We start from the raw sequence: 72,089 nt of genomic DNA on the forward strand, positions 1-72,089 counted from the left end.
AACACAGAAGCCATGCTGCAAATTTCATTGAGAGGTTTTAGTGCTCACCACTTGCATTAATTATAAATGGGTGAACACCACAAAGTTCTTGTCTTTTTAGTAAAACACAAAATATTTCATTAAAGTTACTAACTCGTCCAACCCTAAAACAATTAACAAAGATAACAGTGTTTAACATTTTTTAATTTTCATTGTGATGATATTTCTTAAAAGCCACAATCTCTGAAATGTCCAGAAATGCTGTCTCTGATACAGATATGCACAATAAATCACCTGAACTTACACATACTATTATTATGAACTACAATATGTAAGATACTATAGAAAGTCTCTAAAAAATTTTCTACCCCTAACACTATTATTATGTATTATTATTGTATCATCATAAATCACCAAGCCAACTGAAATGGATGTCACAGGCATATAATGATAAATTTTAAAATCTAGTCCCAGAGTAAACTGTTTATATTTACCTCAGTAATCTATTATGCTCAAAATTACATTAATCCTTCAAACTATTTTTTTTATTGAAGATGTTTCTTCATTTATAGTCTGTAACAATTTAACAATGTCAAACTAATACAAAATTCCAGAGATAATGTTACCTTATTTTGGTTTATATTTTATTATGCTTTCTGCCTCCCTCCTTCCCCACCTTCTTCCATCCTTTGGTTCTCTATAAATAAAATCTGTGGCATATGTCCCATTATCTATCATTTTGTGACAGTAAAGAATTCATCTTCCAGTGGGTATATCCTGCAGATAACTACAGTTTGTGCTATAGTTCTCCACTCTTTGCCTACTTTTCTTGTTTTTAAGTTTCTGAGCTTGAGGTCTTAGTATATACTTATGGAAGTGTCCTTCCTCCCACCCCGCCTCTTCCCCTCCTGATGGACAAAGGTGGAGGGTTTATAGAGACTAATTGTTGTGAGTGCATCTTCAGGAAGGCTGTCTTTTAGACTCTTGAGATAAATAACAGAAGATTCTCTCTCCTGAGAACAGTTTAAAGGGAGGTATCAAGTGCCTTGAGTCATGTCTGGGGGAATCTATACCAAAATACTGAGATAATAAAAGTGGAATAAAATGTTATAAAGTAAACTCTAAGAACCGGTTTTATATAATTAAAAGTGGGTAAACTAGAGGTAGTGAACTAGGTGATTCTAGAAATTTCTGAAAAAGCCCCTTATTGCATACTACTTTAAACAAGAAAGAAGAAGCTAACCTTTAAACTCGGACATCTAAATCTCCTTTTAGGGGTTATTTTTACTGCCTCTTACTGAGAAAACCAGGCAAAATAGCATTCCATTTTCTCTGTTATTCTAAATGAAAATGGCAGAAACCTTATGTTGTTAAAAGATTAAGAAAGATGGAGTGAGATGAAAGAAATAAACCTTTGCTGGGGAAACTGTAAAGCTTCAACACTATTTAGAGCATTTAGACAGCACTCATTGTGAGATATGGCAACTCATTGACATTTTCATAAGTGTTGTTTATCTGTTGTTGTTGAGTTGGTGTTTTTTCTCTTTTTTTCTCTTCAGTCTCCACAAAATGAGAAACTTCCTTGCATCCTTAAAAAATCTGAAGTGATAACCTGCATAACAATTCAGTAAGTTTTAAGTAAATAGGAAATTGCAGCACTAGGGTGTTGATAAGACCACTTGGGACAGAAATGTCAGTGTCTAATACTAAGCGTTAAATTAATTTTAAAATAATTTAAATTAATTTTAACACTAAATAATTAATAGATTTATTTATAAATTCTCAGATGTCTTCAGCACTCAGGGAGCAAGGATTGCAAATCAACAGGGGAATGAAAGCATGAAGTTCAAATCACCACAATTTTTAGAGTTGTAATTGTTATATGAGCCCAGACAGTCTCTCTCTGTGTTGTTTGTGCACTAAGGAAAAGGATGTGAGCAAAGACATGCTTGATGAGGAGAATAGACTTCTGTTGCAAAACTCTTCACTTGGCACTGCTGTGTGTACAGGGTCTGGAGAGCTGCTCCTACTCACTGCAAGGTTTGCAGCTGTGAACACAGACAATGCAGAGTAAAGAAGTTTTATGCCGTGCATCAGGGGATTTTTATTCCTTCTCTCACAGTTTGTGTTCTGGCAGTGCAGATAAGCCTTCATTAGGGATTAGGGTGCCATTTACCTTGGCATTGTACATGCTCAAAGGAAATATATTCCTTTTCCCAAAGAGTTAATTTAAACACTGGCAACCTTTAAGATACGTTTGTTCATGCCTAAACCAGGTTTGCAAATGGATACTTTATTCACATCAGATGCAGCTGGGAAGCTAGTTCTGTTGTGTATATTTGGGATACAGGTGGCTACTCATTGTGCAGCTATTTACTGCTTCTATTTACATATATCTACCATTATTTGCCAAGGTCTTAACTCCTACCTTTTTTTCTTTTTTTTTCTTTTTTTTTTAACCATATAATTTTATTTGGCAGGCAATTCTTCTCTCTGTGAATGCCTTTCCTGTTTTCCAATATTCATAATGTAAGTAAAATAAGTAATTGTGTGCAAACATTCACTTTATATTGACTTCCAGACATTAGCTACTTTCTTACACAGCTGGTCAACTAACTTATCCCTTTTCTGTTCCCAAATGAAGACCCACTATTATTATTTTTAAAATACAGGAAGAAAGGAAATGTAATTAATAACAAATTATATACATAAACTGTGGCAAGACTTTCAGAATTACTTCCACCTATATGACTCTTTACTGCATCTGTCAATAGTACAGAAGACCACTGACTATCTAGACTGTATGTATTGTTTCAAGTCCCCAAAATTACAAGACTTTAATCTTTTTAATGTAGAGGCAAAAATATAATATTAAAAGAAATTTTCAAAATCTGATACCTGCTTCTCATGACTGATTTTACATTTTTTGATATGGCTGACAAAAACATAAGTAGTGCATTTCACTTTTCCATTTTTTGTACAAGTAGGGAGTTACTGTATTAGGATTATTACTGGTTTCACCCCTACACCCCAAACTCATAACTTAACTTTAAAAACAACACTCTAAAAATGCAATCTAAACATTCACCTCATGTTCAATTTTAAGAAGAAAATAAGTTTTGAGTCTTATTTATTTGTTTCCTTCAACTCATTAGAGAGAATTAATATATCATTTACCATTGAATGTGTCATTCTGCAACACACTTTGGTTGGCTTCATCATTTTGTCTCTCTGATAACATTCCATTATTATTTGATCTTTCCCCAGGGAATAAATCTTGCTGGTGACTTCATAGCCACAATATTCTAAAAGGTACTAAACCAGTTTTAACAGTATCTTTTCATAGGTTTTTGAATGCTGCCATTTACATCTACTTCTGCCTGAAATAATTGCTTGTTATTTAACAGTCCTTTGAGCCCACAAATAGAAATATTGGCTTGCTGCTAAAAGCTGACAGTTTTTCAAAGCTCTTCAAGGGATGCACATTTTTTCTTCCTTTCCTTCAAATTTTTTCCAATGTGCTATACTTTCAGCTTTTTACGATAGGTTATATTTCAACTCTATTGTTTTTCCTCCTGCTTTTATTCTTTGTAATATCTTTCCATGCCTAATCATTCTAGTTGGAAGACTGGTCATGATAACACAAATTTCTTTACAATAAAAATTTTCAGGTAATAGAAAGTGCTGAGGCAAGGATTTTTTTTAATATATATTTTATTGGAATTGTTCTTAATAACATTACAACAATTTTAGCAGTAAAAACACTGCACAGGTCTCATTCTTCTAAGTCTGATATGCACCCAAATTTAAAGGTGTTCTTCCCAAATCACTTAGAAAAAAAATGACCATGATATAACACAATTTTCTTATAGTTCAGAATTTGCTAAAAACTGATTGCTATATTTTGCTGGATTTTTTCCCCATGAATGTCCAAAATAAGGGTTTGTTTTTTGATGTAATCTGTAGAGAAAAAAACAGATAAATGAAAGAAAGAAAAGGTAAAGTATGTGGTCCTTTAAAAATTATATTTTAGCCTCTGAAAAATGAAATAATTTATTTGCTTTCCATTTTTAATTTTTCATCTAACTCATTGTTTTCACCTTATTCTAAACATAAATGGCATTTTCACTGTCTCTTCTCATTGCTTCTCATCCGTAATCACAATTCAATTATGAACAATCACCACTTCTTTTAGAGTAATAATGTATTATGGTGAAACATCATGAGTGAAATATTATCTCTCTAGGTGTTTGTCATTGACTTCAGTGTAGTAAATTTTCACCCTCTGGCAGAACAACCTGTAGTTTTACAAGCTGGCTACTTTTACCAGCAGTGTGATTATGAGAAAAAGTATCTTGAAAAATTATTTTCTGGAAACTGGAAGGCTCTCTTAATGTTCAGCCCATCACTGAAACTCCTAGAAAATTAAACTCCTCACTTGCAGTCCTGATGAAGGTCCATAAAGTTGTCTTCTTCACTTGCAATGAGTTCTTTTGGACTTAGGAACTAAGGTGTCTGAAATACTGAATAATATGGTAATGTACTTGGTGCATTCTGGGGCAATCCTAGTATTTCAAGAGATTCGGAAGAGCACCAAAAATTAAGTAAAACAAGAATAAGTGCTGTATTTAAAACTAATTTTAAATTTAAAAACAGCTGGAGTGGGATTGAAAATCTAGTTCAAAAAAAATAAATTCAACTATTTTGGTCAAAGAAATTATTGTGGATGCTAGAAATTACCTTGTAAAATGAATATAACAATTCAGCTTTGAAAAATTGTCATTAGAAAGACATTCTTTCACCTTCATATATTTATTTTCCTTTTCACCTCCAAATTTTTGCTCAAATTATTTTATTTTTGTGTGCTTCTTAGCACTTCTCTTACTTCATAGTAGGTAAAATCTAGCCTTAATCCCAGATGTTAGCTTAACTAGCTCATGAGTCTCTGATCCAAAGAATTTTTTTTCTATTACCTTTGACAAGTTCATTATCAATAGATTAAACAGAAAGAACTGAAGAATTGTGTATTACAACAGATACAGGAAGCACAGTAACTCCATCATTCTTTTTCCTGTATTTATAATAAGAACTCCTAGAAAGTTGAAAGCCCAAAACTACAACTCGAAATACAAATACATTTAATACCTTGCTATGTACCACTGCCACATCACTCTGAAATACATTATCTAATGAGTTACTCAGGAAACAGTGTTTCAGTAACTATCTCATTTCTCTCCCCTTAAGAAGGAATCAGAAATGTGAGAAACACTTGGCTGCAATCATCTTATTCACTGCATGTCTTAAGTTCAGCAGCACAAAAAGAGCACGTCATTCTGATGATCTTTCTGTTGTTCTCTCTACCTGGGTGGCATCAAATCCACTCCAAGGCCAAATGCTGGCCCTATTCTTCAAAGTCTTGAAAGAACTAGGCCATGACTCCTTCATACCTGCTGCTCACTCTGCCCCAGTGTGGCAGCTGTAATCTTAGTAACTGTGACAGAAGGAGACCAGGGTTAAGATCTTGGCAACAGCCTTTGTCTGTTTTACAGACAGAAAATTTCTTTTCATCAAAAATTAGAATAAGTTCTGGACCGTGGCACCTTACAAGTGAAAGTGAAGATTCATCTCTTTTCATTTGCATAGATGCAGTCACCTCTGAGTGACCCAAGTGTATTCCCTTGGAGTACAAGACAAGGGAAAAACATGCTAGTTCAGATGATGTAAGCAGAGTGGTTAATTTCAGTTCTCTGCTTTGCTGTAAAAGACTGTTAGAGCTGAGATTCTGTTCTGATGGATTTAAAATATACACAGAGATTAGATAAAATACCTTAGATAAACTGCTTATGCTTCCATTTAATTTTCATACCAAACATACTCGTGCAGCAAAACACATTCCACTGGGAAATTAGTTCATCAAGACGAAAAGCATGCTTGGCCATTAGCTGTTTCCCAGTTTCATCTTTTCCTTGCCTCTCAACCCATTAAGCTTCAAATTCACAATTTCTTTACCATTCTTAGCTCCATTCTTTATTACAGATGATCTACAAATTTCTGTTTGCTCTCACCTGACTCTGTCACAGTATCTTTTACTGAGTTACACTAATTTTATAAAATATGCTCATATATGAAAAAATAAGAACTTCCTCCATCGATTCTACTTAAAATAGTATAAGATTTCTTTATATGTACCTTGCTCTCTATGTTGTTTCTTTGTTTCACATCAGTTCATCATTGTAAATACGTTTAAGCAAGTCTGTGTTTCTGCAGCTTGTAAATTTTAGCAGTTTTCAGGAAAATCTTGAATCTCACATGATTTTTCCCCAACAGAATGAACCACAAGTAATATAGGAGTTCATCTGCTTTTTTTTTTTTCTTTGTGTTTAATATGTTTCTGTAACCTTTTATCGTATCAGAAGTTAGAGGAATTTCCAAATTCATTATCAACAGTGTGTGAACATAACATGGACCCTCGCAGGAAGGGGAAGAGGGGGTCCTGTGTCTTTCTTGCACGTATATCAAGTCCTCTCATTTTAAGACTTAGTGAGTTTTCTCAAGCCTGTGACTGTTCATTTATTCTCAGCAAATAAATTACTTCTTTCTTAGTGGGAATTGCAATTTAAGGAGACAGTACATTGCCTTAATCTTCAGTTGCTTTCACTATTTTTACATGACATAATCTGTCATCAAAAATATATTTACATTTGTTATATCATCAGCTGCCAGGTTTCCTCTATACCGCTTTGCATGTGAGAAGGACTGGGGGTACCTATCTCAGCTTAATTAACTCCACCTGGCTTGAGACGCTCCCTTTCAACAATCTGCCTCAATGCCATTATACAGGCACAGCAGGGGAAAGCCACAAATCTAGTGAAATTAAATCACTCTCCATAGAAACATCTTGAACAATAGCATGAGAACATGGAGCCAACCAATCGTGTTCAGGCACATGGAAATTGCAACAAAGACAAGTGTATGGCAGCAGCAGCGGCAGCAGCAACTAATACGAAGAAAGAAAAACACGTTAGCTTCAAAATGGAATTTATTGTCTCACAAAAGATTTTGTGATTATTTCAACCCAAGTCTCTCTTCCCTCCCAAGCAGTAGCAAGAAGGTCATTCCCATTTCTTGAAGAGAAAAAAATTGTGAAGTGACACACCTTTTGCAAATGATATGTACTTAGGGTGTGATCCAGGCCTATTTCAAGCACCACTAAAGGGCTACACTGTCCGTAAGAGGGTTCAGAATGTCAGGGTCAAGGCTCTACTCTTACTGAATCAATGCCATTTTTTGCATTGCTTTCAGTGGTTCAAGAATGAAGAGCAAACATCGATGATATTTTTCTCATTTCACAAAGAGAGGAAGAAATCTTTCTAAGAGGACAATGCTACTGTGAGTTGCAAGACAAATATACTTACAGGGGGGAAAAAAAGGAGTATGTCCCAGTATTGTGTTATTTCTAAAAATGGTTTTCATAAATCTAATTGCAGAATAAAAATAGAAAGCATTTTCAAAATTAATGACCAAACCCCTGAAGTCTTCTCTTTGAAATAAGTATAGAAACTTCCAGGTTCCAAAGCTACATTTCCCAAAGCTACAGTGAAGATCTATGCACACATACACACCGACACACACTCAAAAAAAAAAAAAATTGGAAAAAAAAGAAGATTTTGGCCAGTAAGACACATTGAAGGCCAAATTCTGCCAGGCTTTCTAACAGTAATGCCCTCAGTAAGTAGGGCATTACTGTTCCAGTAATCCTATTGATCTCACTAGGACAAATTCAGAGTAACCAGTCAATAAAAGCAGGTTGGTAGATTTTGCCATTAAATTATCATCTTCCTTACATTCTACCTCTACAGGTCAGTACTGTTCCTTGCCAAGGGTTTAAAATAATATTTTTTTTATAATTTTGCTTTGCTAAATTCTCAGAGTAGTAAATACTGTAAACATTACATTAATTTGCAGCATATATTTCTAATTGTAAAATTACATTCTTTTAGAAGGCGTCCATTAGTATGAAAAAAGTTATTTTATGTCTTTGTAGTCTTCACGCCAGCAGAATCCTGAAAAGAAAAAAGATGAAAGGTACATGATTTTCACAAAATACTTACAAGTAATTTATATCTTATAGTCCAATTTTTTTTTGTATTCTTTTATCAATTTTTCTAATATTCTTTTATTATGCAATATAAACTTATTTTTTTTTAATAGTCTTGATTTTGGAGTGACATTTTATCCCTTGAAGGAAAATCACAAATTTCTATCATGAATGCTCACAGCTACAAATATACCATCAACCAAAATCTCATATCTTTAACTTAGAAACTGAAAGATAGTGAATTCTGGGCTCAATAAATTTTAACTTTTCAATGTTTATGAAAAGCAGATGCAGTAAATTATTAAAGAGCTGAAAGAAAGCCTGCTTTAAATGAAGAAAAGGAAAACACATCAGTTTTATTTCAGGTCCAGTAGGAGCTCTCAGAATCAGGGTGGTACACAATCACGCCAGAAAAATGTGTGTATTTCTAGGCTGAATGTATATAAAGATGTTGATTTGACATCAATGAATTAATCTATAACAGAATTTTTACCAATAAGTTTAATAGAATTTTGTATGTTAATGTACAGCAAATTGCATGAGCAGTCATTCTCTAGCTATTACTGCAGTAATGAAGGAAGGGGTTTTACAATAATATGTATATTAATTCGGTTTTAATATCTATTATGATTTGTTGTTGTGTGTTGCCTAAGGCCTATCTCTTCTGCACAGTTTCTTTTGCCTCAGTGTTCTTTTGCTAATGTCAAATCATTTAAGAAAACACTGAAACATGTGTACTGTACCTACATGAATATTTAATTGAATATTTAATGGTTCAATGCCTTGACCTTTGAGATTACAATACAGGACAAGGAGCACACTTTGCTAAACATGGAGGCGAGTGAGTGTGCATATCCTGAGTGAAGTACTTCAGAAGGGAGAAGCAAAGTCAAGTTAGAACAAATAGTCTAGTCCCTGAAGGCCTGTTGCTGAAATCAAATTATAGGCTTGGACTATCACAATTTATTCCTCAAAAACAGTCATGCTGTACTAGAATATATCATCCACTTGGATAAACAAAGAGCCAAGTGTTAAATAGTGAAGTGTCAATCAGGCAAAGTGGGTTTCTTAGATGCACACACATGCAGCCTGCACACAGACTACATGCACTATCTCACCCCTGGGATCCTGTTGCTCAACTCATATTTGCCTTAAAGTGAAAAATTGCCAGTAAATTAGTTTGAAGAACTACTAAGGCTTCAAGACTCCCTTTCTTTTTACAAGCAATTGTCTGATTACACTAGAAACCCTAACTCTTCTTATTAGGGCATAGTGTTATTTTTTAATGTACGAAATCTGCCTTCAGAAGAAGATTGCAAACGCTTAGAACACTAAAAAAACATAGTTTGAACTAATTTTTCATAAAGAAAAAAATTAGATTGGACTTGTGCAGAAGGAGTAATTGTCACCAATATATCACTATATTTGTAATATAGGTCCATAGAGTTACATTAGTTGAAGACCTATAAGTTTTGTGCTTTAAATCATACAGTATTTGTTATGTATCACACAAAATTGTTTTCATGGACTTCAATCACTCCACACAGTACAAAGCATCTTTCTTTTATCTATTTGAAGAAAGATTTCTTTACACTTTTTTGAGTCCTACAAATTAGTAAGCTTTCTGAAGAACAGATTATAACATAATCATAATATTGATTATAACAAGTCAGTTAGTGTGCTTGCTACCCTGAACATGAGGAAAAATATACTTCAGACTATATTTCTATATGATAACTAAAATAATAAAATCATAGAATTATGGGATTATGGAACGGTTTGTGTTGGAAGGGAGCATTATCTAGTTCCAACTCCTCTTCCTTGGGCAGGGACATCTGCTAGACCATGTTCCTCAATGCCCCATCCATGTTCTGTTCCTGTAAGCCCCCTGCAGGTGATGGAACATTGTTATAAGGTCTCCAGCAAAGCCTTTGCTTCTCCATGTTGAACAACCCAAATTCTCTTAGCCTGTCTTCACAGCAGAGGTGGTCCATCACTGTCCTCTAAATTTACTTCAACAAGTCCACATTGATCTTATGTTGGGGTCCCCAGAGCAGTAATCAGATGGGGTCTCATGAGTAGAAAGGCACAGTATCCCTTTTCTTGCCCTGCTGCCATGCTGCTTTTGATGCAGCCCAGGATATGTTGTCTTTCTGGGCTGCAAGCGCACATTGCTGTCTGATGTTGACCTTCTCCTTAACCAAATCCTCTAAGTTCTCAAATTCCCTCTCCTCAGGGCTGCTCTCAATCTGTTTTATCTCCAGCCTGTATTTGTGCTTGGGATCTCTCTTTTTGGCTCTTTGACTGAATCAAGACACAGTGATGACAATTTTGTGATTCGTTCTGCTTGCTTATTCACCATTCCCTGCTCTTAGTCATGCTTTACATCTTTGTGTTCAGCCATTTTTTCCCAGTGTATTTGTCCATGTGATAACTATCCTAACCCTTTTAGTATGGAAAGAACCTATTGGTCAGTGGGGATTATGAACAAATATGCAGCAGTAAGAAAGTTAATGAAGATGGGGAAGTAGCAACATGGACATTTTGCATAAGAATATTTCCACCTTTATTTTTGTTTCTAACCAGGTACTTTAGAATTATGTTCTTCATCATTTTTCAACTACAACATTATGTTAATCCAAGCTTTCTGCAAAAGCAAAATGAATTTTTCAATATTTTTTACGTTAAACACAGAAGACACAGACATACTACATGGCATCAAGTGCTCTGAGAGCTGCAGGGGTGTCCTGCAGCAGTCACAAGTCTGGTAAGTGCCAGGCAGTGTTATTCACTTTTGTGTCTTCTCTCCAGACTTCTTTATTTTTCAAGAGGAGTACGTGCAGAAATTTGGTGCCATCAAATCAGTCACCTTACAAAGCAGACAGAAACATTATTATGTGAGGTGGTCATTCTACTTCTTCTTTTTGTGTGTGTTTCCCTGTTCTGTGCATCAGGGCCCTGTCAGGGTGGAGGGATTGTAAAGAATTATCCTGGGAGCCAATCATAGATAACAGGATGTGTTTGATTCTGATGGCTACGTTTAAATTCCCTCTGAGGTCTCTCACCAGGAAAAGGTTTTCTAACTAATGTAGCTTTTCCTCACTCAGAGATGCAAAACAAATTTTGGCCCTGGGAAGCCAATGGAAGAGATAGAGATGAAAAACAACATAATGTCTAATTACCTTTTACTAGGTATTGAGGTGCCCCTCTTTACCCCAACTCTACTGCTAGAACTCAGTCAAAGAGTAAGGATTTTTTAAAAAATATAATGTTCAGTGTTATTTAATCATTGCCCAAGATATTTAATACCTAATAAATATGTCAAGAAATACTTTAATTGCTTGACACATAGCTAATCTACTAGTTTAGCAATAACAATAGACCAACAGAAGCAGACATTGGTGAGAAAATCTCCAGCACATACAGTAAGAAAGATGACTTTAATCTTTATTCAGGCTCCAACTCATGTGAGAAATATAGGAAAATAACAAAAAAAAAAAAAACCCTAGTGTAACTGTAATGTTTTATATTAAAGTTCCTAAACATGTAGTAACATTAAGATTTCAGATAATTATTTTTTTTTAAATACCACGTGACTATTAACATCCTACTTATTGGAGGTGTCACCATTATATGATTGATCTTTATGCTTTTCCAGATACTGCTTAAACCTCAGCATGTTTTTCATAATAATTTTTTGTATCGAAACATACTATAGAACTTCCCACCCTACAGCTGATCTGAAATCCATCTTCTCTGAAATCTTCCCTCTAAATGATGTAAAATGCTGAAAGGACACTTCAGAAAACATAGCCTATCCAGTAATACATTTTCTCCCTTTTCTCCTCTACCACACATACTAAAGACCACAAATGTGATTACATGCATCCTCTGGGACCTAGTCTTGGCAATCCAGTTATCAGAAAACAGCGATCTCATTTTATAAAATAATGACAAGTATAAGGATGACTGTAGCAAAGACAGCAACAGTATTAATAAAGATGATGGCAGTCAGTGTATGCCAAGTACTAATAGATCACAGTTAGGTGGCTTTAAAAAATACGTAGGAGAAGTCAGACTAACCCTTTCTCATTTAGAGTGGAGTCTTCAGCACTGGTTGTCTTCATATAGAAGAAACACATATTTTTATCTTCTGTATATCTCTAAAGTACATGAGTGTTTTTTTCTACCACAGTATTTATGATCCGTCAACCAATCAACAATCAAAAGCAATTCCTGTAGCATTTAATGTCTCCTAATATTTCACATATTCATTCCAGTCAAGTCTGCTTCTCCCTTGGTGTACGTAACCACCTCATATGGTATCAGAAAGCAGCAACACAATTAGCACTGAAGATCATCCATGTCACGACAGTATCTGGAATCCCTTTTGGCCAACAGCCTACACCTCTTCAGCCACCATTTCCCCCAAGCCATGGCTGAAACAAAGCAGCTGAGCCTAGAAAACTTGTTAAACCAGCAGCTAGCCTTTCAGACTGCAAGTGGGCAGGGGATGGGGCAGGAATATAGGATACTGTTGGAATTAATAAGGTAATGGGCACATTTCTTGTACCTTTGGACTTCTTCATTATGATCAGTCAATGTATTAAATCCACATATTAAAGAGAAAATAGAAACATTTTATCACAATCATTAGTATTTTCATACTTTGTTTTGTTATTTCTCCCACTACAATGTTCTTGCATGGGAGAAATTATACATATGCTAGCATTGAAAACAAAAATAATTTAAATTCTTAAGGAAATAATTTTTAATGGGTCACCATTTCTAATAAAAAAGATGCAATTCTTGACCAAATGAACTGTGCATACTCCTACATGAGAGTAAGTCTTTTCTTTCATGTAGAACACATATAGAAGTAGAAAATTACTCTGAACTGAACAGCACATAAGACTCCCAAATAAACAATTATTCTGTTGCAACTTCAGATTTTTTTTCCTCCAAAGCTCTTCTTGCTCTTATATCCCAGAGATAAAGTTCAAAATCCTGGTCTGGAAGGCTTCACAACTCCCATCATTTTCAGCAGAGCCAGAGCTGATCTTGATTATGTAACATGGGATCATGCATTCTGCAAGTTTAAATAGCACATAGGTGACTGCTGCTCACATACTGGATATGACCCAAAGCTCATTAAAGTAAAAAAAAAAAAAAAAAAAAATTAATGTTGTTATCCTTAATGGGCTTTGGACCAGGCCTGAAAATGCGCACCTGAAATATTCTGTGAAGGATCTGTAAAAGATCTACATATAGATTTCACTGCTGCACCATGAATTTTATTTAAAATATCTCAAATGTACTGTTTTGCCAAAAAAAAAAGCCAAAAAACCCCTACCAACAAAACCCCAATTTTAGCAAAACATTAAAAACCAGTATTTGTATAATTGTCCTGTATGTCAACATTTTCTGTAAAGTAAGTGAAGTGACCAGTGTCAGCAAAGCAATGCATTAAAATCTATCTCTTACTGATTCAGAGTGGTTTTTGCTACCCCTGGGGACTCTATTTGTGTCTGTCAAGAACATTTCAGCCTGACAGCTCCTGATTTTCAACAGGGAGGGAAAAGGCAGAACTAATGGATGTGAATGAGCTTAAAAGCTAGTGAACTTATCAATCACAGAAAACAACTGTATTTTGGGAAGGAAATAGAGGTACTTTGACAAAAAAAAAAAAAAGATGTCAATAGGTTTGGGTTTTTTTTCAGACACTGATAACTATGATCAGGTTTTGGTCAGACTATTTTTGGTCTCATAGAACTTTTGTCAGCAGTGATTATCACATAAAATATCACATGCTCTCCATTAAATACTTCACATACAGCGTTATAAGCAGGTCAAATTCAGAGGTCCCAGTTAAGTTTTAACTATGATAAAATGTTTTTTTCATTCAAGAGGAGCTTGTTTCAATAATAACTGAACAAAATTGAATGAAGTCTTGGGATCTGAACCAAAGAATCCAATTATATTTACACAGTTTTTGCACAGCTAGTCTATTATTGTTGAGCTGGGTGAGTGCTCATGAATGTGTTTGAAGGCTTGCATATTTTGCATCAGAAGGAATCAGATATGGTATTGCTTTTCTTAAGCAATGCTTTTGACTGCTCTTTCCATAAGACTTACATGAATGAAGTGAAAAGGAAACTCTGATGTATTAATATAATAGTTATTACTCAAGTTATTTTTTCATGTGGTGCTTGCTCTCACTCAGGTATTATAAAAAAATATTGACAGAGATCAGAGTTATGATGGCTTGAGAATGAGATATTTTTTTTTAAATGACCCTAATTATGCTTAACATAGTGAGAACTTTATCAAACCATACTTTAGAAAAAACATTTTAAGATTCAGAAAAAAACCAAAACCCTAAAAAGTAAGATTCAACAAATGCCAACCTTTTTACAGCTATAACTAGTTTAATTGTCAAACAAAATAATTTTGAATTATAAAACTTGATACTTTCAATAAAAATGTCAAAATAAGGCATTCTGACAATTTTCCAAGCTTATCTCCCTAATGCTCATAATTGACAGAAATAATAAAAAAAGGTTTGGGAAATCAGCATTGTCAGTGGAAAATATATGATGAAAAAAATTTCAAACTCCCTAATATTTGATGATATATTATCTCTACATGCTATAAAACTCAGTTGGTGAGATTCTTTATCTGCATTTTAACGCTTGATTGTCATCAAGTGAAGGCACTTTCCAGAAACTTCTGAGGGAAATCTAACTGCTCAGTGAGAGGCTTGCAATTTCTTCTTGTTTTAATGCTGGCACATTCAGTGTAAGTTTTTAAACCTGAGCATTTGGGATGAAATTAATTATTTAGCAGGTATTTGTCAGTGGATTATGTTTATTGACATTTTCAAAACCTTTTTCTTACCTCAGCTAAAATAGGCTTGCTCTAGCCCATTTTCAGAAACCAATGCAGCCTTATTTCCCTGTGTGCACTCCCTGGACTAGACTTTCTGTAGGCCCTCAGGCTGAAGTGTGTTTTACAAAGCAGAGCCCTGATTTACGGCCCTCTCCCACTATTTTTTGCCTGTGGCTGTCATAACTTAGATAGTGCTTTGAAGTGGATCGTTTGCTACTGGCTTATTAGCTCATCTATTTTCTTTCTCTGTGTACACATTCCTTATGACTACCTTCAGCATTGTAGATACAATGCTAGCTCCTTCTGAACACACTCTTTAATTACAGCCCACATCCAGCACCAGAGAAAGGCTTTCCAGGTGAGTTAATTTTCACATGAATGCAAAAGCAGGCAGCTGAGCCTGCCTTAGTGATTACTGAAGAAAGTGGATATTTTCATCACTAGAAATGAGGGAATTCCTGGATGCTGCAGCTGAAAGTGGTCAGTAACTTATGGGAGACAGAGGTGAAGGCAGACATCAGGGTTGCAAGCTCACAACTGGGAAGGAAAAGACAAACTGGGTTTGCACAGAGCTTCTCTGAATAGTACTTCTTTTTGTTTCCTCATCCTGCTAGAAGCTTCTAATCTCTCTTAAAATCTTCCTGCGGGGTGGCAAGTAAGAGGCTGAGAGGCCCCAAATTCACAGCATGGCTATAATGACCTTGCTCTTGAATGATTTATCTTTGAAGCTCAAGTTGACTACATCCAACTGCTTTTCTCACCAACAATTCCCTGTTTCTGAATTCTACATCTTAAAGTCCTGATATGTTCAGAGAAACCCAAAGTGCTGTGCATGCTATTACTGTACTCAGCTGGTTTCTTTATATTCCCTCAAGGCAATCTAAAGTGCCACCCCCCACCATGCAAAGCCAATACTTTAAGTAAGCTGTGTAACAGATGAACGATGGGGAAGTAATTCAGAAGATTTAAAAAATAAAAAAAAGTATGAGTTTAAATTTTCAGGGATAAAAAAAGAAATCTATAAACAGCATAGAATTGTTTCTGTTCTTATACTGGAAATGTTTCTTGTTGCACAATGACCTTATACTCTTTCAACTTCTACTCCACAAATCCTAAGTTTTTAGGTTTTTTCCCCCCACCATTTCATAAACAACACCTATTTTTCTCTTCCTCAGAACACCACTGGATATGAAGTCAAGCTTCTTTTTTTCCTCTCCTTGTTTTCGGTCAAACCCTCCAAGGGTAGATGCAAGCTGTTTCACTCCTGCTGCACGGATGCTTCAGAGCAAGAATAGTCCCACTAAGTCATGCTGGGGACAAAAAAATGGGGAGACAGACACACATACACATGCACATGCATTCACACACACATTCAAATGGATCTCTATGTAAGGAAGAGCATTTCAGGACATATGAAATGTACAGAAATACATTTCTGTCCCCAGAAATCACTGAGCGCATTGTGCTGTCCAAAAGGACTGAAATGTCAGTTTTCTTATCAAATAAGCAAGGTTTTGTGGTGAAAGGCTTACTGTTCCGGTTATCTATGGGTTACTGGTCAGTTAGTGATAGCAGGCCATGTCCAGAAAACACCTGGCAAATGTTACTGTCAGGATTTTCAGTGGACCCTCAGGCTTATTATTGACCTTTACTGTTGAACCCATTAATCTAAATGTGTCCCACAGACAGCACTACAAACATTTCAAGCTGAGGTTCAGATTAAGGAAAATATTAGTCACTTTCACTTATTTGTGAGATCAAATTGAAGTATACAGTAATTAATAGCCACTAAGGCAACTTAGACTAGCCTATCTTTTAGGCCTGGGTTTTCTCATTTTTCCCACCATTAGGTGAAATTTATATTCATTTAAGGTTTCTTAAAACTAATAAACAAGACTTCCTGGTGGCTAGACACAACATTAAGAGGCTGTGGCCTATTTTTACCTCCATCGTTTTAAGGCCGCATTAACCACTTATCGTGTCCAAACAAAAATACAAAGCCAAGAATGTATATTGAGAAAGGTCTAAAATTCCAGATGAATCAAGAAGGTCCTAAACAGAATCTATTTGAAAAAGTGTGTGACTTAATTCAACTTACCATAAAGACATTTTCAATTTGTTTCTCTCTTCTTCTAACACTTCTTTTTGTTTTACTAAATTTTTATTGTTTCATAACTACTAAATTTTTATCCTGTTGGTTTCTCCTTCCTTGAAAGAGTCATATTTTACAAACTCTTTTAAATTAGAATGGTACCCCTTGCCTATCAATGTTGAATAAGTTTTGAAATAATGTGATTGAAAGTGTTAAGTTTTACAATTTCAGTGAGAGCTCTCTCATTAACACAGTGGTAACAACAGCAAAACTAAAAAAGACAGATTTGTCACACTGCACCAGATGATATTCTGCATGGTATCTACAATTAAAATATACCACTGTGTTTATTTATTTATTTATTTATTTGTATTTCCCTCTGTGACCTACCATTCTGGTTATTGTTGTAGAGACTTTGTTTTAGTAATTTTGAACATCAGGATATTATATTCTCTACTTGGGGTATTTGCAAAAAACATTTTTCTCTCTTACTTAATGATAACATAGAACTTGAAAATCAAAATTCTCTGAGAACTGGTTATATTTTTCTGAATTTTTAACAAATGTGGTTTTCTTAATTAATCAAGATGTTTTCCTCCTGATTCTTATGGCTTTGTATGAAGTATTGTATGACAATAACATGGTTTAAAACCAGGACATGAGATCCCCTACCTTAAAATATTTGAAAGAAACATTATACATGTAAAGAAAGCAAAAGCATGTTCTCTAACAAAGTGGAACTCTGCATTAGAGCTTTAATTCAGCTGTTCACAGCTACAGCAGAAGCAGCTGGAAATTAAATGTATAATACAGTTCAGGAGTTAGGAAGTAGAGTGGTGATTACTGAATTGAGATAGAGCAGGAGAACTTATTCATATCTTTTCACATCTTTGTAACTGAGACCAAAGAAATTCAGTGTTGAGAGGGGTATGTATATTACACTTAATACTGAATTTTTAACATACAATACTGAAGTTACTTTACTGATGGCAAGTAAACTTGACATACATATATTTCCCTTAAGAATATGAACACATGAATGCATGTATGAATGCATGTTTTATGATGTTAATGCAATAGACAATAGTTATTTCCTGTGAATTTTAGCCCTTTAAAATCTGCATTTATATAGCCTCCTGCAGGGACAATTGTGTAGCAGCTAACCAGGGAAAAAAAGCTATTATCAGATCGATGTTTTCTCAGTCATGGAGATTTTAAAACCACGCTCTTAAACTGCATGAAATTAAATCTGTCAAGATCAAGAAGTATTGAATGTGTTTTATGTTTTTGGAAACTGTAACAAAACCAAGCTGAAATGTCATTTAGTATTTCACCAACTACTGACTTAGCATGCTACAGAAGTTGATGTTCTGCATTGTTTTATTTTAAATGAAGGATTTGGAGCAAATACAAAAGCGAGATGCAGGAAAGTCTATCTAGTTGCAAAAAAAAAAAAAAAAAAAAAATTGGCCTCTTTTCTAATTGTGACATCCATGATCTCTACAGATCATGATATGATGATATGAAGACTGGAAAAGAAGAATGAAAATGTCAGGAAGAAATATTCCAAGTTGTAAATAAGTTTTGGCACAGTTAAATGAGAAAACCATGATGCTTGGAAATCACTCCACAGAATATGAATACCATGTGTTGAGTTACAGCATTAAATGCTAACAAAAACATGTAGCATTGCAAAATGATTCATAAATTCTTGCCTATATGATAATTATGTTGCTACTGTAAAAGATGACAGACTAACATCAACTTATGAGAAGAGCTATGTCAACGCAAAATTCTCCTTTATTTAGGGATATAGAATATTTTAAAAAAGGAAAAATAAAAGAACATTAAACACATTCCTTTTGGTCATATAGGCTTTTACAGCACTTTGATATCACAGTGTTTTTTATGTCTTTCACTCCAGTGACTCAGAGATGACAATCACTCCTACGGCAGACTTGATAATCCTTTGCTCTCTCAGTGTTTTGAGCTCTTCACACTAAATCTTTACTTTAAGTGGCAAAGTTTCCCTCTCTCCCCAGCTGGCACTGCCAGTCATTCCCCAGACCCGAAGGCTCCCACTTTTTAATGTGCGTGCACTCCACTTTTATCTACCACACAGAGACTACACCTGCAGGAACAATTATTGTAGACCATAGAGGAGATTTGCAGAGCAGAGCAGCTGGTGCCAAGGACCTGATGACCACAGAGAGATAATGTGGAGTGGTTTTACTTCAGATCAGTCCTCATCTGTCTCCAAGGGTGCAAATGCCCATCTGCAGTCAAAATGTCCTAAGTGAGCTTCCCAACATGTATTCCTCCACCGTCTCACCTGCAGTGAATCCAATTCCAGCACCCTGAGACCACTCCATTACATGACTCCACCTAAGTGTGGAAAAGCAGGTGTCTTACTTTAAAAATGTACTTTTAACAGAAGGTAAAATGGAAATTACACCTGAATTTGCTAGGGAACATAGATGTGTAATGTTTACATTTAGAATTGCCTTCCTATTTTTTTTTTTTGCTTTTGCCTTTTTTTTGCTTTTTCTCTGAAAAGAAATTATGTCTTTTATAGAAGTATATGAGTGCTTTCCCATTGACGCAGTAAATCCATGGGAGAGAATACTGGCTTTTCAATGATCTACCAATAGTTTTTTGGGGCTATTTGTTTAAAGTTGGTCCAAAAGTCTATCTAACAACAAATCTTTTATTACAGATGTAAGCTTCAAAGCTTTTCCATGGAACCAGTTGCTATTAAAGTATTTCCAGTCAAAGTACCTATTGATAGTCATTATTCAGTAAGTACAATATAAAATAGTTCCAGCTACTGCACTGAAAAACTCTTGGCCTTGGTATTTCAAATTCAAAAGAAATTTATCACCTTGTTGTTCTTGCCAGAAAGACTAATTAATATTAAATCTTTTGAATTTCTCTGGATAAAACTAGCATGTGAGAGCCTAGTATGGTATCCAAGTTCTTTAAAATAAGTCAATAAGTACCTCTTGTGTAATACTGTATGCATTGCATTCTGTTACATTTATTATACAAATTGAAATGAATAACAATATGCAGTTTAACATCCCATGAATATTTTTTATCATTCTCCAACTGTAGTTAATATGCTAACCAACTTCACTGAAAGGCATACAGATGTGGAAAGAGTCTATCTAGGGACTTTAATTATCACCTTGTCAAATTCAAATTATTATCTTGCGAGTTCATTTCCATAAAGTATCCTCTTTGCTGTTGGATGATTTAACATGTGTCTGCTTTTTCTTATCTTATTTGTATCTATCCAGAGGCTTTAAACCTTTCAAAGTCGGCCAGCTCTTTGTCAGATCATGATGTTTACCGTAACTGATTTTGTCAAATGCATTTTTGCAAACACTCAGTTTTGCCAAAGATGGGTCTGTAAAATGTGAAGAGAAACTGGCACACACCACCAATAATGTTGCATAAATCAGACTAAGACTTCAATTATTTCTAAACAGGATTAGCTTGCAGTGAAGAACCAAAGAGCCTGGGGAATGATTTACCTGACAAAATTCTGGAGACAGTCATTCTTGGTTGGTAAATCATTTCACATTTCAAGAAACCTGGAGTAATTCCAGCTGTAAGAATTGGTTAGACATTATTTTCTATGCTAGTCTGGATCACATGATAGGGTAAAAATATCATATGAATATTAATGACAGTGGTTTTTTAACCTATTTAAAGGCAACCAAGCAGTGATGAAAATAAATGAAGACAGAAGAAGAATGCCCTATTGTATAAGACTTACATCCTGCAAAACTGAAAGCTTAAGCTGTTTTTTTAATATTTTTGTACCTGAGTACAGGATAAATGTATTTGTGATATGGTAGATGTCTTTGTAAGTGTGGTGAGGCACTGGAATAGATTGTCCAGAGCTGTGGATGCCCCATCCCGGCAAGTGCTCAAGGCCAGGTTGATTTGACTCTGAAAAACCCAATCTAGTGGAAAGTGTCTCTGCCTATGGTAGGGGAGTTGCAACTCAGTCATCTTTAAGGTCCCTTCAAACTCAAACCATTGTATGATTCTATAATTCTGTGATATAAACACAGAATTGATCAATCCCCCAAATGTCTGTTTAGAAAAAATAAAAGCAAAAATGCAGTATTTTGACATAAATCCAATAGCTTTCATATAAAGTTAACTAAATCTGGAAATAGAAAATATGTTACATTTTTTTAAAGCTTTTGAATTTCAGTTGTGTGAGAAAACATGAGATTATAAATTACATGTGTAATTACAACTCATAATTAAACTAAGATGCATGCAAATTTTTAACAATAGTAAAAAAAGAAGAAGGGTATTTTTGCAAAAGTAAAAACAACAAGATAAATGTGATTCTAAAAAAAACCACCAAACCAGCCCAAACCAAAAATTAAAAGGCAACTAATTATCTAGCTTTTTGTAAATACATCCATGTACTGTTTCAAAAACAGACATGGATTGTTCCTGTTCAAGAGCCATACTACTCACTTCTTTTGATTTAGTTTTTATCTTCTTTCTTGCACTTGCAGTACACTGGAGAAAACTTTAATATATTTAATAGAATAACTTCCATATCTAAATGGATACATGATACTGGATAAATATGAAGGGCTATTATTAAGGATTACAATATTGGATAATATTATTGTATATTATATGTAGTAAGGATTCCAATATTGGATAAATATTAGTTTAGAGGAAATTTGCAGGAAAAGGAGTAAAATAGACACAGCTTTGGTGATTAGCAGAGGATAATAAAATCATACTCAAGACAAATTTGGCTTCTGTTTATTATTTTTTAATCATTGCCTCCTTTATATTGTTTTTGCTTTTCATGGATTTAGTCAATTTAGATTCTGAATTATTTTCACTGAGAATTTAGAGAGACTACTTGTAGATGTACATGAAGAGTCAAAACCTGTGTGTTAAACGTGTTAAAACTGCTTCCAGTGCATCTGTGTAAACCAGAGGTGCAACTTAATTAGTTAGTTCTTGCATATATTTCAGTAGAGTAGATCAAGAAATTGTATCAGGAGGGTAATTATAATTTATCATGTGTTTTAAGTAACAGATGATGCTCCAATGCTCCCCAAATTCTTTCTAATTATAATTAGTGAGGACTACAGTGAAAAAGGTTTGCATAGTTTTCAAAAAAATATGCTCACTTCTTAGCAAAAACCTTCATAAAGAGAGTGATGTTAAATAAGTGCTATAGACCAAAATGCAAGCAGGAAGAAAATTTGAAATGTGATTATGGCAATTGCATTTCAAATTCCAGTGTGCATAAAACTACAGATTAGTATATAAGAAAGAATACATAACTTGAAGTTAAATTATGATTTTTGACATTAATACATTGCTGAAGTGATTTACGTTTCAGAAGCACATAATCGAACAGGACTTGATGTTAGCTCACAACACTTTCCATCCACATCTCTCGCTTCAGCACTAAAATAAAACTGAGGGACATTTTTCTCATGGTCCCATTCCTCAGTGCTGCCATCAAAGCACTCTTTTCTCTTATGGGGTAAAGGGTGTCAGAACAATAATCTTCAGCAAAAGAATAGGTTGTCTTGCAGCATTATTAAGGCTATAACCTCAGCCCAAAGTACAGATTGCAACAGGCTTTGCTGAAGCCTTTGTAATGCAGCAATCCTCGCCAGCCGTACAAGCGTTCATTTTCAATAATAGTTTCCCTGACATCTGATATAATGTAAAGGGTATAGAGTAGAGCATGCTAAGCAGTGGTTAAACACAGAAAATTGTCCTCAAAATATATGCCATACTGAAGAATGCCTGTGAACCAATAACATAATTCACAGGCTGTGACTGTGCTGCAATGAATACACCATAGGGGGAAATGCAGCTGTCCACATCACAAACCCTGACAGACAAATGAATGTCCAATCAAAGCAGATTTTGCCCCTTTGACCTTTAGGTGAACACCTATTTAAAATCAGGATACTCATGAATGAAAGAGGAAGAATAGTTAGCACAGCCTGACAATGTTCACCTGATTATTTAATGCAAAATTCACGGGAAAATAACATTAAAAAACATACCTGACTTTAGTGCCAAAAATTACTGCAGCTTCAAAAATAATTTAATTTTTCATTCTAGCAATTTGAGGAGTACCCCATTTAGTTCCTTTGAGATATAGAATTACTTTTAAACATTCTTTACTAAGTTATTATTGTCAATGAAGGCAACAGGTTACTGCCACATGACACTATGAGTATGCTGGATGAACTCTCCTTTGGGAAATTTCTTTTACTTGTTAGACAGGTAGCATTTCTTCCTGTCTGCTGTACTCTGTATTTTGGGATCAAAATAAAGACATTCTAGACAAAGGAATTCAAATTCTTGGTTTTAGATAAAGTCAACACAACTTTTGGGAAAAAATAGAGTATTAAATATATAGCATATATTACTTTTTCTTAGTCCTCATAGTTATTTATTATAAGCTACAATAACTTTTACAGCAAATTAAGAAAGTGAAATATAACATAAATAAATCAACTGTGAATGCATGCATAAATGCTTTTTTTTTAAATGCTATAGCAAATTTTATTTTTAGGGGATACACCGGAGACACACAGGTACAATACTTAATCTATACTGAAACTATCCATAAGGAAAAATCTGACCCCCATTTCCTTCTCTTCTCTGTGTGAAAAGAGAACCATTGATTTCTGCCAACTGACAAGCAGTCAAGCATACAAAATAAGCAGCAGACCAACCCGTATAGTAATTCCTGTTAATTCTGTCCCCAGGGTTTTTTGTGGGATTTTATTTTGTTGGTTTCTTTCTTTTTTTTTTTTTTCTGCAAGAGAAACATTGATTTGAACATGTTTCAGTAGATTTTCCAAAATCATATATTTTAATAAATTTTCCCTTCTCAGAATATTGAGATCAGATACCAGGAAGAAAAAACACCTGAAAACTCAATAAAAGAAAAATTAAACACCTTGTGTTTCTCTGGAGCTATTCTATCCACTGATATTCTGTAGGGGTTTTGTTTGTTTGCTTTATATCTTTTATGTTAAATTTGTTCTGTAGAAGTGCTTAGTCTGGGATTGTTGATAAGGAGATTGATTAAGTGCAATGAAAACCTAATTTGTTGTTTTCATTTAACAGTAATAGGCCTCTATTTTTCCCCCTCTCTTAAAAGGAGCAAACAATACAAAACAGTAAACAAACAACTGCCACCACACCCCACCCTCACCCATTATGATAAACAGGATTAAACACAAGAGGAAAATGAGGACTTTGAAGCTGTCCTTGTTTTGGAAGTGCTGAAGACCAGACTCCAGCTCTGTTGCTCAATGTTTTTACCATTACCACCAAATAGGGTAAGAAGTCCTTTCTAAAATTAAGTTGAAAGAGTTCTGTCCTCTCATCATCTTCTTTCTAGAATCTCTAGTATTACACAAGTTTTGGGTTGCACATTTGTAGTTTCTGCTGTTCTCTGTGTGAATATGCATTAGACAGAGCGACCTGGCCACTTCAGCAGTTTCTCCCTCTCTGCTCTCCCTGCCAAATAACAGCTGCAATATTCTGCTCAGGTTAGGAGCAGAAGATATAGTCTCTGCTGATTGGCTCTTGCTAGTGATTTGACCATCCTTGAAAGCTCTGTAAAGAGAATGCCTAAAGTCTTTTTGGTCCTCAGATGTATTTTGCCTAAGAATCTAGGTATCCACAATAATTAATTTAGATCCATCTCTTACATCTTCCATCTTTTGGAATATATATTTTTCATTAATGGGGATTTCTTCATTCCTCCCTTAAGAATTGGCAGCTTTTCCCTCAGTTATAATAAAATAAATATGCTGTACCTGTTCTGCAGAAAGTTTACAAAGAATTTTTTTTCACTGGCTAAATTTCGGTCACTGCAAAAGTGAGATGCATTGTAAATTGGAGATTTTTTGCTTGTTTGTTTGGGGGTTTCAATGGTTAGAATTTAGTAACAAAAAGGAAGAGAGTATTTATTTAAATAAAGATAATTTTATGAACATAATGTATCCATAAAAATAGCCATCTTTGGGTGAAAAGAATAGTTTTAATTATTCTCAATATTTTTCTATAAATTCTTTTTCCTTCCCCTCTAAAAGACTTAGACTGAGGTTGGAATTCTGTAAAATCCCAGATTTTCTAGACACTAAAAAAATCTATATTCTTATTTATTGCATTCTTCCACATGTAACTGGGTTTTTTTAATAAAAAAGATAAATTTGCTCATTCTAATTTTCAATCTTACTCTCTTTTACTGTACAGAAAGAAGAAAATGAAGGCAAAAATGACATTCCACTATATTTAACATCGTGTTGTTTAGTTAGTTTGTTTGAGTGGTCATTATAATTCATATAACTATATTTTACTTTCTTTTCCATTCCTTCTAATAATATACCTTTGGAAGATTTTTCTGTCCAAATTAATAAAAGTAAAACTATATCAAGATCAGCATTGTTCCAGATTTACTCTAAAGCCAGCATGCAAAAATCTTTTAATACTTATTGGTACATAAGACACTGCACTTTAAAAGAAATGTAGCAATTAAAGATCATGAACAAAAAATAATCATTGTTTGAAACTGACAGATAGTGATGCCAAAATGTTGTTTTTTGTTGTAAAAGTTCTAGTACTTTAAACTTGAAGTGTATGAACTAGTAACCTATCAATGTATTTAGGTGACCATTACTCTGTGACCAATGTCAAATGTTTTTAATTAACTAGTTAGGCAAGCTTAAGAAAGCCTGCTGAGCAAAGATGTATGATGTCAAAGCACTCTTTTCCTTTGTCACTTCTATTAGGCAGAGGAAGAATTACGAAAATCAATGGCAAAGGGAGAAGAAAACCAAACCCTTTACTTTAGAGCAGAGGTCAATCTGTTTATAGGGGAATTAGGTGGCAATAGTAAAATAGATAATCGGGAAAAAAATGCTAAAAATTTACGCATGATAAAATAAAAGATCCTGTCAGAAATTATTAAAATTCCATGTTATAGTAAAATCTATTTTTCTTTTTCATCAATGTTTTAGACAAATTGAAATCAGATAAAGCTGAGAAAAATGCAAAATCCCATTTGAAATTCATGCAAGTTCTGTATTAAACATGTGACAGAACTGAAACACCCTTATCCCTGTTACAGAAATACTGTGGTCTCTCCAAAAGAAATGGCTTCCCTCATCAGTAGTATCCTGTACAAAGCCCAGAAATATCCTTAATGCTTTGGCACCTTGAAAAGGCAGAAGAATATGTACTTAGGACTATTTTCATCCACTGATGTTTAAAACTGATGTCAATTTAAGTGAATATACAATAACAAATGGGAAACTAGGAAGCATGCATTGATTCTGTCCTACTGTACTTGCTTCTATTGTATCTCCTTTGTCATCCAAGTTACACCTACTCTGCTATCAAAAACCTCTGTAGAATTTAAACTCCACTGGACATCATTTTACCTCCCTAGTATAAGATCCTAATTTCTAGGTTAAGGAGGTGTTTAGGTCAGTGTCATATGCTGATAGAGTGCCTTGAGGAGAGGTTAGTAACTCTAACTTGTCTTCCCAGGCTGCCTTTGAGGGCTGACCTCCCCAGGGCAGCAGGTCAGGGCAGTGCTGGGGGATCCCTGTGGTGGGGCAGGCACCCAGGGCACAGCCACTGCACTTAATGGCATTCAGTGCCTCAGTCACGGGCACACCAGGGCACTTCTGCAGCCCAAGCTGAACCTGCCCCTTTCCTCCTCTGCTGACACTGGGCCTGAAACACAACAAAAAGCAAAGAAAAGAAAGGAAAAGAGAGGGGGGAGTGGGAAGGGGGAGGGCAGGCAAGCTCTGCTTTACTGCCCATTCATTTCTCTGCATTCAATCACTCCAAGGCAGTAACTAGCTCAGCCCCAGGCTCCCTTTACATGCACAAAAGAAAAGCAATCCCATTCAGAAGGAGACCATGAGTTATTGATCTCATGCTGAATGTTATGTTCGGTTCAGCAGCACTGTCAGCTCCCTCACACGGAAAGCTTATGTTTCCCACCAACTCTGTTGAATGATATTCAGCTTTTTTGAAAATGAAGTGTTGGGGACTAGAGGTCAAGGGCAGAGACATCTCAGCTTTCATCCCGGGACTTCAGGACACATTCTGGGTCATGATGAAGGGTAAGCCTGCCAGGAATTAATTGTAAAAGTACTGTGGATCTTGTTCACCAGAGGAGCAGGCAGTTCATGGTTGCTTCACTTTCTAATTCAGACATTAGAAAATGAGCCATAAAGCCATCATTTTTTAATGTACATTAGATTTATTTTGCCCATTCAAATTAATGAACAAAGTTTTTTGCTAAGACACTTTATAGTTCATTTATTTAGCTTAATATCCTCATTTACAGAAATATGCAGAGATTTTGTTTTAATCAATGAAGACATTAAAGTGAAAACTTAAATTAAAAATTTATTTCTTATAACATGTTTCACTCTCAGCCTTTCTTTACATGAACTATAAATAGTATTACCCTGTGTATTAATACTCAGTAGTCTATATAACTACTTGAGAGAAAGCAAGAGGTATTTTTAAATTAGTTATTGTTACCATGATGCAAACACAAAACATTCAGACCATATCAAGTCCATATTAATTTTTTGATTAAAAACTTTCAAAACTGAATATTTTGTAATTGTAATTCTTTCTCAGAGATCTTTCACTTACTTAGTCAGTTTGTTAGGCTGTAGTTTTGATCTGTTTGAATGTAGGAAGGATCTACAGAAGCACCTGGACAAGCTGGACTCCATTCCAGTGGTATGAAGCTGATCAAGTCAGGTCCTGCACTTGTATAACAACCCCAAAACAGTGCTATAGGCTGGGGGAAAAGTGGCTGAAAATCTGCCTGGAAGAAAAGGATCTGGTGCTGGTCAACACAGTGGCTAAACAGGACAAGCCAGTTTGTGCCCAAGTAGCAAAGAAGGCCAATGGCATCCTGGCCTGTATCAGTAAGAGTGTAGCCGGCAAGACCAAGGCAGTGATTGTCCCCTGTACTTGGCACTTGTGAGGCCACTTTGAATCCTGCACTCAGTTTTGGGACCCTCACTACAAGAATGATGCTCAGGTTCCGCAGTGTGTCCAGGGAAGGGCAATGGAGCTGATGAAGGGTCTGGAAGCAAGCCCTCTAAGTAGTGGTTGAGGGATCTGGGGTTGTTTAGCCCAGTGGAAAGAAGGCTCAAGCGGGACTTTATTGTTTCCTACAACTATCTGTAAAGAAGTTGTTGCCATTTAGGGGTTTGTCTCTTTTCACAACTAACGTGCAGAAGGATGAGGAAATTACTTCAAGGGACATCAAGGGAGGTTGAGATTGGATGTAAGAAAAAAATTCCTTATGGAAAGGGTAGTCATCCATTGGGACAGGCTGTCCAGGGAAGTGGTGGTCAATTAAAAAGGTATATAGATATGACATTTAGGGACATGGTTTAATGATGGCCTTAGCAACAGTTAGGCTCACTGATCTTAAAGATCTTTTCCAACCTGAATGATTATGTGATTAAGCAAAAGACTGAGTAGGCATCTAAAAGAAGAGAGAGACAGATGAATATAGACACTTAAGAGGAACAAAATTAATTCACAAGAAAAGCAAAGTAAAAAAAGCCCAATGAAGGTAGGAGTGCATATTTAATTGGAACCCAGAGCTGAGACACGGAAACCCCCTTACAGTCTTACTGTCTTTACTTCAATGTAAATTCATTTTGCCTGAGTAATAAGTACTGTCAGAATGTCATTCCACAATCATGTTCACATAGTCACGCTCTTCTAAGACAAAATTTTATAAATGAGACATATAAATCCATCAACTCAAACTTGAACATTAAAAGTAAAATTATATGCTTACTAATGTTCGCTGTAAGTTTAGTCCTTTATTCTTCTCAAAACACCCTCAATCATACCAAAGTTTTTATGCATTAAAAAGTATCTAAATCTCCAAATGCATTCTGCTAATCAATTTAATTTTTGTGTTTATATTGCATATTCCCTCTTTTCACTGGATATAATTGTTTTACCATTCCAAGCACTTGATTGGTCCTCTGAATTATTCAACATGCTTTTTTCCTGTGATTGGATAACTGAAACTTTCAAATCAAACACATATTTTGAAAAGATCTTCCTGATTAAGATATTTCTTAGCAATATCTAGATTAATGACATGCATTCTAAATACAAACATTATGAAATGTTATATATAGACAAGTAGGAAAAAAACATAGCAAATAACTAAACAGAGCAAATAAAATACCCCGATTTCACTAATGAACATGATAATGAGGATTTCTAATAATTGGTTTGATCTTTTCTCAGCTGGAGTTTTCTCTACTGTTTCCACATTATGGATCTAATATAAATGTAGAGATACTTAAACTTTTCATCATTTGACATGGAAATGTTTTTGTGGCTTTATTTGGTTTGGGTTTTTTTGGGTTTTTTTGTGGTTTTTTTGGGTTTTTTTGTTTTGTTTTTGTTTTTGTTTTTTTTTTTTTATCTCTCATCTCTCAACTACAGATATATTGCAAGAATGCAATTATTTGAAGGCAATTATTCTAAGTTAAACTAGTAATTTTTTTAGCTTTACTTGTTTCTTCTCATGCCTTGTGTTTTCTTCCACCCCTTTTTCTAGTCTTTGTTGAAATTAAAATATTCCTGTGTCTTACTTGCATCCTCAGACTCTGATGAGAACAAATAGGAATTATTTAATATAATTACTTTATTAGCATTCATTGAAAATGGTTGTCCAAGGACTTTTTGAACATTATGTCTCTACTACTAGGTAAATACATTCCAAATACCACAAAATCCTATTCTATTCTCTTTTACTGATTTCCTGAGAGAAAGTTCAGGTGGAAGGAAAAACCAAATCCTGTACTGCACTCAGTATTCTGTAATCATGAAGAAGAAGAGACACAAGCCAGAGAGACGAGTGAGTCTGTAATCTACTTTATGGATCTGTTAACATGCCACATATTAACTTTACAACCACCTTGCACCAGAACTTCAGCAGCATTGTGTCAGCACTGGTAGCACTGAAGTAATGCTACGTTAGTACTGGTAGTATGCATAACACAATTTATCCTGTTATGAATACAACCAAAGTTAAAATGAGAATTTTCTTCCTCATTTTTGGTCAGTCTGCCATAAAATTGAAAAGAAAAATTAAATATAAACTTGTTTAATTTATGTATTTTTCTTCTATTCTCATTACTGTTTCTATGACACTAACGTAATGCTGCATCACATATTTCAGTTTACATGTTTTCCTTACTTCAGTTGCAGCTGATTCACATATGATTCACATATGATTCACATATAATTCAACCCATCTAGTTGCCTGATCATACTGTTTCTAGTAAAATGCTGAAGAATATTTCAGAAAAGTTGTATGGTCAATAATTTATGTGCATGTATAAAAACTTGTCTGGGGAAATGTGATAAATTCCATCTAATCTCACTACACTATATAAGCTTTATTTTATAGAAATATTAGTCCATAAGTACTGTGAAGCCAGTGAAGATTTCAGTTTTTTGACAACAATTCCAAAATTCCTTACAAAATCAATTGTCACCATCATCACTTTGCATAGAAATATGCTTCTATGGATATAAAATCAAGAGAAACTTCAAGAAGCTAACATCCCACCTACTACATGTAATATTTTCCTGTTTTTGTTTATTTTTTCTAAGTACCATTAGCTGTCTATAGGCTATCTGACAATACATGAGATTTCCAGCTAGAACATGGAACTTTACAATAAAACTGAGAAACTATTGTCAAAAGAGATTGTGCAGATGAAAGACTATTCCTATAATCAGACTTATAGCACATATAAACAGAAAAAAAGTGTAAATTGAGTCTGAAATGCAGTGCAGTCTAAAAGTTAATTTAAAATGAGTAGGAGAAATTATTATCTTAAAAATCAAACCCCACAAAACTATTAAGAATAGAAGTAAAGCAGGAGTTACCTAGATTACTATTTAAGCAGGGGGAAAGATTATATTTTTGGTAGTTAATTTTGTTCTGGATCCCCCTTATGATTCTGAGGTTTAACTCTAGTCTGAACAAAATTCACAGACTTCTAATTATGATTCCATCTATGAAATATGGTTTTTTTCTTCTCCCCAGTTCGTAGGTCCCACTGTGTATTTTACAGTTTCTTGCTGCTTTGCTCTGTATTTGAATTTTTCCTTGTATAAAGACAAACTGTTTGAGTTGCCACTCAGCTACTACCCCCTTTAACCTCAGACCATGACCTCTTGTTTTGCAGCTAGTTACTATCTCTGCTGCTTGCTGATATCAATTTGTTTCCGCTTCATTTGGGATCAGTCATCTGGGCTCTTGATCCTTTACATGCCCTCACTGGAAAACATCTTTCAGTGCCCAATAAAGGGAAGAAACTCCCAAAATTAAATGGAACAAAGCTTCAGCAGGTAACAAAAACATAATGTCAATCCGCCCACCTCTTGAGGGGTGATTTTAGAACAGATAATGTTTATTCACAGATTGTCTGTTAATAGATGAATAACAGATCACTGGTGTCAGATGACAGAGTTTTTGAATTTCAAGAGACAAATTTTAACTGAGAGGAAGAGGTGTCAAATAGAATGTACCACCACAGCATATCTGATTGCAGTAGGAATATGGCAAAAGCAAGAAACAGAATTTTAAGCCTAATCTGTCACTATGTTGAAATGGTAGGAAATTTTCTTCTCTTTTCAAAGCAAATATGTGTGGAGTGAAATAAACTATAGAGAAATGTTTTGAAGAAAGCACAGAGTGTATTGAATTGCTTGTTTCCTGTCTTCCTTGAATTGCTTATTTCTTATTTTTTGTGTTCCCTATAGGGAACACAAAAAAAAAAAAGATAAGTCTTAAATAAAGAAGAAAATTAATTATAATAAGACATGGATTTTTGTGATATAATTTTAATTATTTAAATAAAACTAAGTTTATGCTCCCCATAGTTGTTATCATTCATTGCCATATTGTTTGAGAAAAGTCAACATAAAACTAAACTAGATATTTGTTTTGTTTAATATTATTGTCATAAACTTGAAATATTCTTACCCAATAATGTAACAGTACTGACACACTATCTTTTGTTTAGCTAATAATTACTAAGCAACGACAACTAAATATTGAGTAACAAGCTACATATTTGTAAGAAAAATAAAATAAATTTTTGAAAGAAAATTGTTTGCTGACATATTTTAAAAAATTTAATTGAATTATTATTTACTATGAATATTTGCTCAGTTTCAATGACAGTGCTGCCTTGTCAGAATTCAGCAAGAGGAAATTATGCAGACTAATAAGATTTGACATACCTCATTGAATTCCCAATCCTCCTACTTCTTCCCTAGTCATCAAGATTAGACGGGATCTTTCTAATCACTAGACGATACACTCAAGTCACTGGAATGCTACCTGATATACTCTTTTATTATTATTTGCGACAGTATTTCAACTGTCATGGAAACAAGAATTAACACATATAAAAAAATTTGCATTTCTACCATGCTACAATCAATGGAATACACCCCTACAACTTGATGAGTACCACATATTGTGTGCAGAGAAACAACAGAATTATTTAAATTATAAAATATCTTGTTTTAAAATTATGTTTAGGGATTTTATAAATTTTTGAACTATTTTGTATGAATCAGATATTCTCAGAAATCTAATCACAGTAAGATTTACATACTTACTTAGGAGGGATTTTGTATTAATAATCTCAGTTCCTGAGAATGCAATTTCACAGGTAATATTCTCTTAAGAAACTTTCTGATATGATAAACAGATATTCTTGTACAGTTCTTCATTCTTCCCTATCTTCCATTCACATATAAAACCTTATCTAACAGGCACCCATAATTTATTAATCTGTGAATTAAAATCCAATGAAAATTCTGAAATCTTTTCCTGGGTAGATTTATGCTGACCATTTTTTTTGGGTTAAGCAAACAGTTTCAATGAATGGAGAGACTTTCTGCACCGGTAGCAATCAAGGCAAGAGAAGGAGCTTTTAACCCTTTCAATTTCTGAATGCAGATGTAGTAAAAAACTCCAACCTGCATAGCTATACATAATTTCATATTCAGTAATAAAATGCAGTTTAACTAAATCCTGTATGTCATACTGCAGTAAGATATGTGACTGGAACTTTTGGCTGTATATGCAAGCTCAGAAATATTCAGGGAGCCACCTTTCAATCTACTTCAGGTGCCAAATTTCTATGTTTCCATAAAAAAAAAAGGAGAGTTGGTTAGTAACCCTGGTCCAGTTTTTACCTATTGCACAAAATCCCTTTCCTGCAGTTCTTATCCCAAAACACTGCTAGCATAGGAATGCACTTTTGTATAATGGCACATGAAAATGTTTCTAAAATCCGCATTCATTATTTCCACTACTACATCTTTGTTCACAAATTTAGCAAATATATGTGTATTTTAAAGAAATAAAGCAAATTAGTCATATGTGCCATTTTTTTAAATGGTTCATAATACTGTTTTATGTTCTCCATTCACACTATTCTTCTACCTATTATATGCTTTTCATGTCATTTTTTTGAATCTTTCATAGATTCTTTCATAACTTTTAAAGAGAAACACATTTTGCCACCTCTGTTATTTCATTAACCTCAGTGAGTTATCAGAAATATCTGACACCGACTTTTCTATTTTCCCAAACATGTCACAGAACAATTTATCTGAGCCTGGTGCTTTATCATCCTTTAATCATTCTAATTTTGCAAACACTTTATATGATCTGGGGCTCATAAAACCGTTGTTGTATTTCACTTTCGCAGAAAATTTATTCCAGACTTTAGGTTATGGCCTACAGCTGCACTCATAAATATCAAGGCAAAGAATTCATTCATGCTAAATTACCTTCCAGAGATGTGCAGAGTTATTCATACCACTCAGAAGAACACCAAAATTCATATTTCTGTCAAGTTCCACAAAAATAGCATATGTGAGATTGCCAGTTAAAACTTCTTTGCCAATATATTTTGAAAGGGTGGGAAACAGTCAAATTCTACCAGGGCTTCTGCTGAGAACACATTCAGACAATTCAATTAATGATTGTCAGACTTCAAAATTCTATCCAGATACACAAATTTTAACTGAAGTCTAAATAAAAGTATTATAAATAAACTCAAGCACTTGTGGGAAAGTTAAAGCAGGAAACACTATGTCCTTATTTTAAGTACTTATTCTTCATTTTCAGTTTCCCGTCTTTCAGAAAGAATGTGTTCTGCTTGTCATTGGAACTTCTCATATCAAGCACAGCAAGTCCCAGAAATCTGACCACGACCATGTCCCATGATCACAAAAATCTTCATTAGTTTGAGTCGTTTAAAGTAAAAGTGAAAGCATCTTCATCAATTGGCTTGTGCCAATTTAATTTTTTCCCCATATACTCTTGTTAACCTTTTGACAAGCAACTATGAATTCACATCTCAACTCAGACCTATGGCAAAATTACTTCTTCCTGTTTTCAGATAAACACTGCATCTATGTAAACATGAGATATCATCATTCACATTTAGTTCTAAGGTTACAAGAAAAAGAAAGCTTTTAAAAATAAAATTCAACAGCTTTCAGAAGATTAAATTACCATTTAAATACATACTCAGAATGTACTTTCTTTCGTTTGGCCTTATTGAGAAAGCCAGAAAAGTATCTCAATAGAATTGATAAGTATGAATTGTCAGTTTGATTTTCCTGCAAGCTCTAAGTTGTGAATCAGAAGAAAATAAAACCAAAACCTAAAATACAGCTTGCAAATTATATATTAAAAAAAAAAACCCCAAAAACAAACAAAAAAAACCTCTGTGTGATAATAAAAAGCTATGTAACCTTCTGGGAAACCTTCATTGCACAGATGTTAAAACCAACAGACCTGTGTTCATTGGAATTTTATCTCCAGTAACTAATAGCAACTTACCCCTGCAGAATGAACATATTTCTTCATAACATTCATGATTAATTCTATCCTAACAGGGTACAATTTCTTTTTATTATTAGTCTTTGGAAATTGAAACATGTATAAAGAATAGAAAAATCTGGGGATTAATTCACATAAGATTATTGTCCAATTTAAAATTAAAGTATCAAACACCACATCAAATGTCTGGGTTATAATCACTATGTTTATACATTAATGAATCCGTCAGAAAGGATGTGGTTATATATAATATATTAAATAACAGAGTTGCAGCTTATCATTATTATTTAGGGATCATGCGGTGCAAATACCTTTAAATCCAGTACTGTAATTTGCCATATCTGAAGGTGAGGGTAAACTTGCTCAGCAGTAGAGCCTGCTTACCCTGTGCTGCTTCAGTGTGTAGTTCCTTATTTCATTCTCTTCTCTCACAGAACATGAGCAGCAGTAGCAATAAAACTCTGCATGTGTATGCCAGTAGAAGACTTTTATTGCTGTTTCTGCTCTTGTTTCCCATGAGACGGAGAAAGAAAAATAAAATAAAAGGGTATGGAAAATCTTGGGTTTTAACAGGGATTTCTGCTTCAGAAGTGAGACAAGTGTTATGCTGCTTTTAAGGAACTTACCTTTGGTTTGTTTCTGTTTTCCTAACTTGAACTCTCCTAATTTTAATAAGCAGATCTGTAGTAATATTCCAAATACTATGAGCTACCTTCTTTCATTATTCTTAGGCCATCAGGGACTCCCAGGAATGCCTGCTTCCATGCTGACTATGCACAGTAAGTCCATCTGCTGGAGATCTTCCATCTGCTGAGGTTCTGCCACCTAGTTCTACCATGCCTGAAATCCCCTCAGGTAAAATGGTATGTCTTTCCCCAAATCTGTTTTCTTCCTCTACTCGTAGATACAGAGCAAAGCATTGATTCAAATATACTAATCAAATATGTTTTCAGAGAAATTTCCTATGTAGGACGTGAAATAGGTTATATATGGATGTATGAGATTCAATCTGCAAGACATTCACAGAAGAAAATGTGGCAGTAAAGAAACACCAAAAGCAAATTGTGTTAGAACTTTTAGATGAATGAATTTTAGTCAACCATAAGTACATTCCCTACAGCAAATATACAAAACTTTTTGTGCTGAAAGTAAATATCTGCAGTATTTCAAACAAAAAATAGGACAGTGTTTTTTAAGGGTTTGATTTGGTGTGAGTTTTGGCTTGTTTTTTTGGTCTGTTTTTTTACATATTGATGTTACCTTTAATTCATTTGGTTTATTACCTTTATTTTATTCAGAAATAATTGTGCCTTCTCTATTCCCTGTAGTAAATTAGGAGTTAAAATTATCTACCTTGCAACTTCTAAAAATCAGATTTTATCCCTCCCAACCATACCTCACCTCTCTTAATACAGTGCTTGAGGTGTTAGACGATGAAATTCCTGATGGGGTAAGACAAAATCATAATTTAATTGGTATGAATGCTGTTTGTGCAGCAACTCCACCTTTCTTTTTTTATTTTTTAATGTCAAAGTTATGCAAAATTAAAATGGCATATTGCAGTTAACTAGGGAAAATATTTTTTTATTTCTCTTTTATTGGCTCAAATTGCTGCAGATCATGACCTGACATCTACTTGGCAAGATATTCAGATAAAGTCTGAGTGGTTCATCAAGAGAGTGGCTAATAAGCAATTTTATACAGTATTCATCCAGCTAAAGGAACAGGCTTCTACTTCTTCACACTTCATTGAAATATATTTTTGTTAACTTGGAGAAGAAAAAAAAACTTATGAGAGGATTTTCATTATTCTGGGTCACCCAATGGTGCACTGAACTATTTAACTGTGCGAGCTGCTGATCAGGTAAGATAAAAGTACTTAGATTTGTTTTAATGTGCTTTATCTTGAAGGTAAAACCATCACACCTGAATGTATGTATAAGACAACATGAAATAAAAATTGAAAGAATTTCTGTTATTATCCTTGAAACTATTTAGGAAATAGTTGAACAGTCTCTGACAATTTGGGTGAAAGGGAAAAAATAACATTATTTTGTCAAAGCCTTCAATTCAGTAAAGAAAAAAATAAATCAGTCACACAAGAAGCTTTTGTTTGGTCTTTGATCTAAAACTTCCATATCTTTATTCATGCATGAGAAAAGTCTGTAAAACTGTTCAGTTTAGGAAAATTTCCCTTTATCTAACCTGATAAACTTTCATTAATACTTTCTCTTCTACAATATGCAATCCTGGTGTACAATATCAAGAGGAAAGGAAGGATTTAGTAACCAGAATTTCAATAGCTTGCTTTGTGTGCCACAGTTCACAGAACATCCCAGTAAAAATCATCAGGGAATCGAAATAATCACCAGTGAAAAGAACCCTATTTCCCATCTCATTTCTATCAGCACCTATTCAAGGACAACTAATAATGTAAAATTATATAATGAACTTTGCAATAGCCCAGAGACTAACCATCTTAAAATACCACCTTTCAAAAATTATATATCATGACAGTCACTGATGGTCTGAACACCCATTTAGTCTCAAGGGTAGGGCTGAATGCTGTGGTATGGTGTGGGTTAGTGGTAATGCAATCTCAAACCAGCACTGCTACATTTCAGTCTCAAATTGTGGGTTAATGCCACCAACTGCACAGGCTAATGCTTGTGGGAGGAGAGCTTCCACTCCCAGACAACTCCAGTGCTGGACTTTTTGCAGTGCAGTATCTTCCTAGGGGCAATAAAAATTACACATGATCCAATGAGTAACTGAGGGGTGTATTTACACAAATTAAAAACAGTTAAGGCAAAACTGCCTGCTGGCTGTCCCTAGAGGCTACACACAGTAAACTAAGTCAATTTCTAGCAGCGTTCTGTAGGGAGAATATGCAGACAGATAATATAAATGGCTTGATTTTAAAAATACTGTTTTGTTGGTTTTTTTTGTGGCTAGGAGAAGAGATGTGACTGAATTATCAAAAAATAGTTTGGTAGTAAGTGCCTTCTGAAGTAAGTATCAGATATTACATTTCACAATATAGTATTGTCTACTTTTTGTCTGTAACATTACTTACACTAGAAGATTAAAAGGTCTAACAAGCCATGACTCTACTCAGGATAAAAAGTGCTCTTAATAATATTAATATGGTGTGCTAAGGACAAAAAATCTGAAACAATTTTTTCAATACACATGTACAAAAGACTAACTCTCTGAAAAAAACATAAACTGTACAAATTAGAGTATACATGTTTTTTATTTATAATTCAAATATGAAGATGTTGATTTTTCTTTGTAATCTATTGACTACTGAACTGGAAGGAGGATACAAATAGTTTGTGGTAACATTTCAGCTAAGTCTGTATATGGAGGCAAATGAAGTGAAAGAAATAGGTGATAGTTAAAGACTGTGTAACAATTTTGCTAAGCTTTTTTAAAATGTCTATATTGAAGTAGAATTTAAAAAATGAGGGGGTGGATTAAATTTACTTCTGTATTAGACCAAGACTGTGTTTTGTTGTTGTTTTTTTAATTTGTTCAGTGGCTTGAAATCTGCAATGTTTAAAATAATTTAATTTTTTCTCCTTGTCCCACAAGGACAAATTTAAAACACTCAACAAAAATGCCCCTAAAAATGTTTATGTAATTGAAATTCTTAAGTATTTAATGATAAATTAAAGTAACAACGCTATGTTTCAGATTATTCTTAACCTAGGTGCAAGACAAAACCCTTTTAAAAAGAAAAAATGCAGGACAAAAACATTTCATCTTTTTGCTTATTACAACCTGTTAGCTATTTATCAAAAGTTAATAGTTCCATGAAGTATTTTTAATATAAAAACATTATTAAGACAAAGGATTTTAGTTCATTTTTTCATTGAGACTTCAGTGCTTACAGAGCCTGCAAATTTTATCCATCATATAAAGTGCCTCAATAGATTTGCTTGCTAAGGGTTCCATGATTGAGTTGAGGATAAAAAAAAAATCTGAAAAGATTAACAAGTTTTGTAGCAGTATTTATTTATTTTTGATGCTTACAGATTTTTTAAAGTCTCTTAGTAAAATTTTCCCCTCTGAAAAATTCACAGACTCTTCCTCTTAATCAGAACTACTGCCAGCATCTGTTAGCCCTGGCCACAAGAATGAAATTAGTCTTCAAATAGCAAAATCTTTGTCAGGTTCACTAAACAAAAAAGGAATAGAGCCAAAGTAACGGCCTCTTTCTAATTTTTCACCATGGCTGGAGCTGAGTAAGGAGAAAGATGGACTTTAAGGAGTTTGAGCAAAAGAGATCTAGAGGAAATGAGAACTTAGGGGCAAAATGACACATTATTAACAGTAGAGATTAAGGAAGTAGAAAGAAAAATGATAAGAGACAGAGCAAAGGAAAACCTCTATTCGAGAAGAAAAAAAAACTAGTGGGACAGAAGCCTGTGAGAGAAAGTGAAGTAATGAAGCACTAACAAATCTAAAGAGCAAGTGGTGCTCAGTGAGATGGCTATGAAGCATACTGGGAACTCACCCATGATACCATGACCTTTCAGCTCAACTAACATCATTCCATGTGCCTTCACAAAAATCATAAGCCCCCACCACTCACACCTCCAATAAAAAACAGAGGAAATAAACAAATTCCACAAAAAACTAGTAAATTTTAATTTCTACTGCTTTAATCCTGCATTTTGGTTGTATGTTTAAGCTATGTTTGAAGCAGTGCAATAATGTAGAATTGTGATTGTGCTCCAGCCCGAATTTCTTTTTTTATTTAGTCAAACAAAATTATTAGGTAGAGCCCATAAACCTTTCTTTATTCATTTCTTACTCTACTATTGTAAGATTTCTCTCATCTATTTTCTATTTATTTATTTTAGTCCAATATTCAGGTACAGAATAAACTGAAGCAAGGATTCAAAATGAAGTTTGCAACCTAGCACAGAAATATATGCAAAGTTTTCAGTATCAAATGTAATTTGTAAGGGGTATGGAGGATATCACAGTACATAATAATGCAAATAAATCATAGAAGAGGTAGCATTTTCATTGTGTTATATAGCTCTAATTCTTAGAAATATGAAACATAACAATTTCTGAATTCTCAATACAAACTGCAGTTATCACTACAATTACAGAGCTATAAAGATAACAAGTTTTGTTCTCCAAAATAACATTCCTCTCATAATTCATACTGTCCAGTAGCATGATAAGCATACATAAAGCATATATAAAGATACTTAAAGGTAAAATACTGCTTCTACAAACAAATCACCCACATGAAATCTTACTAGAACCTCTTCTTACACGAATATTTTTTACAGATCCAGACCAAACAGCATTTATTCACATGGCTAATCCTGTGGATGTTTACAAGATCACCTGCTATTGTATATGATTGCAGAATCAGGATTTATTTTTATATTGTCAAAAAAAAAAAAAAAGGAACCCAGAAAACCACCATAAACCCTGTAGAAATCTAAGTACATAGTCAAACTATCCTAAAAATATAATAGTATGAAAATAATTTTAGAACATTTCACCATATAATTGTTTCTATCATATATGTATGCATGTAGGCACCTTTCTGTTCTCACAACTCTCACAACTGTGTTGCTAGTGACTGTATTCAGCTACCAGTGCCTGTTCTGATCAAGTTCTTTGTTGTTAGAATAAGATTCTGTATTTCTGAAACCTAATCTATCATGTTAGAATTCCCCTTAAAACAGATTTAAGGAGAAGTGGAGAAGTATCTTCAAAAAGTGTCTCAGAATAAATCCATTTCAGTGGAAAAAAAAAAAAGAAGAAAAAAATGTACAAAATTAAGCTATTATCAAAGTAATCTTTGTACTTTAATGAAAACTGAAAATGGTACCATTTTTTTGCAATCCTAAGAAAAATATGACAAAAATCACATGAAAAAGACAAATTTAAGATTTCAAGCCACTATTAGTAAGGTTCTAACCTTATTTTTTATTTTAATGGGTTAGAATGAAAATGTGGTTTTTTAGGGTTTTATTGATTTTGGCTGGGTTTCTTTTGTTGTTTTTTTTCTTAGTTGGAACAAGTTAAGGGGTAGGGTGGTATTTTTTTTTAACTATTTTTCTCCTTTAAAATTGTAGTTTATCTGACTCAACAGTCAACAGCATTTTATTAACTAATTACTGCTTTAATTTGTTCAGATATCTTTCTATAAACATAAAGCTTCATAGAGACTGTTACTTTGGCAGACTTATAACTGTGACATCAAGTATTTTGGCCATATCTGAGCAGTTAGAAGTTAATATAAAGGACCATGAATCTAAGGAACATGACAATGCTTTAGCAAACACAGAGAATAAGCTCAGTTTTTGTGTTTGATGAGTCAAAGGCTCTCTTTCTCAGTCAAACAAATAAAGTAATACAGACCCGTGCAGCATTTGTGTAAGCCTTGAATACAGCACTGATCATGTCAAGCTGATACTTCAGAGCTTTAATAAACCATCCATTTTCAAGAACAGGAAAAGTGGAATTGAAACAATCTAACTTTTTTTCCTCACATAACAAGGAAAGTTAAGTTAGAGGTTACTTTTGCAGTCAAAAAGTCAAACCCAAAACAAATGGCCATGAAAGTTAAGATTTGTGGCCAGACCAAAGAACAAACACTGATATTACATGTATCTACACAATCCCAGCCTTACAAGCACTCAGAAGTGAGTATTACAAGCAGCTTTTTTCAGGCTTCTGCCATAGCAACTGTAAGTCACAAGGATATTTGGGAAAATATGACTAGGCTGCTGACTCATCCCTGGCCTTAGGTTGCTCTGTGAAGTAAGATGTGAGGAAATACTGAACATAAATTGGTGGATGTTCACGTGGTATAGTGGAACTTGGCACTTTAGGTTTCTGGTTGGACATGATCTTAAAGGTCTTTTCCAATTTAAAGGATTCTGGGATTCTAAAAAGCACCTAGAGGTAGCTGTTAGCATCACGAGGAAAAGCTGAATATCATGAGTGGGTAAGGGGGAGTTACTTGAAAAGTGACTCAACTTTGTATGAAGTTGAGGGAGAACACTGGGAAACCTTCTGGAGAGCAAAATTTTTTAAGGCCAGTAACCTAGGCAACTATACCAGTTATAACATACAAGGATGAGGTGGCCAACATAACAGTATCAAAAATATTTAATTTTTTACAGATAAGAAAACTGGAACAAACCACAATTTCAGACTCATCATAAAACAGCTACAGCTGGGAGAGACCTTCAAAGATCAAATCATTATGCCCCTTCTGCCATGTGCAGAGACATCTTTCACTTGATCAAGTTGCCCATAACCACCTTATCTGAACCTTATCTGAAACAGTGCCAGAGATGAGGCACCCATAGCTTCTCTGGGCAATGTGTTCCTATGTCTCACCACCTTAAACATAAAGAATTTCTTTCTTATACCTAATTTTAGCCCATCATCTTTAAGTTTAAAACCATCAATCCTTTTTCTATCACTATAGGGCCTGGAAAAGTATCTTTCTCTGTCTTTCTTATAAATCCCTTTTTATACATTGAAAGGCAAAAACATGACCTTTCAGAGCCTTCTCTTCTCCAGGTTTAACCCCAGCTCTCATCCTTTTTACATAGCCTTCTGATCTATAGCATTCTGATCAGCCTTCTGTTCATTTTTATGGCACTCCTTGTGACTCACTGTAACAAGCCCAGGGCTTTCTAGCACTGGGGACCCCAAAGATGGATGCAGTACTCCAGGTGGAGACTCAGCAGAGCAGACAAGAGCAACAGAATTACTTAACTTGATCTCCTGGCCACACTTCTTTTTTATGTAGCCCAAGACAAGGTTGACTTTCTGGGCTGCAAGCACATTTGTTTCTTTCAGCACATTGTATGTTTCAAACTTCTGCATCTTCCTAAGAGATGGTATGATAATTTTCTACTATTGGCAGTCTCCTGTAGAGTAGGCAATTGGTTCTCTAGAAGGGATACCAATGGGATGGTGAGGAATTAAATCTTATCTATGCCAATATCTCTAGATGTAGATATCAGAGCCAGTAAAGGCATGCAAATTTTTTTGGAAAGACAATCATAAACAAGCGAACAAATAAATGACACAGGATATTGGACTGAAAGATATTTCCAAAATATTAGTTCAAGACATCCACAAATTACTAATTAGATTAGTTTATATCTTGAGTTAGTTATCTACTATTAATTTAGTAAATGAATCTTAACTTTCTCCTTTTTTGTATTTAAATTCAAATACTGAGGATGTCATATATAAGAAAGCAGCAGTACTTTCAGCCTAAGTAGTAAACAAAATATTTTCTGCTAGTTCCTGATAAAGCAATTTGCATTAAAACCTGAAAGTAAAACAAAACACATAATAGTCATGAAGGCTGGAAAAAGAAGTTACAAATAAACGTGAGCAAATTTCATGCTTAACTTAGTGATACATCAATTGCAACATAAACTAACATTCTTATAGAGACTTAGAGAATAGGTAGACTAGTTTTGCATTCACCAAATAATGTAGAGCAGATTAAATTGTACTACTATTGTTCACATAGACTGTAAAAATGTTTTAAAAAGTGGCACTCAAAGAAACATGGAAAATCAGGAAAACTGAGACACAAAATCCCAAAAAAGAACAAATGTGGACAATCTCTTGCAAATGTGTACCCCATAATGTGGAACATATGTGATAGAGTAGTCTTAAGAGACTTACTGAATCAAGTAAGCCTTATGAAAATTCTAGGAAGTAGTCCAAGCTAGAGGAGAGCTGGATCTGTGTGGGATGGATCTATGTTAAGATACAATCCCCAAAAGCAACCAAAAGTGTCTAGACACTGATTGCTTTCTAAATGCTTGTTTATAAATAAATTTAAAAATCAACAAATAAAAACAAAACTGATCAACAATAATAGATAGAAGAAAGTAATAAACTTAATGCATTAAAGACTGTCTTATAATTCCTTGTCACTGCATAAAATATTAAAATGTTTTCTAAGTAGTTGAAGAAGAAAGCAACTCTGCTGTGTTTGCCTTATTTCTTAAGGAAAGGAGAACTGTTTTGTCATCTTTTATATCCCTGGGCACTGAATACACCCTCAGAAAGTTTTCTGGCAACCCCAAGGTGTGTGGTGCAATTCATGCTCTGGAAGGACTGAATGTCACCCAGAGGGCCCTTGAGAGGTGCGTTTATGCAAGCCACAGGAAGTCCAACAAAATCAAGTGCAAGATCCTTTACCTGCGTCAGGGCAATCCCAAGCACAAATACAGGCTGGGAAAAGAATGGATTGAGCCCTGGGGAGAAGGAATTGGTGGTGTTGATGGACAGACAGATCAACACAAGGTGGAAATGTATGTTTGCAGCCCAGAAAGCCAACATGGTCTGCATCAAAAACATCATGACCCACAGTCTGAGGGAAATCTCAACTCCTCTACACTGCTGTCATGAAACCCTACCTGGGGTCCTGTGTCCAGCTCTGTGGCCCCCAGCATGAGGACATGGACCTTTTGGAAAGAATCCACAGGGCCATGAAGACAATCAGCGGGGCTGAGCATTGATCCTAGGAAGTCAAGCTGAGAGGCCTGGGATTGTCCAGCCAGGAAAAGAGCAGGCTCTGTGGAGACCTTTTGGCAGCCTCCCAGTAACGAAAGAAGGCCTGCAAACGAGAAGGAATGGTACTTTTTATAAGGGCATGCAGTGATAGGATGAGGGGGAATGGCTTTAAACTGAAAAATGGTGGGTTTAGTTTAGATATTAGGAAGACGTTCTGTACTGGGAGGGTGGTGAGGCACTGAAACAAGTTGCCTAGAGAATTTGTAGATATACCATCCCCAACCTTGAACAGAACAAGCTGGATGGGACTTTGAATAGCCTTGACTAGTGGAAAGTATCCCTGGAACTTGGAAAATAACCATCCTTGGAAGAGATTTTTCCCAAAGAGGCCTTACTGCAGTTTGGGGAATTTTAATTAATGCAGTATTTCTAAGCTTTTAAATTGTTTTTTTTCTTGTTCTTTTTTTTTTTCCCCTCTTATATGTGCTATCACATATAAAACATGGTGAGAAATCATGATACTTAAAATTAGAAGAAGATAATAATTTAAAAATTAGAAGATAATAATTGATTTTTTTATAAATAAATGCATATGCATTTCTAAATTTCTTTGAACCTTTATAAACCAAACATACTATTTCAAATATTTTCTATAACTCCTTATAATCTTTAGACACATTATAAATCAATTATATGTGACAAAGAGTGAACTGTGATACTAGATTTATTTGTTTAGCATTCAGGCACAGTCTTTTGTTGCTCTATTTTGTGCAGTTTTTTTCACATTAGGGTCTGAAACAATTCTCACTGAAACAGAAAATAAGTTATTTATATTTATTTTTTTGTTGTTGCTTTGGGTTTTGGTTTAGTTTGAACAGACTCAAAGGTTAGACCAACAAATGGAAAAGGAAGGATTTGCCCACAATGTGGTTGCCAAGTATGTCTGACCATTATGGTGGATGACCACCACAAAATTAATCTGCTTGGATAAAGTACGCAGAGAAGGAACATCCTCAGTTGACAGAAGACATACAGTCTACACACTCCATGAAAAACCCCTCAATTTTTGTTCATAGCAACCTTCCTGTCTTAGGGTTGAATATGTACAAAAAGCTGATTTCTGAATGTTCATGCTTAGAAAGCATGGGAAAAAAAAAGGGAAAGAGGGAGAGCAGTGCCTGGGAACCTGTAACTGAGTCTGAACAGAAAATAACTTTATGCATGACGAGTATGATTTAAGAGTCTTTCATGCTCATTCCTGAAGACTTACAATCTGAATCAGCCAAAAGCTAGTGAGTGCACATTGTCTTTCTAAAATCTATTGAACCTCCTTGTTCAAAGTTCCTCTAAAAAACTTTTTGTTGTGTTTTATCTAATTATCTAATAAATTATTACAACAAGGGAGCTCATTAAATTCAGAGTAAGAAAGAAGGAAAAGGTGTTGCTAGAACTTAATTAGCAAGATACAAAGATACCAATTAACACCTATAGCTCAAGAAAACGAAAAAGTTTTCATGCAGCATACTAAAAAAATACATTCACAGCTGGTTACACATATTTAAGTGGCATGCAACTAATTTTGGTGCTAGTGTTGATACTTAGTAAAAAAGATCATGTAAAGGAAAAAACAACTTCCCCAGGGTAGCAACCAAGATTCTTTTTTATTGGTATGAATACCAACTATTTAGCTATTCAGATTAATGAGAGAGTAATTAGGAAAAAATTGTGCTACAGAAATGGCTAAGAATGATATCATCTCTTTTCTACCAGATGTACCACACTAATGCATGCCAATAATAATTTAAATATACAGTTTGCAATTAACACCTCTGACAAGCTAGAAAACAATTATTTTCTTCTAAGATAATAAACTGACTGCTAGGAATAAGACCCTTCTTAAATATAGATCCTTCTTCTCTTACTCTTGTTTTGAGTGATGTTATCATGAGATCTAAAGGTCATTGAATTTTAAGCAACAGAGGGAAACATCTAGCTCTATAGATTCAAAATAAGTATGAAAAACCATAACTTATAAAGGAAATGGTTATTATTTTTCACATACTGTCCAATCTGTTAGATCTGTTTCTGAAATTAATAAAGAGACTTAAATGTATCCATATTAGAGTTCAAACTAAAACAAGAAAAATTTAGGATGTACAACAACCAGCAAACAGGTAGCCAGCAAGCAATACTGTCTTCAGGGTGCAAATGAAATGCAGTATATGAACAGAGCTGAAGCATGGAAGCCTGCAGGATGTTTTATTATATCCATTAAGGATCTGGAACAAACCCATTCCTGAAGGAAGAAAGAATCAAACACATTTTTTGAACACTGCAAAAGGTTTGCTTTTCCTTTTCAGGTGTGGCAGCATGTGCACATTTGAAAAATAGATAGTATTTTTCTGTGGAATAAGGTGGGTAAGCTCTATTCCTTCTGTTGAAATGGAATACAAGTTACACCAGACTTAAAATCCATAAAATGGAAATAGGAATCTAGACTATCTGAATTAATAACTGTCTTGCTTAGGAACTAGGAGCTTAGTATGCTTCATCATTCAAGATCTGTCTGAATACATAGCAAAAACAGAGACAATGTTCCAAAGAGAGTGTCTAAGAACTGGGAGATACAAAGTACAGAGGCTAAGAAGCCACATTTACTTGCTCATTTGTGAACTCAAACAGTGGATGCATTATTTTTGTAGTGTGTTGCAGGGTTTCTTTGAAAGGTTTCTTTTCAGTGCAAATTTAGTTCGCACTTGAAGTCTTACAATACACACTTGAGCTGTGGTGCTGTTTTCCTCAAAGCAGCTTCCCTCCTGGTGAAGCAGAAGCAAAGATATCCAACAGGGAGCCATCTGTAGATCTCTCCTTGCAAATTGAGAGCAAGATCCTCCAGCATTTAGCACTCTATATATGTGCAATTGATGCCTAGAACCCACAGCTGTTATTAACTTCATTGACGTAACTGTGAAAACACACAATGGATGTGTACTCCAAGAACCATAAAGAATGGTACAAAAATAAGTTATGGTCCTTACTTTTACATGAAATAATAGTCCATGATATAGATGCATCTGACACCAGATCAGCTCTGACATATTAAGGAATAGGCAACTTTGGGTATGTACTACCCAACAGATTTCTATTACTAGGGATCCAAAAATTAGTTTTAACTATTAATTTAACATATTGCTGCTTTCTATTTAGCCAAGACAAAACACCACCTCATCAGATATTTTTTAATCATGCAGTCTTAAATTTGGCTAAGCAAGTTTATTACAGTTTATTACAACTGTTTAAGCCCAGGCATAGGATTCATATGCCTGACTATTGCCTTCTGATATTTCTGAGGCTGTGCTGTACACTGTTGGCACTCTATTGATTGCTTCAGAAGAGCATGAGTATTGTGTCATGTTGGCAATTCCTGCCATCCTGGGCAACCTAAACTGACACCAAGTGTGACAATTCAAGCATGCTAATTCCATATTAGTGTCCTTGACTTAGAGGCATCCCTCTTGCCCCTATGAAAAATTTTATAGAAAACTCAATTCACAAAGGACTAGCCTGGGATTCTTAGATAACACAAAACTTTTTTACTTTCTTTTGAAATTAAAGAAAAGGAGCAATTTATTTTAAAAGACTGGTCCCATATTTAAAATCTCATAAAGCCCAGAGAATTAAAATTTCACATTTACCACCTCTAAGAAGAATGTTGTTTGCATCAAGCATCTACACCATGTTCTTGTCTGAGTCACCTGGTTGTCTCCATCTGTTTTCCTAAAGAAATTATTTAAGTTTGCAGTAAAATTGCAAAGCAAAGGAGTGGAAACATCTTTTTCCTTGTGTACCTGAGCAATTGAAAGAAAATAAAAAATAAAACTTAAGAAAGGAATACACCTTTCATCACCTGGAATTGTTATAATATGATTTAATAGCAAAATGATGAACAATTTAGAGAGGAACTTAGCAAAGAGCAAATTATAATTCTTACAATACAAATAAAAGATTAATTTTGCTTTCTGCTGAAGTTGTGACTGTTTATTTGAGTTTCTCTGAGATTTGGTATTGAAGAATACATATGATGGAAGTTGCTGAGCTTGCAAGCTAGAGATGCAGACTAAGCACTGGGTGGGAGCCCAGATAGACAAGAGGCTGTGAACTGAAAATCCTTTGGTTAAGAAAGGTCATGAAGACCCTTTGGTGAAGAAATGTCATGAAGATCAGTGGCACCAGCCAGATGAGTGGACACCTCTGGAGCAAAAGACTCGGGAGGAAGAGCAAGACTTGTGTGCAGGCAAACTGTGAGGATAGAAAAACCCCAGGGGTTCTTTTGTCCTCCTAGGAGGTACCAGCTTGGGCTGTTTGTGTTTATGCACTGTGAATAAATGTTTCTATGGAATGACACATCTCAGACTTCACTATGGCAAACCTGGGCTCAAAATGATGAGGAAACCTGGTCTGACTCTGTGAGAGTGTGATGTGTGGGACGCCTCCCATCGGTCCCTGGAGCTGCCTGTTCTGAAGGGGCTTCAATCCCAGCAGCAGAAGTCTCTGGCCTTGGGAGTGTGACTACCAAAGAATGCCATCAATGGTCAGACTGGGAAGTTTCCTTAATATGATTGTGTCTCAAAGAGACAGACATGAAGGAGAGTATTCAAAATGGAATTGCAACCAATTAAGCAATTCCAGCTGTTCTGGATAGTCAGCTTATATAATTCTCTCTCAGAGGGTATTCTTTCAACTCTAGGTCATGGTAGAAAGTTTCATGTTTCAATGACTCTTGATTATTCAGAATAAGATAAGTTAATTGCAGATCATATGCTCTTATAAAATTACAAAGGACAGGATATATCTTTATTGTGCGGGCAGTGATGTCAACTTTCTGGCTGGGGTCATAGTTAAAAGACTAAAAATGAACACTTTTTCTTTTTTCAATAAGACCAAATCAAGACCTTCTCTCCATGCATGCATTTTGAATAGCAATTACTTCAGCATTTATTAAGATATTTCAATAAAAATCTGAAAAGAATAAAAGAAAAAATATATTCCTAACTTGACCTAAAGGTTTTGAATGTTATTCAATGTCTTCATTCTGAATAACAAAGGCAGATTTATCAGAGCTAATTCTAAGAAGGCAACTAAGTTTTTGAAAGACCTGGAGTGAATTTAGAACTTTTTCATCCCAGCAGTATTCTCTACCTATTGTCATGTCCTCTTCTTACTCTTCCTTAATAAACCAAACAAAATCTCCTGCAATCTACCTCCTTGACAAACTCCAGCACAGATATATCTTCTTATTCCTCTGTCTTCTAGCAACTTTTCAATTTTTTGGTTTGTTTCCTTTTATTTTTTTAATATACAGTTGACTTAAAATTGATCTCAACAACATCAATTCAATGCCTGTTGCATGCTTTCTTACATAAAACCCCAGTGAAATTTAGTAAGCTGTAGAGATCCTGACCACTGCTTCTGCAGCATCAGTAATTAATGTAGTGAGTTGCATTCCTGCCCATTCTCAGAGACAAATTTTGTTTTGCTTGTTAAATAGTAGTTTTAAGTTTTCTGCTCCCAAAGAGATCAAGCCACTCTATCTACTAGCTAGAAAAATATAGACCAGGTGACTGCTAACTAAACATGACTCTCTCTTTGTCCAGTTAAATAACTTCTTTCTGATTTCTCTTCTTGGGTCTACAAGTTTTCTTGAGCATATAAAGCTATTTTTTGCCCTGAAATAGACTTCACAATATATTGTTTACTTATTCATCAGACATTACATGGAACACAGACAAAAAAGGAACGTCTGTAACCCAAAAAATATTCCAACTAAAATAATTAGTGAAATTTATTTTACTAAGAGGCACGTAAACATTACTGAAATATAAATTACTTTGTCTGACAGTTGCAAGCACCTTAAGTAGTTTTCAGGGTTCATTTCTTCTCGACATAGTTAACTGTAAGATTGAAGAATTTTCCACTGTTTTTGGTCTAGACAATATTTTTTTTTTACAAAGACATGACCCTGACTTGAGATCAGACCTCAGACTCAGGAGATTCAAGGTCAGGACCTGATATTAATCAAAATTCCATTTTTAGTATTGGAATGAGTTTTATTGTAAATGTTCTTTTATGTCCCTAAGCAGATTTTGTTTTCTTTTAACATTCTTATATGATTGTTGGTAATCAGAGTATTATGAAACTATTCTACTTTTTATAATCCTTTTAAGTGAGTTAAAGGAAAACAAAATTCTACTCTCATGAAATTTCTAAGAAATTGTTGTTACAGGATTCAAACCCTGTAATTGAAACAGTAATATTAGCAATACATAAACAGCACACAGATGTTTGCTAAAAATAAAATTTAATAATAATGTGGAGTACCTATGCAGTGTCTTTAAATAACCCCAAAAAAGCTAAAGACAAATTAATAATTTTTTAAATGTCATTTTTTATTTTTCTGCTTCTTTCTCCCTAACCAGGAATTTTGGCATACAGTGTTATTACTACCTAACATAATGAAAACAAACTTTGGACACTAATTTGGGCTTTTTAAATATAGTTTTACATAGTATATGTACTTCTTTATCTCAGTGCATGTATGTAAGACCACACTTTCTCCTTTGATCTTTCAGTACTTAAATGGTTACGTGTTCTATACTGTATCATGTCTCTCCTGAAAATCTTCAAAGCATGCAGCAAAGAAAAAAATCATATTTTTAAAGCAAAAAATCCAAATTATTTTCTCTTATCAGAAAACCAAAACCCAGTTGCATAGTGCTAGCAGTGTGCACTCTTTCAGTTTCCAGATGCATTTTTTCCTTAGCTCATGCTCAGATAAGAAATTGTGCAAGAACCCATATTGTGCCATAGAGTCTCAAATCTTTCTATCCATATCGGAATCAGCTGCTTTCATGCAACCAGCTATAATCCCAGCACATATTTATATTATCTGCTCTTGAGTTTTGGTTGGCTCAATTCATGATCTGCAAGTATACAGATGTTCATCCCTGCGGGATGACAGTGGTGCCTCTTAACTTCAAGGGAACTGCTGAACAGCCTGTTAGGATATGGTTGTCTTCTGACTAACTTTGGATACTCTATCTAATTCTCCCAGTCTTGTATATGACACACAGAAGATCCAAATAAATCCCATTTCCTTCCTACTTCAACCTCCTTTTGGAAGTTCAGTTATAGTCAGTACATCTGTTATTAAAAAGAAAAATAAAACATACAACAGGAATACCCATTTTCTTCTTTTCAGCTTTCTTCTCCCTGAGGCTGTAAGCTCTTCTTCAACTCTTGAATTATTTTAAATAATGATTTCGGAAGATTGCAAAATACAGTTCCTATAAAACTAACCTAGCCTGACTAATTTGCTAACAAAACACAAGTTTCCACTCTCTATTTATACATCATTATCATTGAAATGAAGCCAAAAAGTGATAGTGGTTACTTAGCTGCTCAAAATAAATTACTTAAATTCTAGCCATAAATTTTCAACCGTATAAATGAGGTTAATGTGATAGGAAATACAGCAACTGGGATCCATCAATGCCTAAATTACTTTTGTAGACAAAGGGAGAATATTTATTCTTAATGTTCCAATGTTCTGAATTTTACAATGTTGCCTGACCTACTCTGCATTCTGATGAAGTTTTAAAACCTGACTTTTACTTTCACTCATATTGGAGTGAATCTATAGGAGATGTTATAGAAAACTCTTGGGTGGTCTAATGTTAAATAAAGCTCAGTGGATGTGATCTCTATTTAAAAGATTTCAATAAGAATTTGAGCATTACCAAATATAAAAATAATCTCCTGATGGATATTCAATTTTCCTGTTTGGATAATAATAAACGAACTCTACATGATCTGATATACAACTAATCTCAATAGCTACAGTATTTAAAATAATTTTAAAATCTGGAAAATTTACATGCAAATATGTTGTCTTTAAAAGAACATTAGAGATAGATCTTTTTTTCTTCTCTTACTCTTCTGTGGCTATATTATTTATGAGCTACAAACAAGAGGATGAGGAAGAAACTGGATGTAAAAGAACGAGTTCTATTACAGTCTTATTACTTGGATTTTATATTTGAATAAATTAATTAAGAAGTTTCAGTGGTAGGAAGGACAATGAATTTTATTATTTTTGAATGGCTTAACATCAAAATGATGGCAACAAGGGGAAGAAAATCTGAGTCTTCACTATTGCTAAACATAGTATTCCTTACATTGTATGTTGATTTTAAAATTGGTAAAAGGATGATTGGCTGATTTGAACCACACCAACACCACTGTCACGTCTAATATAACTGTCATGCTTTTCTTACTCAATAGCAAATGCAAAGTTTGAACCCAAAAAGGAATAATCTCTTGCAACATTACAGACAGGGATGACCAGATTGAGGAACAGCTCTTGGAAAGAGGCTGGTGGTCTAGCTAGACTGCAAAGCTGCAGGTAAACTCGTAAGTAGGGATCTCTGTCACAAGGTTTCAAAGCAGTGATAGATCACACTTAGAGTGCTGTGTCCTTCTAGTTTTGGAAGGACAGGTCAAATTTCAGTGAGGTCTTTAGAGGCCACCAAATTTGAGGCTGAAGTGAATGCATGGGTCTTGAATGATTAAATCATCATCTCCTAGATTTACTTACCATGTTACCACGCTCCAGCACCACTTAGGTTTATAAAGACTTCAGAATAATTTGTTTTCTCTAAACCAATTTGTCTCTTGTCAAACTGAGATTGCAGTTTTACAACCACATAGGGAATAAGTGATCCCATTCCATAAATAACAGAGTCATCTGCATAATATGTACTAAGATGTCCCTGTAGATTTAAATATTGTATATGAATAGAAAGATATAGACTCAGTTGAGAGATTTATGCAAGAGAGACTTCTGTTGATATGTCTAACATTTTCTAACACAAATCTTTTCATAATAACATACAGAAAAATCTGTATAAGTATTGCAGATGTTAAACTAAGAAAGTAAAAGAAAATACAATTAAATGGATATTTAAACAATGGAAACTTATTCTTGGTATCAAGATGTCCAAAGTCAGGAATATGAAAATATTTGTTGTTAGCAAGGCATATGATAGCTATGGAATAATAGAATGGCCTGGACTGAAAGGGATTTAACCAGGTCATCTTGTTCCAAGCCCCCTGTTGTGGGCAGGGACATCTTTCACCAAGTTAGGTTACTCAAAGCTCCATTCAACTTTTCCTTTAACACTTCTAGGTATGAGGCATCCACAGATATTCTCTGGGCAGCATCTTCTAGTGCCTTACCACCCTGTCAGGAATATGAATAATATGAATTATGCAATTTTCTAAGAAAATACGTGGAGTATATATATAGTATACGTATAGTGTGGCATATATATGAAATTCCAGATTTGGTCCTTTGATTCTCTTAAAGGACTAAGGAATTTGGATTTTGTGTTTCTGTTTTTAGACTATATGTGCTGGTTTTTCCTGGGATAGAGTTAATATTTTCACATTAGTTGGTATAGGACTATGTTTTGTTTTTTTTCTAAACACAATGCTGATAGTACAGAGATGTTTTTGTTACTGCTGAGCAGGGCTTACACAGATTCAAGGTCTTTTCTGCCTTTCCTACTGCTGTGCTGACAAGAAGGGTGGGAGGAGACAGAGCTGGGACAAGTTGAGAAAAAGGATATTCCAGACCTTTTGACATCATGTTCAGTGTGTAAATATGGATTTATAAAATCCAGCTGGAGCAGCTGATCCCTCACAAGTTCAAGGTCATCTGGGAGTTGATCATTCTCACAGTCGTGGTCCTCCAGCTCAGGGCATTGAGACCCCCTTGATCTGTCATGCATGCTGAAGATGCAGCCACAGAATGTGTTAAATACCTCTGCCTTGTCTGTGTCCCTGCTTGTGAGCTGACCATCCTCATCCTGTAATGGGCCTATATTATTTTTATTCTGCCTATTGCCATTCATATATTTCAAAGAAACCTCTTTTTGTTGTTCCCCACACTGGACAGGTGGCCAACATCAACTCCTGTTGAGCTGTGGATCACAAATTTTTTGTTGCAGTGGCAAGCAGCATCTCTGTGGTCTTTCCATGTCACCCAATCTTGCTTCCACTCGGCATACACCTCCCTTTTTGCTTTATTTCCAAGAGGAGATCCCTGTTTAGCCAAGACGTCTTTCTGCCTCACCTGCTTTATTTCTGACATTTGGGAACTTTCTGGTCCTGTGCCCTTTGGAGATGAAGTTTAAAAAGTGATCAGAACTGATGGACCTCAGCATCCGCAAAAACATTTTCCCAGGGGACCTCACTTACTAATTCCCTGACCATCCTGAAGTCACTTCTCCTCATATCCAGAGCTGAGGTTTTGCTGACACTTTTCCTTCTGTCAACAGAGATTATAAACTCTATTTCTTGTGGTTATTGTGACCAAGACGGCTGCCAGTCTTCACTTGGCTCATGAGATCCTCTCTGGTGACATGCAGTGGACAGGGAGGGCATCTTTCCAAGTTGTCTCCCTCAGGACCTGTTCCACTGAAGTTAATGAGAGTTTCTTCAAATGCATCAGTGAGTTCAGACTATAACAAATCAACAGTTACACTATCCTTAAAGGAAGGCTAGACTAACTAATCATTCTGAAATCATCTAAAATTATCCCTTACACTTTGAAAGTTTGAAAGCAACAAAATAAGAAATGAGTAAAAATATTAAGCAATAGAATGTAAAGTAGAATTATTATAAGAAGTCATTTAAATAATAATTTAATAAGAACAAATCAAAATAATTTCAGAAATACTACGCAAAACACATTTGATAAGCGCTCTTAAAATACATGGATAAGATAACAGTGTGGCTGGGAAATAGCAGAGGCAGAGAAGTATAAGACCACTCAGTTTTGTCAGAAAAAGGGAAATAGTATGGAAGAGAATTTAACATAGTGGTTTTTTTAAATACAGTGAGTTTACTGTATTTTCCCAAAGAAGGAGAAAGTAGCTAAACATTGACCCTGGTAGTTTGGGATATTTTCAGTTTTCATTTCAATCTTAACTAGAGCCAGAGTACATCTGGATTTCCTCAGACACGTCCTCCCTTTTCTGTCAAGAAATTTTCTCTGTCTGGGAACTGGAGAAGTTTGTGCCCCCAGCTGGAATGTCCAAAATTTCCAGACATATTCACTGTGCATGTAAAGATTAACTTTGCAGCATAGGCATAGTGAGCTTGCTGCTTCTGGGAAACATCAGTACACAGTGCACATGTGACATTGTGGGTCTGCACACATGCAGCAAGCCTAGAGTGCTCTAAACATGCTGTATTTATGATAGTACCTGTGGCAAACAGGAGTTTCTATCCAGGATTTACAAACCATAAATAATTTTGAACAATTTTGAATAATTTTGAATAGTTTTTAAAATTTTTCTCCTGCTTCCTTGACAAAGCTAACCTTCCCTTAAGAATGGATGGCACTGAAAAATCTGAATGAAGTAATCACAGAAGTTGAAGAGATAAGATCATGATAATTCTAATGAATGGAAACTGCAAGGACAAGCATCAGAAACAGCTAGCTGTGACTTATGGACTTGGCTTTAACCAAAAGTCGAACACAAAGTAAAAGCTGTTTAATGTCTATGGTATCACTATGTTGCTAATAAGGACATCAGTGTAAATGGATAAATGAGCTTTTCTTTTTTTTTTTTTCTTCTCTGGCCACTGGAGAAGTAAAAGAGGTTTCTGAAAAGCAGCTGTTGCATCCTCCTTAGGACAATCAGTACATCCTGGTTTCCAAGAGTGGTATACAATGGTACTGAAATCTGCAGAGAAAATTCCACTTCCTTCTGACCAAGATATTTCCCCCCTGAAAATATACTTCAGCTTCTTTTACCATTAGCACTTAAGAAATACAGGGGAAAAAAACCCCCTCACTTTACACTGTTTACAGGAAAACAGTGCTTGAATTGAATCAGATTCTGTATGCAAATATTCTATTTATGTGAAATAGAACTAAGCAAATCTGCCACACAAATTAATATGAACAAAATTAATTGTTCAAAAGTAGTCTTTATATGTATTATGAAGGAACTAAAAAACTGAATTGAAGCACAAAGATACCAGCACTTACAAGACAATTCTTCATCAGAAATAGCATAAATTTGTATTGGGAATATGCCAGTTCCTACTGGTTTATATTCATTTAAAGTCTTTGGTTAAAGTGATAAAGTGGACCAGTCATATCTCTCTGATAACATTTTGCCTGCAGGATCCTAGTGATAAGTGGCAGATTTACCATTAACATAATATGACAATGCCGAATTCATTCTAATTATCTTGATTGTTGAGCACTTAAATGAAAATGAAGACATTAAAAGTAACTAATTGCTTAAAAGGCTACTTCTGAGAAAAAAATATGAAGGATTGAAAAAAAGAAACTGTACAAAACAATGGGCTCGAACTATCTAAAATCTTGTAAGTTAATTTATTTTTTATGAACCTGCTTGGAAAGTAGTATAACTTTTCAGAAAGCTTGAAAAATTGAAAACAACATTTTCCTAATTACATATTTTTTCAGAATTAATCAAACTTATGGACATTGTTATTAAATTAACTGATACATTATCTGTAGGTTCTCAGACCTAAGGTCCACAGTTCATAATACAGCTTATTGATCATAAAGGAAAAAATTAAAATAATACATAGCAGAAATTCACTAATAATAACTATGAAAAATGCACTTGCAAGGCATTAAGCCCTCATTGTTCAGCAAAATCTCACAAGGAAAATATATAACCATTTATATGACAACAAAATAGTTTAAAGCAATTTATTTTGTAATTATCTCCAGATATTAAACCACAAATTGCTTAAATCCATTACTATATTATTTTCATGTCATCATCTATCTGATCATGTTATCTCTTTTTACTTATTTCGAATCTCTATTTCTTCATAAGTAGAAGCTGTCATTTACTACCAATCAATCTTCTTTAAAAAAGAAGGAAAAAAATAAATCTTGAGAATTTTTTTCTCTGTGTACAAGTAAAAATTTAAAACTATATGCTTATTTAGTGTTATAGGAGGAGGTGCAGAATGTCTAGAAAATTAGTGTACCATATTCTCTCAGTCCACACAGAAAAACAGTAACCACAACTTTCAGAGTAAAATGCAGCTGTTCTACAGCAGCCAGCCTGTTAGCTGTGTGCCTGGGCCCAGTTTCCAGCCCTGGATATCTCACACTGCAGCCTGATTCAGTAATGTATTGCCAAGAGCAGACTAGCAAGAATTAGTGTCACGAGGGTTGCAACAGCAGCTAAAGGAATTGCATGCAGTTATTAAAAATGTTGACATTCTACTCACACACTTTAAACAGTTGGTTGAATTTGAAAGGAGCTGCAAAATCCCAGTTTAGTTTTGAAGTGATTCCATTAAGGTGTGGGGTTTTTTGTGTGGGCTTTTTTTTGTTTTTGTTTTTGTTTTTCTCTCCACAACAGTTTTCTTAAATGGATGAAACCTGTTTTGAGTGGTTCAAGTGCCTCAGCCAGGATCAGGGACACTCCTCACCTCCACCTGTTGAAAACACAGTTCTAGTGCCTGAGAATTTAGAAAGTTCTCACTGTAAAAAAAAAAAAGTGACAGACAGTGTTAGTGTAACTTTGTTGAAATGCTTCTGCCCTCCTGCAAGTACCACAATACATTTCATTGGAATTCTGCATGATTTTTCACTCTGACTTTCTCTGTCAACTCAAAAGGGAGTTCAGAGGCTTCTGATACCCTGTGAAGGAAACAGGAATAAGTCCAACATGAAATTGAGAAAATCACTGTTGTATGGCATCGTGCTGTAGCTCCTGAGCCTTTGAAAACAGATCTGGAATTAAGTGCCTAAATTTCCTCAGTAATCCAGAGGGAAAGCCATGCATCTCTGAAGAACAATTAAAAAACTCTTTTCTGAGTATAGATCCTGCCAAGAGGAAAAACCAAACACAAGATCAGAGGAATGCAACATCTTCTCCAAGCTGTGTGAACTGAACCAGGACTATAAGTCCTATTGAACTAATCACAAGTGTCTGTCCCCTCCAATGTGAAGCTAGGAAGCACCTCCAGGGATCTGACATCTGTAATTTGTTTTCCAATGAAAAGTAAGTAGAAATGTGGGTAAGGACAACTTTCTGTTTTACTAACCACTTTCTCATTGCAATCACCTATTTGTAGTGCTCTGAGTTCCCCTCTCCTAGGGATTTAGCTCCCAATGTACCAAAGCACTGAGAGCAGCCCTGGTCTGGACTAACTGTATAAACTGTGCTCACAGTGCTATGAGAAAGGCTTTACAGACATGAAAAAGGACAGCATTAGAGATGAGAGTGCTAAGTGAGATCACCCATGGCTCAAGGATTCAGAATGAAAAATATCAGCATGGAAAGGTATGAGACCTGACAGGCAAAGACAATGCAGGCAAAGGTGATGAGATCCCAGCCAAGAGATGTTGATGCCATTGGAGGAGCTACAGCCAGAGGCCCAAGGTAGTTCTCTGGCTCTGTGAGTCCCCTGTGGAAGCCACAGGTCTGACAGCTCTTTGAGTGCCTTGCCTATTGAAGCGAAGAGCACATAAGTGCTTACTCAAATATCTGGTAATTCTTATGTACCTTTTGTGAATGCTAAACAGTGAATAACTATTCTATATCTTTCAGTTTTGTATATTCCTCTTGTAGAGTCAATTACTCTGTGCTCAAAGACACCCAAACATAACTAACCTAAAAACAGGCAAAACACACAAAAGACCATTCTCAAGATTCACGGCTTAATTTTTCTGCTTTTGTATGCTGGGTTTAACCCCAGTGGGGAAATGAAATTTCAAATAAACTGCTCCACTTCACTCACACCTTTTGGCAAGGAAGAGACAGCAAATAAGATCTGATAATTGAAATAGTTTCTTAAAAGTGCAGTAACAACAACAATATTAATAGCAAGAGTATACAAAAGAGAAGGTGTTTTACCCACAAAAAAGTATTCAGTACTGGGAAAAAAGAAAAGGCTTCCTGAAGATAGCACCTGTGTGACAAGATATTCAGCAAACAAAGGCAATAGGGTGAGGAGAGCTCCTGCAGCTTAATGTTACCACCATTAGCCTGAAACAATGGAAAACAGGGACAAACACACTCTGGAAGCTAGTTTGTTCAAATTGGGATTGTACTGGTTGAGCTCAGATCTCTGCAGTTGTTTGTCATGGCACCTCCATCACTTCTACTGCTCTGCATGTGTGAGGAAAAAACCTCTCTGCTGGGGTGTCTTTTTAGAAATAGCCATTCATTTAAAAATAAAAAATCAAAGGCTAATTTATGACTTTGATTCTGTTGTGGTTTAAGCTCAGCTGGAAACTAATGCAGCCCATGCAGCCCTTCAGTGACTGCCCTTCTCCCCACCATCCGCAGTGGAATGGGGAGGAGAAACAAAAGTTAAAACTTGTAGGTTGACATATGAACAGTTTAATAATTGAAACAAAGTAAAATTAATAATAATGATAATAGTTAACGATAAATAATAATAATGATAGTAAAAAAAGGGGGGAAAAAGGCCAAATCAGCAAGTGGTGCATGATACAATTGATCACCACCTGCTGGCCAATACCTTTATCCCTGAACCCTAATCTCTTCCCTTCCAAGTAGCTTCCCAGTTTTTACAATGGACATGGTGTGGAAAATCCCTTTAGCAAGTTTGGGTCATTTGTCCCCACTGTGGTGCCTCCCAGTGGTTTGTTGTTGTTTGGGGTTTTTTTGTTTCGTTTTTTGTTTCGTTTTGTTTTGTTTAGTTTTGTGTTGTTTGTTTCTTTTGTTGTTTTGTTGGTTTTTTTGTTTGTTTGTTTGGGTTTTTTGGTTTGGTTTTTTTTGTGTGCTTTTTGTTGTTGTTGTTGTTGGGTTTTTTTTGTACCTCCTGACTGGCAAAGCATGAATAGAAAAAAATGTTCTTCATGTAGGATAAACTGAATCCAAGACAGAGCATTGTACCAGTTACTGAGAAGAAATCAACTCTATCCCAGTCTAGGACACAACAGAAACAGAGCCTCAAATATTGAAAAATAGTTTCTTCATTCCCTTAAAATCTCATTCCTGAAATTTCACTTCCAGAAATCTATGCCAAGAAGATTATCAGATCACATCATGACTATTGGAGAATATGGAGGCTGGCTCCATATCCTGGGTATTTGCTCTCCATATTCTGTCTCCAATTCCTGCGTATTTGCTCAAATTACTATAAAACTAGACCTTTTGTAGAAATTATTTTAATTAAATATTTTCAACTTGCATCTTTCACCTGGAGCTGTACTGATATACACTCAAGGATATGTTTTAAATGTTCCAAGGGAGAAAAGATAAACCAAAAACAAAACAAAAGAAAAAGGAACAGTGGAGGAAAAAATTGGAATAATACATTTACTATAATCAATCCTGTTAATCAATCCTGTAATTATCCTAATCTGGGAATCAAACAGGATTTGAAGTCAGGAGTTCCCTTCCTCTACCTAAAAATTTAGATATTACTTTTATTTAATCCTATCCTAGCTGACCGTTATCCACGGTTAAGATTGTTATACTCTTAACAAGTAGTTTTACATAGTAGAACCTGTAGAAAATGTGGGTGTCTCACAGAAAAATCAAATCTGCGAAGGTTCATTTGAATTGCATTTCAGCATGGCAGTGTTTTTATCAGGTTAATAGAGAAGTTGGCAGTCAATTATGTGATAAAATTACCTCTGCATTGTAGCAGAATTCAATCCTTTTGCCAGCTGAGAAATCAGGAATGAGAAAAATACACAACTTGAGTAAAAAAGCAAAATCACTACTGTTATTCTGTTTACAGTTCACTACAGATTTGATGTTAGAATAGCTGCAGAAAAAGATATCAAGCAGGTAATGAGCTTTCTGAGTACTAATCGCATGAGACAATCTATAAAACATTAGTATGAAATAACACACTATTTATGTTCAGATATTTACACTGTGCAGCTATAATCACTAGTGAGCAGAAAGCATGACTACTTGTCTCAGGTCATTGCGTACATAAAAAGGAAGTCATCCTATCAAGACCGTTATGGAAATAGACTGCATCTTTTTTTCTTATTTTTCTTTGCATTTCACAACTGAGAAATCCTCTGAAGAACTGTCTCAGATTCCTTGGAAATATGTTTCTGATCTTTCTTTCTTTCTTCACTATAACCACCGCCAATCAATAGTTTTCTTGGTGAAGCCTAATTCTCTTTCTCAGATCACGTCATACTGTATGGATTTTGAAAGAAAGCTGATCAATTTATTATATTTGCATGATGGATAAGGAAATTACTTCTCTGTCTGTCTGTAGAGTTCATCTACCATATCCATACAAATATATCACTTGAAGACCAACTGTCATACCTAGTTTAGGTTACCCTAGCATTTACTTTTTGCAAACCTGATTTTAACTACATCTGTCTTTTCAAAATTTTCTACTTGGCTCCCCTTGGTGTGGTCCATGGCCAGTGCCAGCTTTCTCTGGAAACCTGAGAAACAGCAATCAAACAGCAAGACTCGTTGCATAGGAGGCAGTGTAGGCAGATGCTGGTGAGCCAGGTAATGATTTGGATTCTTGGGCAGCTTGTACACAATCTGTCTTCCTTCCCTTTTTATGTTCAGGACTGTAGACAAATAAATTGCTTTTCTGCTTTCAGTCAGAATATACCCCAGAAAAAAACCTTTTACCAAAGGTTTTCTAAATTAATGGTATATGTCCAGAAAGAAGCAAATTAATATCTCCCACAGGAAGCCATTTTGAGAATTGATGAATATTTAAAGAAACAGATCCAATACATCCTCAGCAACAGCTTAGACAGCCAAACAGGCATTCATCCTGTCCCTGTGGGCCATCTAAGGGTTAGATGTCTTCCCCAAATCACCTAGATTTTCCCTATGGAGCATAAGGAGAAATGGGTACCTTCAGAGAGCAAAGGTACTCTGTATTTTTGTTGATGGTGGTAGTTTAAGCACCGTATTGCAATTAGTATTGTAAGACTGTTTTTCAGTTGGAGGCCACTTCTCCTTTTGCACAACTTTATTTCTAAATGACAGAAATACTTCTTTCATTTTATTAACACACTTTAAGTCAAAAAAGTGAGCATTTGCTACTTAGAACAATCCTCTACATTCACCTAAAAGAATACTTTCATTCAAACTTGTATTTCCGATGAAATCAATAACTTTAAAACAAAAAAGAAGCATTCATTTTGAATTTCAGTAATTAGACATAAAAGTAGATGTCTTTCATTTACTGTAAGAGCTCTAGACGCACAAGGTAAAGAAAGACTCTGTTTCTGTCATATAAAATAAATTTCTATGCATTTCCTCTGAAAGCTGAATTTGAAAACACAAAACAAAAACAGACCAGCACCATCAAAGTCTTTTCAAGGGTTATTTTTTTCCATATTTTTCTTCTGAAAGGATGTTTATTATAAAATCCTTGCCTCAGTTGCTTTAATTCAGAAATTGATTTCATATTTTGATTTCATATCTGATTCATAAACCCAGAACGGGGATCAAGAGCTTAATTTGTATCAAGATACAAAATGCTGAGCCCAGTTGAGATATCCAAAAAACTTATTAGAACTAAAAACACTTGAGAAGAATAGATCAATGTGGTCAGAGTTGATTTTGTGTATTTTGTTTCATCTCTGTACTAAACATCAGTTGCTTTATTAAAGTAAAGAAATTTCAAACAATATGCATATAGTCTGCATATAATATGCAGATTATAATTTCGAGCTTTTTGGGATTTTTTTGAGGTTGCTTGTTCATTTGGGTTTTTTGTTGGTTTTTTTTTTTTTCTCTTTTTCTCTTTTTGTGTTTTTGGGGTTTTTGTGGTTGGTAGGTTTGATTTTTGGGTTTTGGGTTTTTTTGGGGTTTTTTTGACAGTGTTCAAAGCCAGGTTGGGTGGAGCTCTGAGCAACCTGATCTAATAGAAGGCATTCCTTTCAACAGCAGAGAGGTTGGAACCAGATGACTTTTAAGGTTCCTTCCAACCGAAACTTTTCTGTGAATATATGATCTGTCATGTTGCTCAAAATTATCATGTCACTGCTACTGTCTCACTTAAGCAACAAACAATATCAAAACACAAGACACCGGAAGAAGGGTAATCCCATTTCTTAACGTGTTCATTTAAATTTAATTTAAAGAAATTAATATTGGAATATGTTATAATGTTGAATAATGTTTATTTTCAGCAGAAAAAAAATTAATATTAATCTTTTAAACAAGAAAGGGGAGGGAGGAGAGAGGAGAGATCTAAAAAAGAAAACAAACAAGAAAAAAATGCAGCCTTTTGAGGAGCTTCCATATGCCTTTTATAGCTCTATCCTCAATATTTCAATACTGAAGCAATTACTGTAATTAGGGTATGGTTTTTCTATCAGTACTAATCTCTGGCCCAAACATACTGCACTGGTTTTGACTGGGATAGAGTTAATATTTTTCCTAGTAGTCAATACAGTGGTGTGTCTTGGATTTAGGACGACAATAATGTTAATAACACACTGATGTTTCATTGGTTACTGAGCAGTGCTTATGCTAGGTCAAGTACTTTCCAGCTTCTCATGCCCTGCCAGCAAGCAGGCTTGGGTTGCACAAGAAGCTGGGAGGGGACAGACAGAACAGCTGACCCCAGATGACAAAAAGGATATCCAATGCCTTGTGCACCATGCTCAGCATATAAACTAGGCAGAAAACTGGCCTTGGGAACACTGCTTGGGAACTGTCTGGGCATCAGCCTGATGGTGGTGAGCAATTGCTTTCATTTGCATCAGTTGCTTCTCCTGTGTCTTACTTCTCTCTCTCTTTGTAACTTTGATTATTATTATTATTATTACTATTATTATTATTATTATTATTATTATTACTACTAAGTTTTAGTTACTATGTTTTCCCCATTTTAATAAAGTGAGTTTTCTTACTTTTACCTTTCGATTCTCTCCTTCATCCTATGAGGTAAACAGGGAGCAAGTAGAGAGCTCTGTGGCGCTTGGCTGCTAGCTTGGATTAATCAGTGCACATCCCTAACAAAGGTCTTAGTATCCAAATCCTGATATCCTATCACAGCCACAGTCTATCCTACTAAGGTCAATTTACAAGCCAGGACAGTTTTACTGTTTGAAAGCTGTTGAACAATAACTTGAGGTTATTAGTTTGAATAGTTCTGAACATGTTTACCCCTGCAAAATGAGCTGTTATCTGTTGATCATTTCCTGTCCCTGACAAAGATGGGGCTGAATAACCAGAATTCAATATCCTTGCATTCAAATCCCACCTATCATTATCTCAGCTTGTGAAAACAAGTTTTACAGCTCTTTCTAACAGTGCTGAAGGGAGAAAGGGCAAAATGCTAATCCTTCCTTCTCTCTCTGATAGGAGAGCTGCATATTTGAAATACTGTAAACCTAGAGACATTTACAAAATTATGTATTTCTATTATTTAAGTAATTCAGAATTATAAAGTTTGCCTGAGCTTTGCAGATATGTATAAAAATATTGCCAGAGGCAGGAATCACTTCTGCAGTATCACCATATCACTGGTTCACTGCTTCGCTGCACATAAACCTTATTTCCAATTAGTCTGAGCTCCCTGAGAATCAATTGGAGACTGTATAAACATTCTAAACACATACTGTGCATGCCACTTCAAATTTGCCACTAACACTTTACTATATTTCTGTCAATTATTCACAGGAAATAGGCCATATTGCACCAAAGTCATGGTTTAATAGTGTTTCATCTTTTTCTCCAACCACCAAGCACAAGGAAAAATCTACAGACAAACTATTTGTTGTATTTTCTATTTCTTATTGAACAATTACAGCACACAAAAAAGGGTAATATTAGCAATCTGATTATCTAGGAAATAAATTTAACACTTTATTGCGTACTCAGGAGCAATGGCATGCAAATAACATTCTTCAAGCCTCATTCGCACAGACAGAAATGGCAGGCCAAAAGTTTACTAAGGCTAACCAGCTGTTTTTATCCTGCCCTCACCCCAATACCACAGGCCACATCAGATCCCTAGAGCATCTAAAGGCTTCCTTGCATGTAAACAATAAATCCAGTTTGGGTCCTTCTTACATAATCTTTAAAAATCAATTTACGCTTAAACTTTACCTCAGAGAAATTGCTGGAGAGAAAATTCAAAGGGGGAAAATCAGTCTGCTAAAGCTTACAGTCTTACTTCTCCCTAATGGCAGAAACAGCGCCTGTAATTTCCCAAGTATTTTAATCATATTCAGGTCTGGGAGGTGACATTTAACAGCTCTTAAATCACAACTCTGTAGATTTTCATATGCATTATTTTCTCAGTCAAAATTGAAGCTTGATCTCCACACCCTGATGGACTGGAAGCATGACAAATACTTCATTCAAAAGTAAGGAGAGAGGAATACCATGTTAGCAAGCAATACATAGTGAGGTATAAAACAACAATAAAAATCAGATCATTGTAGAATGGCATTATAGGATGCCATAAATTTATGATAACAATATAAAAGTTTTAAGGATCATATGACATTTTCTCATTCTCTTGGCTGGGGAAGTGGGAATCAAAGGCATTAGAAATATCAAATCATTTAAGTTGGAAAAGACAGTTGAGATTGTCTAGTCCAACCCTTAAGCCAGCACAGCCAAGTTCACCACTAAACCACATCCATAAGTGCCATATCTACACACCTTTTAAATGCCTGTAAGGATGAGGATTTCTCCACTTCCCTGAGAAGTCTGTTTCAGTGCTTGACAAACCTTTCAGGGAAGAAATTTTTCCTAAAATTCAATCTAAATCTTCCCTGTAGCAACTTGAGACCATTTCTTCTCATTGTTCCTTACTTGGGACTAGACTAACTGCCACCGCACTACAAGCTCCTTTCACATATTTGCAGGGAGTGATAGGCTCCCTTAAACTTCATTTTCTTCAGGCTGAACAACACAAGTTCCCTCAGCTGTTCCTTATAGTATTTGTGCTCCAGACCCTTCACCAGCTCTGTTGGCCTTCTCTCACATGTTTCAGCACCTCAGCATCTTTTTTGTAATGAGGGGCCCAAATCTGAACATGGCACTCAAAGTGTAGCCTCCCCACTGCTGAGTACAGGGGGACAATCACTGCCCTGGTCCTGCTGGACACACTATTGCTGATGCAGGCCAGGATGCCATTGGCCTTCTTGGCCTCCTGGGCACGAGTTGAAGAGCACCCCTAAATCCTTTTCCACCAGGAAGCTTTCTAGCTACTTTTCTCCCAACTTGTAATGCTACATGGGGTTTTTGTGACCCAAGGGCAAGACCTGACACTTCGCCGTGTTGAGCTTCATGCTACTGGCCTTGGCAGATCCCTCTGCAGAGCCTTCCTGCCCTCCAGTGAATCAACACCTGTTCAGCTTGGTGTCACCTGCAAACTGCCTGACAGGTGCCTGAGGGTGCCCTTGATCCTTTTGTCCAAGTCAGATAAAGACATTAAACAGGACAGATCTGAAAAAAAGCCCTGGTTAAGACCACCGGTGACTGGCTACTAGCTGGATGCAAATCCCTTCACGACCACTCTCTGGGCTTGGCCATCAGACAGTTTTTTACCCAGTGAACCATGCACTCATCCAAGCTGTGAGCCGCCATTTTCTCCAGAAGGATGTTGTGGGAGACTGTGTCAAAGCCTGGACTAAATTTCAGCTAGACAACAGCCACAGCCTTTCCCTCGTCTACTACGTGGGTCACCTTTTCAAAGGCCATCAGGTTGATCAAACGGGACCTGATCCTCTTGTTGTCCTGCACATGCCCATAATGGCACTCAAGATGATTTGGTCCATGACCTTTCCCAGTCCTGAGGACAGGCTGACAGGCCTGTGATACCCTGGATCCTCCTTTAATCCTTGTAGATGGGTGTCACATTGGTCAGTCTCCAGTCAAGTGGGACCTCCCAAGTGAGCCAGGACTGCTGGGAAATCATGGAAAGTGCTTCAATGAGGCTTTCCAACAGCTCCCTCCATTCCTCTGCATAGATCTCACCTGACCCATAGGTATGTGTGTGTCTAAGTGGTGTAGAAGTCAATGACCACTTTCCCTTGGATTATGAAGGCTTCATTTTGCCCCCTGTCCCTGAATTTCATCCAGCTCAGTGGACTAGATACCCTGAGAACAATTGTTCTTACTGTTACAGACTGAAGCATTTTTTGTTGCTATGTTCCTCCACAGCCAACAAAGGGTGAAGATTCTCCTTAGCCTTTCTTTTGCTGCCAATGTGTTTTTAGAAAGATCTTTTATTATTTTACAGTAATTGCCAACGTAAATTTCAGTTGGCTTTAGTTCTAATTTTCTCTTTGCATAACCTTATGAAAACTTTGTAGCCCTCCTGAGTTTCCTGTCTTTTTTCCCAAAGGTTATAGACTCTCCCTTCTTTTTATCTTGAACTCAAGAGAAAGCTATTTCTCTATTCAGCCAGGTTGATCTTCCTCCTCTCTGACTTGTCTTTTGGAACACAGGGAGAGCCTGCTCCTGTGCCTTTAAGATCTCCATCTTGAAGAATGTCCAACCTTCCAGGACCCTTTTGCCCTTCAGAACTGCACCCCAAGGGACTCTCTCAAACAGTTGCCTAAAGAGACCAAAGTACCCTCCGGAAGTTGAAGTTCTGCTAACCCACCTCCTTTGTTCTCTCAGAGTTGAAAACTGCCATTTTGTACCCATAACATCCTTCAAACATCACATGACCCACCAGTCTCTCTGTGCACAAGCAACAGGTCCAGTGGGGTGCCTTCCTAGCTGGCTCTCTCTCACCAGGTGTGTCATGAAGTTCTCTTCCACACACTCCAGGAACTTACTATACTGCTTCTATTTTAGTCACTGGAAAAAAAGAAAAGAGTCGTAGAAGACTTATCTGTGTGATAGAGTGATGTTGACTATCTCTATATGAATGGCTTAAACCTTAAAAGGGATTTTTCAATCCATTCTACTGACTTTTGCAAGTATAATTTTAGAAATATCAGAAATCAACTTACTAGTCAGCTTTTTCATTTTGCTTTACAGTCATCATATCTCACTTTGGTATGATTTTGAATTGCTTCCCTTTCTTCTATTTCTAAATAAAATGTGTTAAAGAAGTGCCATTCCAACTCCACAGCTCAATTATTTGTGCAGAACGAGATGAATTTCACACAATGTCAGAATTTGGCAATATTTTGATTCTGCTTTTAACTACAGAAGAATAAAATACCCTGGGGAATGCAGCAATGAAGAATAAGAGATTAACATTCTGTTGTTCAGTCTTCATTAGAAAATACTGTGCATCTGATTGTGGGGTTCACTTCCATTCAAACCACTAGAAGCAGAACTTATGGCTAGCCCTCACAACAGCAATTGCCCATCATCCTTGGGGATTTTTCATTTGTTTTTCTATTTCCACACATCTACATACATTTTCCAGAGGCACAAAATCCAGGTTTTGAACTCATTTGAATCTAACTTCACCTTCACCTTTCCTTCTCCAAATTAACAAGAGAAATAATTACATGTATTTAAATTATTTAATTACCTCTCAAAAACTTGTGTTAGTATTCTTCAATGTTAAATTGATTTTTGAGTATCAAAAGATTAAAGAATGAAAAAAAAAATGAAAGAATGCAAAAGGAAAAGGAAGTTTTAGTAGGGAGAGTTTATTGTTTTTGTTTAAACCTCTACTCATAAAACACTGAAGATATCTATGGAGTGGAACCCTTAATTCATTTGTAGTTAGACAGCTAAGACATTACCCTGCAAGGCATGAGCAGGTCGTACTTTTACTGAGGGCAAGGCAGCTGAAGATGATTATTTACATTATAGTAAACAGGTTCAGGGACAAAAACACCATAGCAATTTTTTTTATTATTTCTACTGATCTAATCCACTCAAGATCCTTCTCCTTGACACTAAGTGTTCTAGTCTTGCTGCCTACTCTCCTTTTTAGTCCTTTTCTATCTTTGATGCTTGCAAGCAAACTTTGGGTTTTTTTTTCTTTACACAGATAGATAATATTATGTTCCTCATCAGGAGCTATGATTGAGATCTCCTTCTTGGGATGTGGGAGTTGTTGTATTATACTCCCTTTGTCTAGGGCAATCACTTCCTCAATACATACCCTGTCTTAGAGCTCCTGAGGTAAACACTGACATTTCAGGATCTCAGTAAAGTTATGCATGGATTCCCATCTGAAATTCAGAAGGTTGATGCCCTAAATCAGTGGGCCCAGAATTTTACCTGTTCTGAGTTGAAAGGGATTCATAATCTATTGACTTCCATACAGGGAACTCCAGACAGTCGTCTTGATAGTGTAGAGAACTTATTAGCCATTATTCAGCAGTCTCTTCCTCTCTCATTAACAGTACAAAAAACACATCGACTTAATATGGTGTATTTGCAATGATTCAATACTTAGATAGTTTTTTTCTAACTTAGGTGGTCTGAATATTCAAAGTATAAAAAGAAAGAAAAAGTATTTAAAAACCCTTTGAACCCTGATGGGATTCCTTCCCCTGACAATGCCTTAAGATGTCTTCTCATCAGTATGATAATTTCTCAAACTGTAAAAAAAAAAATATATATATATATACCCAAAACCACACTATACAAAAATTAATTTAATATAAATATTATTACAACACAAAAATATTGATTTATCTTAAAAGTTTGCTTCATGTCAAATATTTTAGTTTTCAAATATTTCTCTTTCAACTGTGCACATTATACAAAAAAAGCCAACCTGAAAAACAGAAACTTTAGTGTCTTGTGAATGAGGCTATCCATATTAAAGACAATTACAGTGAAATCTTTCTTTCCCAACAGGAGAATTAAGTGAAAAATAGACACAAAAATACTGCAATTTGTTGACACTGTGGAGCTTAATGACACCTGAAATTTTTGTGCACTGTTATTTTTAATTTTAAGCTAGTGTAGAATCATTATGAAAAATAAAATACCAAACACATGGCATTTGGTTTTTGAACACATGTAGTTTAAGCAAAAAATAAACAGTAAACAACAGCATTCTAAGAGACTTTAGGAGTGAAAATACGAATTTCAAAAATTACATCAAAAATCATGCTTTAATTATGTGAGGTCAGAGACTCTGCTGTTTTCTGATAACTCTTCAACAAGTAGTTTCCCAAATATTTATATTTCAGTTTTTCAAAGTTGAACTTCATCTAAACATATGTAAGAATATGTAAAGATAAAAATTTTTAAAAAATAGAAATAAAAATAATTAGATGTCTACATACATCATACTGAACCTGGTTGTTCATTTTGTGCAAATCACAAATCATTTATTTATTCTTATTATTTAGTTTAGAAAGCATGCCTGCAGGCTGCAGTGGCATAAATGAGAAGTACTTAGTAAGGAATTAAGTTTGTTTGCTTTCTATTACAAGACTACTTCTGCTGTGAAAGATGTTCACTTCATATAGCAATTAAAGGAAAATCTCATCTATGCTATAGTAGAAATTTTTGCTGATTTGGGTTGGGTTTTCTGGTTTTTTTTCTGTTTAAACATTGTGTATTTAACTTTTTTTCTCTTGAGAGAAGGCAACGTACTATATATGTGGTTAAAATAGGAATGCTACTGAGGAGATTCTGTCCCATCACAGTTTTGATCCAGTAGCAAACACTGTAAATGTAGTGATGACTATCACTGTCTAGTGTAGCTCATCAATGCCTCAAGTTGTGATGCTTCCTTTAATCATTCTGGAAACTTGATTTTTAAAATTTCTTTGGTATGAAGCTTTCAGATTTGTAGAAGCTGCATGGCAATCTCATTCCTGTTAAATTACTGTACACATATGTCCTTGAGATACACAGACAACTTTATTATTAAATGAGACTTTAAGACATTTCATTACAAAGAACATAAAATTTCCATAGTATATATTACAGTTCTCAGCAGAAAAACAGATCAAAGAGTCACATCATCAGAAAATTCTGTATTAAATAGTTGTTTACAAGAAGTCTTTTAACTCTATCTCTGCAACAAGAAATCATACAAGGCTGAATGGCTGCAGACATATTGCAGACTAAGTGCAGACAATTTATTTGCTGCAACCCTGCATTCCTGTAACGTTTCTCTGTGTGTCCTTTAGAGTAAAGTGGAAACACAAACAGGAAAGTGCCTTGCTTTGTGATAAATGAATGTGTCTGAAAACATGAGACAGTGAGAACAGCCAAAATAAGTGATCCAGGGCTGTGGAGCACATGAACGAAAATGGGAGAGAATTTATTTATAATGCCAATTTAATCAGACCTTCAGTCCCAACAGCCACAGCAGCCAACAGTTGAAATGACATTTTCATGCTGTTATTCATATTTGGAATTAGATCCTTTTTTGAAGGAAGGACACATGCTCTTATTAATGTAGCTTTAGGTTTAGTAAGATCTAAAAAATGTAGCACCCATTACTGTGTATCTGATCCACTAGCACTCCTAAATATCTCTTCCTAATGTACT

Source organism: Passer montanus, unplaced genomic scaffold (genome assembly GCF_014805655.1).
Source record: "Passer montanus isolate IOZ18808 unplaced genomic scaffold, ASM1480565v1 scaffold56, whole genome shotgun sequence".
Classification (NCBI taxonomy): Eukaryota; Metazoa; Chordata; class Aves; order Passeriformes; family Passeridae; genus Passer; species Passer montanus.